A 63,050-nucleotide genomic window follows, 5' to 3' on the forward strand; every position below is an offset into this window, starting at 1 on the left:
GTAATTTGACTTGAACCTTGATTTAAATGTGCTATGTTAGAAATGTCTAGTGTCAAAGCTAACATGAGAATACAAATGTTTGTATGTGTGCGTGTGTGCACGTGCACGTGTATTTTGTTGTTCTGTGTGTGTGTGTGTGTCTGTGGGCGGGGGGGGGGGGTGTAGTTGTTCTGGGTGTGTGTGTGTGTGTGTGTGTGTAGTTCTGTGTGTGTGTGTGTGTCTGTGGGGGGGGGGGGGGGGGTGTAGTTGTTCTGTGTGTGTGTGTGTGTGTGTAGTTCTGTGGGTGTGTGTGTGTGTGTGTGTGTGTGTGTGTGTGTGTGTGTGTGCACTGTCCGCACAGGCAGGCGAACATCCGAAACTGGATCTGTCAAATCTGTCAAAACAGACAATAGTAAGATTTTCAGTGCATTATCCTCACTGACAGTGTAATTCAGCCCAGAACATTATATCAGATAGATAAATTGATAGATCGATAGAACGACAGACAGACAGACAGACAGACAGATAGATAGATAGATAGATAGATAGATAGATAGATAGATAGATAGATAGATAGATAGATAGACTTTACCAGCTTTTTCTCGTCTGAAAGGGCAACACCCAGCTGAATAGTGAAGCTCGAACTCACTGATGCAGGGTTCAGCTGGACGTTAATGTCCGTCAGATCTGAAATCACAAAATTAATATTGTTTAACCTGCAAAATGGAAAGCATCAAAAAACAAATGGCTGTCCAGGCTGTTTTGACCTCACCCCATTCCTGTCTACGAGTTGTTCGTCCAGATCCTTTCAGAGCACGGGTGGAGGAGCAGGAGTGTCGTGTCTGTCTCTCCGTCCTCAGAGGCTTGTCCTCCTCCTTCAGCGCCAGGCCCATCGCTGGAGTTGAGGCAGCTGGGGCGACACTCTCCCTGAGGTGAGAGAGGCTCAGCTTGGCCTCCAGCTGCAGCGCTAGGTCGTTGACCTCCTCCTCGATTGTTGGGGAGGCCATCAGAGGTGGAGTGGGTTTACAGGCACCAACGGTGTGAGGCGTTGTGCTGGCAGGTCCACTGGCAGGAGGAGGGTTAGCCCCAGCCTGCTCCCTGACCAGAGGGTTAGCCCCAGCCTGCTCCCTGACCAGAGGGCAGCTCAACACAAGCTTGGCCTCCATCTGAAGTGCCAAGTTGTTGACCTCCTCCTCGAATGTTGGAGAGGCCATCACAGGTGGAGCGGCCTTAAGGGCACTCACAGGAGCACGGATGTAGGAGCAGGAGTGCCCTGTCTCTCTGTCCTTCCTCAGAGGCCTGCCCTCTGCCTCTATTGCCAGGCCAATTGTTGCAGTGGATGTAGGGGCAACACAAGGCCAAAAACCTGTCTTCCCACTCTCCCTGAGGCGAGGGGGGCTCAGCTTGGCCTCCAGCTGAAGTGCCAAGTCATTGACCTCCTCCTCGAGTGTTGGAGAGGCCATCACAGGGGGAGCAGGCTTAAAGGCACTCACAGGAGCACGGATGTAGGAGCAGGAGTGCCCTGTCTCTCTGTCCTTCCTCAGAGGCCTGCCCTCTGCCTCCAGTGCCAGGTCAGTAGATGGAGTTGGCGCAGGGGCAACACAAGGCCAAAATCCCATCTTCCCACTCTCCCTTGGCCGAGGGGGGCTCAGCTTGGTCTCCAGCTGCAGCGCTAGGTCGTTGACCTCATCCTCAATTGTTGAGGAGATCATCTGAGGTGGAGTTTTCTGTTTTAATGAAAAGAAAGTCATTGAAGCTAATCCAATAATTTCTTTGCTCATTGCTCATGGTATGTAAGTAAATCCTGAGCTTGAGGTTCTCCATCTTAAGCTCAGCTATAGAAATTGAGTATGGATATTGAGAAATGACAAGATCCTGAGAACCTTTATAGTGGCCTGACATTAAAGAGTTGTCTGGTCTCAATAGAGAGTGGGTGTAGGTCCAGGACTGTACAAAACCAGATAAAGTTGACTAACTATGCTTACATGGTATATGAAATGTAAACCTTTAGGGGGGTTACTTACCTTTTGGTAACCCGACATGGTCCCGTGTGGGCTGGACCAAGGCTCCATGTTGTGTTCTTGAGGGGAAAATTGGACAGTTAATTGAAATTAACTGGGGGCACAGTCTTTACAAGGGCTTTAAGTGTGGGTCAGGCAATTGGCAGTGAACCAGACAATTAACAGTGAACAGTCAACCAGACCACTACACTCACCCAGCATCTGCTTCCGCTGCTGTGGTGGAGTGGCAGCCAGAATGGAGGTCGTCCGAGACCTCCATTCTCTCGCACGCTCCCGAATGCCCAGCGGGTAGACAGCAGGACGCGCAGGAGCTGTAGGAGCCGAGGTTGGACGAGGGCCCGTGGTCTGGGCGGAGACACACTGGATGGACGCGTGAGGGATGGCAGCCATGGAGGATCCAGAGGGCTGTGCAGGCAGTTTGATCTCCATGCTGGGCGTGGCACGCCTGACGGACATTCGCTGCCTGTATCTGTTGGTTGGATACACCCGTGGCTGTTTCTTGGGCCGGGCCAGGGCCACATACAGGGGCTTGGTGGCCAGGATGCGTCCGTTCATCCCTGCGATGGCCCGGGTGGCCTCCTCAGGGGAGGACAGACACACAAACCCAAAGCCCTTGCTGCGGCCGCGCTCCATCACGACTTTGGCACTGATGATGGTACCAAAGGGAGAGAACTCCTTCCTCAGTCGCATCTCATCAATCTCTTCCTTCAAGTTCTTTATGTAGAGACTGATGCCGGTACACTGTTTGATTTGGTCGCCCAGCTCGGCCTCTCGTACTCTTCTGGATTTGAAAGGGCCAACAAACACCTTTTTTCCGTTGAGGAGCATGCCATTGATCCTCTTGATGGCCCTCTCAGCGTCCTCCGGAGCCTCAAAGTGCACAAAGCCGTAGCCCTTGGAGCCGTTCTCGTCACTCTCCACTTTACAGGAGAGGATGGTGCCGAAGGCGGAGAAGGTGTCATACAGGGCCTGGCTGTCGATGGACTTCTCCAAACCCTTCAGGAAGACGTTCCCAATTCCGTTGTCCCTCAGGGTGCGGTCGCGTCGAGACCACGTGATCCGGAGCTGTCGGCCCATGACTGTTTCATGGCTCAAGGTGTCAAGAGCGCGTTTGGCGTCAGCTGGCTGCTGGAAGTTGACATATGCGTACCTTGAGGAGCGCCTGGTGATCCTGTCTCTACAGACCCGGATAGAATGGAGTGTCCCCATGGGGCTAAATAAATCACACAGCATGGCCTCTGTCACATCGGGGTGCAGATCCCCAACGTACAGGGAGGCCATGGAGAAGTTAGGAGCACTGGATTGCATTGCATACACCAACCACTTCAAAATGTCACTGACCACTGACAGAGAAAAATGTAACTATGAACTAGAATGTGGCCGTCATAGATTGTGTTCCAATATGATGTCATATCATTGTGACACAATCTGTTACAGTATGGCCAAACTTGAATTCTAGAATTGCCATGACTGACTCAAGTCAAGGAAGAAGTATTAACTATTTATATAGTTAGGTTAAATAAGTTTCTTATTATGACCTGTGCAAAAAATTTAATAAAAATAACAAAATGAATATGACTAAGGCAACTAAGCCTACAGAATATATGAAATGCACCAATCATAGTTAAACATTTAAAACCACATACAAAATAATCAATGTATTATCAAAGTAAATCACTGTAATAAAAACTCGACCAAACTCATTTTGTCCTGATTTCCCTCCTTGAATAGAGTGTGTAATTCCGATTATATCCACTGGGTGGCAATGCTGTAAAATGGGCATGGGGAGTAGAGTGTCATAATAACGCTCGTTTGGAATTCCCTTCAACATCATTTTCAGGGCTGTCGCATGTCAACAGCCTGTCACAAACTATGGCTAACCATAACCATTGTTAATGAATGAATCCTATATTAACTGAAGCTAAGCTTTCGGAGAGGGAAAGTGATGTGTCCTGATCTCAGACGGTGTGGCAGGCCGGTTGTTTTGGAGTTTTGGTTTTACACGCGCATGTTTCGTTTGCAGTTATATTCTTTTGCAGTGCAGTTTATATTATTTAGCAGTGAGAGTGCAGTGTTATAATTTAAGCCTGGAGCGCCTGGGGATGGGGCAGCTATAGGGGGTTTGGGGAGCGTCCCGAGCCATGCTGATGTGTGCATTTGAAATGAAATCATTAATCAAGCCATGTCCTTTTTCTAACGCCTGTGTGGTGTGTGTGTGTGTGTGTGTTCTGACGCCGGACCCCACCGGTTAAAAAAGGTGGTGGCAGCGAAATTCGCTATTGAACCCAGTAACCAGCTCCTCCCTCTGTTGAACCCAGTAACCAGCTCCTCCCTCTGTTGGGTGGTTCTGGTTCTTTTAAGTAGGCTACGCCAGATGCAGCATGCTACATCCAGATTGTGCCTGCTACATCTGGTGTACTATACAGTATACAGTACTCTCGCACACAGCCCGAGAGACGGTTGATGTCGTTAGGACCGTTAAGCGAACTTCGTTTGAAGTTGAGCGCTCGCTCTGCTATACTTCAAATTTGAATGATCGTACGTCATTGGTTCCCTCCGTTGAACTGCATCGGTATGGGTCGTCTGCCTCATTTGCATATGGGAGCAAGATTCCTTGACTTTTCGCGGCAAGTTCAAAGGCGTCTGCCGCCACACAGACTGAGAGTCTATGTCGGCAACGGCCTCATTTGCATACATTGACTGGGCTCCGCTACTTCAGCCTCATTTGCATATGAGGACGATGCTCCTTTTCCTTGCATTGTGAGCGATACAAGGGCTACTGCTACACAGGTTGGGTCGGTGGCCTCTTCATGTGCTTACACTGACGCGGCCCCACTGTCTACAGACATGAAAGTTCCTTTTCACAACAGCTCTCGGGCTACTTACGAGCTTACGTCTCCATGCTCAGGAGGACGTTTACACCGTTCTGACATTGATCTCGCCCCCACTTCAAGTAAGTTGGTGTGTGATGACAGTGTCTGCGGTTCGCCTTCCTTTCATATGTGGCCCCCCTTGGACTGCTGCAGCCCCCACAGGTGGGGAGGTGCCAGCGGTGGCGGTCAGGGCCGTTCCAGAATACGATCGCTTTCTGGCGAACGTCCCGTGCACGGCAGCGGGCCCTCTCTCGCGATGCAGAGTGGCGTGGATGCAGTTGCCATGCCTCCCTCGCTGGCTGTTTCGCATCCTGACATCTGGGTATGCGATTCAGTTTATCGCCCACCCTCCGTCCTTCACCGGGGTGGTGGAGACTGTGGTCTTGGGTCCGCAGCAGGAGAGCGCTCTCCAGTCGGAGATAGCGGAGCTCCTATCCAAGGAGGCGATAGCGGTGGTTCCACCGAGCTGCTCGGGGGCGGGATTTTACTCTTGTTACTTCCTCGTCCCGAAGCGAACAGGGGTTCGTCCCATCCTCGACCTGCGCCTTCTGAACAAATGCGTAGCCAAACGGCTTTTTCATAAGCTCACAGTGAGGCACCTGTTGGACTCCGTTCTCCAGGGTGACTTCTTCACAAGCATAGATCTGAAGGACGCGTACTTTCATGTTCCCATCAGAGAGGGTCACAGAAAGTTTCTGCGTTTTGCCGTCCAGGGTGTGGCTTACGAGTACACCAGGCTCCCGTTCGGTTATGCGCTGGCTCCTCTGGTGTTTTCCAAGTGCCTAGAAACGGCGATTCTACCGCTGAGGCACGAGGGCATCAGAGTGCTCGCCTACCTGGACGACCTTCTGATCCTCGACACCTCCCAGCTTGTGACTCATCTCACAGGCTTGGGATTCGCCATCAACTGGGAAAAGCGCGCCGCGCCGCGCCTGTCTCAGTCTGTCATTTATCTGGGTCTCAACTTGGACTCTGTCTCGATGCACGCGTCCCTGGCGGCTCCGAAGCGCGATACTCTGGCCCAGGCACTCACTATCTGCCGGCCATGGAGGGTGGCCACGGCTCTGACGGTTATGCGTTTGCTGGAATTAATGTCATCGGCCCACGCGGTGGTTCCGCTGGGCCTCCTGCACATGCGTGGCTTACAACGTTGGTTCGCACGTCTTCATCTGAATGTCATCAGGGACAAATTCAAGATGGTGACGTTGCCCAGGTCCCTGGCTGCGGACCTGGCTTTCTGGAGGAATTGCGTCATCGCGCGTGGTGTCCCTCTAGGCAGGGTGTCGTTCCGCATACCGATTTTCACAGACGCGTCCCTCTCCGGCTGGGGAGGGACGTGCCTGTCCCAAGCCGTGGGGGACCTTTGGCCTCCTGGCAAGAACCGGCACATCAATCTCCTGGAGCTGGAGACTGTGTTGCTGGTTCTTCAGCACTTTGCACCTGCGCTGAGGGGGCTCCCTGTGCTGGTGCGCTCAGACAACCGTGCCACGGTAGCTTACATCAACCGTCAGGGTGGTGTCCGCTCAGTGGCTCTTCATCGCACGGCGGTGAGGTTGTGGCTGTGCGCGAGCTCCAATCTGAGCTCCCTCCAGGCTCAGCACATTCCGGGCCACTTGAATGTCGGCGCCGACCTCATGTCGAGAGGCGGGCCACGCCACGACGAGTGGAGGCTGTGACGAGTGTCACATCTTTGGGCGCGCTTCGGTCGTGCGAAAGTAGACCTGTTCGCCACAAGGGAGAATGCTCACTGTCCTCTTTGGTTCTCTCTGAGTCGGACGGACAGCCCGCCGCTGGGAGTGGACGCCTTTGCGCACACTCCTTGGCCGGAGGGCCTGCTCTATGCCTTCCCCCCAGTGGCGATTATTCCTATGCTGTTGACCAGGATACGTCTGAACGTCGGACAGTGATCCTAGTTGCGCCAGACCGTCCCAGTGTGCGATGGTTCGCGGAACTGATGGCTCTGGTTCAGGTTCGCCCTTGGCTCATTCCGTACAGGCGGGATGCCCTGTCCCAGGTGGGCGGGGGGATACAGGCCGCCCCGGTTCTGGGTCAGCGCTTGGTGGCCTGGTTACTGAACGGCGCAGGTTAGCTCGGAGGGGGTTCTCCGCGGCTGTGATCAGCACTATTCAGAGCGCGTGCTGGCTCTACTTCTAAGCTGTACGCTGGGAAGTGGGAGTCTTTCGTGTGTTGGTGTGATGAGGAAGATGTAGACCCGGAGACCTGCTCAGTTGAGGCAGTGCTCTCCTACCTACAACATCTGTTGGACCTGGGGCTTGCTGCCTCCACCATTAGGGTGTATGCGGCTGCTATTTCAGCATGCCATGAGGGTTGCGGTTGCATCTCTTGTGCCCGGTCCGTGCGCTCTCTGTTTACATTAGACGCACGGCCTTGTTCAGGACCACGCCTCAGTTGCTCGTATACTACGGCGCGGGCAAGCTGGGCTCCCCCCTTTCCAAGCAACGCCTCTCTCGCTGGCTTTGTGAGGTTATACGCCTCTCTGCTGCGTATACCGCGGCAGGCCGCCCTTTGCCTGGCCGGGTGCGCGCGCACTCCACTAGAGGAGTTGCCGCTTCGGTTGCGCTCTTTCAGGGTGTGTGTGTGGAGGATATCTGTGCTGCGGCGTCCTGGGCGTCGCCGTCGCCTTTTATCCGCTACTATATACTGGATGTGCCATCTGGCTCCCTGGCAGACTCTGTCCTGAGTGTCGCTGCTGGGGCCACGCGCTGAGATGGCGTGGCTGTGTTGGTCGGGACTGTGTTTGTTTTTATGTCGGCCGGGCCCGCGTACATTGTGGGCATCGCTGGAGCTCCGCCTGTCACCAATAGATGTGCTAGCGCCCCCCTATGGGGCGTAGCTCCACGATGTAGAACGAAGGTTACGTATTGTAACCCCAGTTCTACGAGTAGAGTGGAGCCCCATAGGGTGTTTTTTTTCCGGGCCCTGCCTCTAGCTTTCTAGCTCGTCTGACTTAGTTGGAAGAGCAGATTGCTGGGGTGTAGCCACCTTTATAGTAAGGTGGGGGGTCTGTGATTGGTTAAGATGATAAGGAGTAAAGTAAGGAGTTTTATCTTCAGATTGGTTGTTGGCATGCCAACATGGGTTACCAATAGGAGCGCTAGCGTCCCGCTCCGCTCCACTCCACTCGTAGAACTGGAGTTACAATACGTAACCTTTGTTTGCTGATTAGTTAGCTAGCATCCAAACATTTAAAAAATTGTTGGTCATTTTAGAAAGCCAACTAGTTGCTATTAATGCTAGTGAATCCTATCATGTTAGGTTTTGGAGCTAACTTTATAGCAGACGTAAAACGTTAGCTACTATGTGCTGCACTAGCTAGCTAACATAGCTACTACTAGCTAGCACTGTCTAACTAACGTTAGCTAGCAAACGTCACCTGCTTGCTAGTTATCTATTTATTAAGGATGGAGGTCATAGCTAACAAAAAAACCTTCCGATCTTTATGGCAATTACAACTCGTGTTGCACTAACGTTAGCTAGCATAGATGATGTTACTAGCTAGCAATTGTTAACTAACGTGAGCAAGCTTCACCTGCTCATTATCAGATATGGAGATCGCAGTCCAGCTTGGGGAAATATTATTTATTGAACGCTAATGGCTAGGGTGATAATATCTTCAGCCCCATGAGATATTTTTGATTGGCTAAGGGTTACTATCCCTTTGTTATGTTCTCGCTTTGTTGAATGCACTGGAAAGGGCTGAAAATCTATCGCCCCTGGGCTAAGGTCTCATTCACAGAACAAACGTAATGGTAATATTTTATATATTACACGGTATTGTACTTTTTAAACCACCAGACCATAACTTTGATGACCACAACTTTTTTAAATGAGTAATTATTATGTATATATATATATATTTTTTTTTTTTTTATAAAATAAAATAAAAACTTTCACTTTTCACCACCGCAGGGCCACTGAGTAGGCTTCTGTCTACAGTAAAACTGTTAAGGAGTCTTAATAATTACAGGCTAGCTACACTCGCTTATAATCGCGATCAGACTGCAGTCAATGTCCTGTATTCCCCCAAGACTTGGGTTAAAAGAGCAACTTGAGACAGCTGATTAAGTTGGTGCATTTAATGCAAAGGTGTGGTTATATCTCTGGACGCACACACAGATTCGAAGTAGGAGTTAACTTTGGAAAACAATACCTAACGTCATGAACTTGCACAGTCAAACGGCAGACAACTGTATCGCACCGTCTTTTGTAGGACTCTAATCAGTGGAGCAGCGCCCCCTAGTGATTGGGCCTCCAAACAGCCCGTCCCATATAATCTTCAGAACAAAAACATTTTGATGTGCTGTGGGCTAAATTTTTTATATTTCAAACATCTGTGAAGATCGTTTGCGGAGGACAGTCTGAAGATGTAGTGTAGCAATTGCGGTGTCAATTGACCAAAAAATGTGGGAGGAGTAGGGTTTGATTGTTTTTAGTGATAGACTTCATAATTCTCAAAGCTCAAAGCATATGGACGTTTTTGCTCACTTGCACCTACATTTTGGTGGTGGTTGCAAAGTGATATTTTTCATAGATTTTTAAGTTTTTCATTGTAGATGGTTGCTGTAGCGCCACCATCAGGACTATTGGCCCACAGTGCCAGTTGAGGACTTCTAGCATACTGTAGAACTGGACCTGTGTGCAAAGTTTCGTGATTTTTCATGCATGTATTTATATTTTGCTACTCTTGCACTTTGGCTTTAGCACTAGATTATGCTCTTAGTCACTTGTGAGTTCAGGCGATTAGTATACTCTACACTGACTATATAGTTAAATGCAATTAAGCATTATTTTTGCTAAATGACTATGTAATGTAATAAACTATATTTTTCATATCTACCACAAGTAATCATATGTAAATGTTTGTGTAAATGTACTCATACCTTATACATAAATGTACTGATGATTTATACATAAACTTTGTCACCAGATTCACTGGACCACTTATGATTTAGGTTGTGAGAACAGTGCCAGTTGTCTAATCTCACTCTAGCAGATACCATTTTAATATCTCTCCAGCATCTTCTATTAAAGAATTTTATAGCAACCTGTTTTCAATTGGAACAGTATTCAGTATCATCAATGGACATGCAGTCTCAGGAATAAGAGCACTACATAACCCAGTGGTAACAGCTTGTCTCTGTCATCTTAAAGCTGAAAGAGAAGAAAAACTGACCTGCCTCAACAGGAAATAGCAACCACATGAAAACCAGGCCAGGTCAAGCCTGGCTTATGCGTGTTGGCTGGCTTGTTTCTGTGCGGGACTGGTAGGACGGTAATGTCTGATAAATAAAGATGGGTCTTGTCACCTGGACACATCAATTCCAATGCTTCCAATGCTAATCCAGCACAATGAGAGCGGGATAGCCAGTAAGCTCATGGGCTCACAACAACTAGCAGCAGCTTCCATAACATTAAAGGTAGCGGCCAGTGGCTAAAGCAGTTACACTGATGATTCCTGTAATGTTAGCTATTTTGCTGCAATGGGTTCAACTTTTGTTTCTGGATACAGGTCATGACTTGCTGTTTTGCACTTCCCTTTAGGTGGTGAATAAGTAGACCAGGACACAGTGGGTTATTTGGACATCTACTAGGATCTTGATATTATATTGATATGAAGATATGAAAGTAAAGTATTTGCCCTTAGAAGTAAATTGTAATTAAAATGGTTCTTAGCTAAGTAACCTAAGTGTAGGCAGACTTGAAAGGTCAATTGTAATAATATCATGAATGAACAATTGTAAACATAGTACTCAACAGAATAGGTAATATTCAAGTCTTGATTGAAGCTTTTCCTAAATGCTTTATTAAACATACAGACATGCAGATTAAAAGTAGCCATGAGTTGTTATTTTGCATGTGCTCTCAGGACATGTTGTGGTTGTGACCATCTTTGTAAAGAAGAGAGGCATGTAATGCACATGTATACAGTAGAACAGAGTCAGTTGTCTATTGTATAGACAAGGTGTTCAATTGCTCAAGTGTTGTCAGGTGTTGGTTCGAGTGTACAGTGGTGCTTAGTCAGTTGTCTATTGTATAGACAAGGTGCAAGGTGTCACGTGTTCACTTGTTGGTCCAGGGTGTGGCATGTGTGCCATTGTTATAATTAGAGTGAGGGCCTATGTATAGTACAACCAGAGTACTATAAACAACTGACTCTGCACCACTGTACACTCGAACCAACACCTGACAACACTTGAGCAATTGAACACCTTGTCTTTACAATAGAGAACTTACTCTGCACTACTGTATACTACTGTACAGTATACTTGACATGTTATGTAATTGCACTGCCTGTATCATGGACACAGTCACAGCCATCCATGATCAGATACTGCTGTCTGGCCATGTCCTGTCCGGGTGGGGCTTGCACCTGAAGACCATGTTTGGGGGGGCTGGACATCAGCATTGCACAGCAGCTGACACCTGACTGGTGTTGCATCACGGTGTTCTCTGGCCTCAACCACACCAGGCATCCCAGCATCAAAGCTGCAACAGCACAGAAGGGAGAGTGCATTAAAATAGTGCATTACAATATTGGCCAAAAATAACATTTATGTAAAGCCTTTTCTGTGTTGCGTAGACATACAGTACATTTAATCTGCATAATAACATGATATGGTGGTGAATAAAAACAGTGGTCAGAGAAGATTCCTGGTGCCACAGCACAGGTGGTGTTGTAGTCCTAGAAGTTTCATGTTTATCTGACACTTGTAAATATGCGCGCCTCTCCTAAATAGGCCGACTCTGATTTATTTTGACGGCAAAGTGAATGGACCAGCAAAGGACTGTTGTCTGGCATGAGCGAGCGGAATGCGACAATGGGACTGAGAAGGGCTACATTTCAACCAGACATGAAACCAGGTAGTCAAAATAACTTACCTGATATAAAATGGGCACCGCAAACGCGGACATTTCTGATGATGTCCTCAGTCCAGTCCGTACGCTTAATAATGGCGATTTCGTCTGTCTTCCTCTGCTACTGTTTCAAGAATGCGCGCGGATACTTGTGCTGACTAGGCTGTAAAAGGGTCTATAATTAACAAATATGACCCACGCTCGTTACATAACTTCTAAAACATCCAGTGACAAAGTATGTCAGGTACCTTGGTATGTCCACACCAAGGATTAAACTCATAACCTTCGCGGTGATAGGCAGCACACTATCCACTCGGCCACCGCTGACCTGGAAAATCTGTGGAGTCTTTTTCTTTTGATGTTCTGGGACCACTGCCTCTTGTGGCAGCAACATAGAATTGCAGGTCAACAACACCAACAGGGACAGAGGAAGGGAGGAAGGGAGCGACAAAAAGGATTCCCTCTTCTAGGTGTCGGCTTACAGACAACACACAAAAACGAGATGGCTTCTCTATCTCGCAGAACGGGGAACGTGGATGTTGTCACAACATGTTTCATATTTACAGCCAACATTTTACTGTGACAGAGGTAGATAGCAGAAACTCAAGAAGAAAGTGATCACACCTGTGACTTGAGATGAAACAATGTTTTAATGTTATACATGTTATTTCTAAGCAAAAAGATGAACTTTTTTCTATAATACAATCATGTTTCAAAATGTCTGTTAAACAATGCTACACAGATTACAAATAACTTGATTTGAGACATCCAGAGATTGCACATAAACCTCATGAGACGCCCTGACTTGGATGTGAAAGGATAAGGACACTGAATGTAATGTTTAGCCCTATCCCTGGCTTCCCTGGCATGTATCTGACTAGTACAGGTTAAAATATTTCTGTTTTGTGCAGTACAGAGTTCAGTGTCAATAACGTCGGCTCGCGCACCCTGGCTCGTTGCTTGCTATGGGCACACTCGAAAAACTCTAAAAACTATGATATAGTGGATTTCAAGTTCAGGAATTACATGGTTTATGCTTACCAAGCTATGTAGTCCGAACATACAACAGCCATCCCTTCATGCTGTAAACCTCCGCGAAATTCATCCGAATCCGAATTTGGCTAGCAACGAGCCAGGGTGCGCGCGCCGACGTTATTGACACAGAACTCTGTGCTGCACAAAACAGAAATATTTTAACCTGTACTAGTCAGATACATGCAATGGAAGCCAGGGATAGGGCTAGACATGAAATTCAGTGTCCTTATCCTTTAATGAAAACAAGTGCACAGTAAACATGTTGTCCCCCACCCGTGATGCATATTCCTTTGTGGCAATGGAGTGGAAAGATGGAATTTCTTTTTTAATTAATATGATACAATACTAATCTATGAGACCCCTAACACAAAACAATCAGTAAACAAGCCAGGAATCTTTTCTTGTATCTAAACTATGGATTTGCAAAGTAGAAGTGTCCCTCAGTAGAATAGACTATACTTTTACTGAAATACATAGCATACTAGTTTCAGTCTTCAAATCTTAATGTACTGGCAATGGGAAGAACAACTTATAATGAGTACTACTATGTGAGCTCTAACCAGCTCATGTGGTGGATGACGCTGGTCAAGCTAAAAAGGCCACTGGCTAGAATGGACTGTGCTACACCGAGACTACACTTTTTGTGTGGAAAAGCAATGACGGATGAGCGCCGTTTTAATCGCCAACAAGTCCATGCACCTGTATGGACAAAAGTCCCATAATGGATGTTGAAATACATCTGGCGCTACTAATGTCACATCATGCGTATCAATGATTGACCTAAGTAAGCTCTCTACAAACCATGGTAGAGTGAGTAACAGGACAATAACATCTCCATCTAGTGGGCAAACAAGTCCATGCACCTGTATGGTCTAAAATCCTATAATGAATGTTGAAATACAGACATATCTATCTCTACTAAACACCTCGATACTCTCTGTGGATGTAGAAAGTACATGGTTTCCTGAGTAAACTTGTCTGAGACTATACTGAGACACCAAGCATAGTTTTTGATGTAAAAATCTAAATGTACTTGTCAATGGAAAAATGCACCCCTTTTGTGGTGGATTCTAGTACTATGGGGGGACTGACGGACTCATTCACTCTCTGACTCATGACGTGACACCGGCCAACCTAAAGTTCCCCCCCTTCGGCAGTTGCCTTGTGGGGGACAACAAAGATAATGTGTCACACAGCCCACAATCCTCCACCAATGATGTCTGTTTGTGCGTGGCTGGCCAGCCGCGCAGCTAGTATAGCGTTTGTCGGGTTATCACTCCCTCCCTTACTCCCGACAATGTTGGCCTGCATCTCTCTGTTGGCACGACAAATTGTCTGCAGTAGTCCCAGCACACCAAAATCAAGAAGAACAGCAAAATCAACCCACCGAATTCCACTGCACAAGTAGAGTAGTGGTCAGAGTAGTGGACTCCCACCCGGGAGACCGAGGTTCAAGACCCTATGGGGATGACTTTATGGGACTATAGCCCAAACCTCCACATGTTCATCCGTTCACTCCAACCTTTACCCCTTGCCTTATAGGTCAGATCCTGTCCCAACCCTTATTCTAATCCCAATTAATGTTATGGAAGCTGCTGCTAGTTGTTGTGAGCTAATGAGCTAACTGGCTATCCCGCTCTTATTGTGCTGGATTAGCATTGGAAGCATTGGAACTGATGTGCCCAGGCAACAAGACCCATCTTAATGTATCAGACATTATTTCATGTCATTTCAATTCACAGCTATTTCAGTGGCATGACTAGCATCCATCCTACCAATCCTGAACAGAAACAAGCCAGCCATGCACATAAGCCAGGCTAAACCTGGCCTGGTTTTAAATATCCCCTCCCCTTCTCTCCACCTCCTTCACACTTCTTTTCTCACTCTCTTTGTTGTCTCCCACATTGCTACCGACTGCACAAAGCAAGCTTGAGTTTCCTCCCAACAAAACAAGCAGAATGGAGTATTCATACAGCCCTCGGAGACACGCTGTGAAAAGGCCACAGGACTAACAGAGGAAGCTTTTCTCCTCTCCCACATTTGCCCTACTCAGTCACCTGACCCGATGATGTCACAGCCTGTGGAGGTTGTGTCATCATGTCTGCCCGGGGTCGTAGTGGCTGGCAGCTGAGACCACATGTGGAATGATGAGGAGGGAAAACCCTGAGCCTTGCTGGGACTTCCCTTGCTGGGATATTTTGGCAACAGCTAGACAGAAAAAGGAAAACGAAACAGAAATCAGAAAGAAAAAGTCCTAAAAAGTCATAAAACATAACATACAACACCACTGACACTTGGGATAGATATGTCCTTGTTTGCTGCTTCTCTTTAACTCTTTAGAATATCACATTCCTGATAATTTTGTTATATTGTCTTTAAAGTTGTGTCTATCTAGCTTTATGATGTGCTCTCTGAAAACCGACAGCTGCCAACCCTTCAAATCTCTTCATGTCCATTACATTCAATTAAGTGCAGTACATGAAATAAAACAAAAATCTTTATGCCTGCATAAATAATGCATGATCAATTCTGAATTCCTAAACAAAACTAAACCACATAACTTCAACCACTCCGTGAGCTTGTGACATCAGGATGGTCTCATGAGGCTAAATGCTTTCTATAGCCAAGAGTGAATCTGGTCTCCTTTTATGAAAACAAAATAAGGCTACTGCTACTGTACATGAGAGTAATCGGATCAAAAAGTGCGAAAGATAAAGTGCATCACTCAATACAAAAGTAAAGGCTATTATAGAACCAAACCGAACGCCTATGGCTACTTAGGCCCGATCTCAATACCCCCCCTTAGCCCTAGCCCCTAGTTTTGCCTTTGGCTGCTTAGTTTGAAAAACAGCCACACAGGCAAAGACATGTTTAGCTGTTTGGCTCTTATCTACCCAGCGTGGCTGTACATAGAAGCAGCTGCTTCCTATTATCAGGTCTATTTATCGTCTAAAATTTCATATAGCTAATAAATAATATACATTTCCCATTATCTGGCAGATAATTATCGGCGCCAGTGATATTGTGCATCCCTATTGATGAGTAAAAAAACATTTAAAAAACAAACAAACAGTGTAACTGACATTACAAAGCTTACATAGCTTGGAAAGTCCATTCTATGGGCAAATAGGGGAAATCCGTCCTCATAGTCTGAGAGTTCTTTCTCAATGTGTTCTACAAGCAGAACTCATGTCCCCGGTCATCAACATCCCCTGGGTGAGTTTCACTGCTGGTCACAGGGTTTCTGTTCACCCGTCAGTTGTGGGTAGACCGCACCTGCACCACACTTATTTGGTTCAAGGCCAACTTTTCCTTCCCCCCCCGGTCAGGCAAGCGCTCCTCCTCAGCCACGCCCAAATCCCACAGAGAGAGGCTCGGATGGGTTTGAGCTCCCCTCAGCCTCCCCAGCACCTCCTGCCGAAAGTTTCCACACAGCCAGAGATAGAGCAGAGGGTTGAGGCAGGCGTGAAGGCAGCCTAGGGCGAAGGTGAGCACCAGACTGGTCTCTGTGGCCGTCCTCCCTTTGTCACAAGATCCCTCTTCAGGCTTCGCTGGTGGTTTCCCCGTGAGGGTGTCCACGATGAGGGTGATGTTGTAGGGCGTCCAGCAGAGGAAGAAGAGCAGCACCAGGGCCAGGATGACCCTGATGGCCCTGTGCTTCTGGTGGCCCAGGGGGCCGCGCTGCAGCAGGGTGCTGGAGTAGCAGAGGAGCAGGATCACTGAGGGCACCAGGAAGCCCACTATGTGGTAGAGCAGACGGCAGGCCAGGCGCCAGTCAGTCACAGACTGGGAGGGTTGTGGATAGTTGTGGGTGCACCACAGTCCCGGTCTGTGGTCCTTCACTGCCTCCAGGAAGATCCAGTCAGGGATGGAAAGAAGGAGAGAGAATATCCAAACAGACAGGCAGCTGGCCTGAACCATCCAGGGTTTTCTGCTGGAGTACATCCGTGTAGCGTGGACGATGGACAGGTAGCAGTCCAGACTGATGAAGCCCAGCAGGTAGATCCCACAGTAGAAGTTGATCTGGAGAGGGAGGGAGGGTAGAGAGGGGGGGGGGGGATGGCTCAAAGATGTATTAATCTATTACAAGAATCATGTCAAGACATTTCACAACTATGCTCCCCACCCGTCTCTTGCTCTCTTCTCCCAGAAATGGTAAATGAAAGCCATCTAAAGTATGTGCTGAGGAGGGAAAGCCAAAAAAGTGTGTTCTTGCTCAATCGTAGAGGGAAGTGTCTGAAGAATGTACTACGCATGTTCTCACAGCCTGCCGAGTTCCTGCCCTCCTCAACTTTATTAGAAATCCTCATACTAAACCAATGCCTTATAATCCCCTATATCTCTTTACTCCCTTTAAATATACCTTTCCCACACAAGTCCATCAGAAGGTCAGTGGCTCAAATCCCCCCTGTGACACTTACATTATAGACAGCTCCAGCGATCTTGCAGAGGGGCGTCCCGAAGCTCCACCCCTGTTCCTGAGCAGCCTGTGCAGCCCAGAAGGGCAGGGTGAAGAGCAGCAGGCTGTCTGCCACGCCCAGGTGCAGGATGAAGGTGTCCGACACACTCCAGCCCCCTCTCCACCTCTTCTTGACCAGAAACACCAGGACCAGCCCGTTTCCCAGCAGGCCCAGAACCAGCCCCAGGGTGTACAGCACCGGGAGGAGCACCGGGAGGAGCACCGTGTCGAAGTGCATACCTTCCTCAGGTGGACACTCGTACTCGTAGTCATCGTGGTAGTCTGTCTCGTTGTCTTCAAATAAGCCTCCCAGGATCACCTTCATGGCTGTCTGTGGAGGAATCAGTGATCAGCTTATGGTTCAGCGCCAAAAGAGACCAGTCACCAGACTCTAAACTAACGATACACACTCCAAAGAAAGTGTGTTAGAAGTAGCAGTCCACTCCACCACAGAGAGCCGTGTGAGAGAGCTGTGTTCACTCGTTTCAAGTCCTCTGGCACGTGCAAGCATCTGATTATAATCATACAGATCACATGGTGTTGAAGTCATCAAATAAGGCAACACAGGAAACGCTAAGATCGGAACAGTACACTTCCTTCCCTGTGCTGTGGAAGAAATCCCCAAACTCTTGAGCCCATCTTTCTTCAGCTTATTAATGCAAGCATGCCTACATATTGCGAAACCAGGGGTGGTAAGGAAAGAGTCAAGTCAAACACAGACACGCACGCACCCCCCTCCCCATCCACCTCTAGGATTCAATGAAAGAAAAATAGAATAGCTGAACAAAGAGCAACACTTGTGAAAGAGAAGTGAACGAATTTCAACAACACTTGCACACTTGTAATAAAAAATATTCTTATACTTACCAAATTCTTCTTCTCTGGACAGACTGCTCGGGGTGCTGCTGACACTATAAATATATTCCTCGCAGGCAGGGGTATATAGTGACTAAAGAAGTGGTATGCTCCGACTAAAGAGGTAGTGGTAGCCTACCCTCCACTACACCACTGCTCACAGGACAGCAGATTGGGTATGGGAAGCGATAGTAAAACCAATTTAGGCGATTTAAGGGGTTATAATTTAGGAAGTGAGTACTTTCACATAGGCGTATCCTACACGGTCAGTTCATTTTAATTACCAGTCGGTTATACAGCCTGAGACGCGTAGAACCTACCGTCATTATTTTGGAGAAGGCACGGCAGCTGTCGGTTGTCTCTCAGCACCATTGGAGTTTTTACTTGGCCAAACAGCCTGTTGCGTGCACTCAGTTGAGCTTCTTATCTCTCGATGTTACGTACGTCAACAAATGCAGTTGCCTTCAACATATCGACCATTTCTGTATTCAGAGGCGCATTCTCTATTCCCAAAGAGGGGTGTAGCCTGGTGAGACTTCTAACTCAGACAGCAACCGCAGAAACGGGTGAGTTCAATCTGAAAACGGTGTGCAACGCTTTGCTACGGTTTCCTATACCCAATCAGTAGGGTGTTCCAACGCATCCCCTTTTATAAACTGCGGTCAAGCCAGCCGACAATTCGGAGATGCAAGTCATGTGGGCCACTGTCTATTCCCCTTTGCGCAAACAGTTTTTTGACATGACGTGTATGAAGCTCATAAAAATTTGAACTGGGTTAACTTAGGCTGTGTTCGGAATCGCTCCCTATTCATTATATAGTGCACTATATAGGGCGTCAGCCATTTTGTTTGTAGTGTCCGAATTCTCCACGGAATTTTCGTTCCCTATATAGTCCACTATTTATTACCCACAAGTCACCTTGATTTCCAGGGTACAGTGTACCCATGGATGTATTAATTAAACTGGATACAGCCACTCCATTCACTGGCCGCTATCAACAATGAAGCCCTATTGAACCGCGCCATCTTGGCAAATTTGTAGTCATTTGACTATTTCCGGTGACTTTTGACTTGCGCAGTTGTGCTTTTCTGGCCTTCCGGTGACTTTTGACTTGCGCAGTTGAGCTTCTCTGGCCGACGCGCGTCCACGAAAAAGTTCACATTTATCTGAAATGTAGACGCACGTTCCCGGCTCTCTTGGCTCTCCCCGCTTTGATTTAGCAATGAAAACCGGCTTGCATATTAACCTGTTTTTGTCAAATATATCAATTGGAGAAATTATTTTTTCATCCAGGCATCTTAGTTTTAACAGGTTAAATATAATTGAACATGTTTTGTTTGCTAGTAGATGGTATTCATTCCGTTCGCGATAACATTATTGCAGCCAGGCTAAATTCCTCCAGGGAGCCAGTGACCGGCGAGTTGAAGAGCTTCACTCCCCGCCAGCAGGAGCTCTGGCCGCGGCTACCGTTTTAATGCTTTTAATGTCTAATTTGTAATGCTTTTAATGCCCCCCCCCCCCCCCGCAATTTGGTTTGGAAATGATCACGCCGCGGAAGATTCATAAATTTGAACTAGGTTGTGTAGTAGATAGGCTACAATAAATTAGTACAGATGCACATTTACTGAACAGCACAGACAAAAGTCGGACATTAAAAACAATTGCTCCATACACACATATATATATATATATAATGTTTCACATTTCGTTTTAATGCTTTTAATGTCTAATTTGTAATGCTTTTAATGCCCCCCCCCCCCGCAATTTGGTTTGGAAATGCTCCCTATTTCTGAGGTCCCAAGGTTGGTGAGTATGGCAAGCTATAAGCTATTAATACAAGCATACCGCTCAAAAAGGGCTTAATACATACAACAAACTGATCAGGCTAATCATTTTTTAATGAAAATGACCACAAGACAACCTCATGTGCATAGTTGAAATGGTAGTGGGATACGGTGATAAACTGGAGTGATCATTTGACAGCAATTATTAGCCTTTTCCAGGAATGGACAGAAATGGGATATTTTTAGAATAACAGGAATTTATTCACATACAATGTAAAGGAGTTGATGTGTAGCATGAAGATGAAACGATGCACTGAGTTTGGGTGTTTTCAGTCAACGTTGGCGTTGACCGCTTCCAGCTATCGAATGGCCGACTGGTGTAAGATGGATAGCCTAACGTTAGAGAGATAAATGTAGGCTATGGTTATGTTAATAAAGCTAACAATGATGTTGTAACATGCATGCAGCACTGCCGATCTGATCTGAACGATTGATTCATTATTACCATGGATCGGTATTGGGATTGATCAAGGGCGAGTGTGAAATAGCAGCCAGGAACTCAGCGGGTTTTCCGAGATGCGGTAGCCGCGGCCAGAGCTCCTGCTGGCGGGGAGTGAAGCTCTTCAACTCGCTGGTCACTGGCTCCCTGGAGGAATTTAGCCTGGCTGCAATAACGTTATCGCGAACGGAATGAATACCATCTACTAGCAAACAAAACATGTTCAATTATATTTAACCTGTTAAAACTAAGATGCCAGGATCAAAAAATAATTTCTCCAATTGATATATTTGACAAAAACAGGTTAATATGCAAGCCGGTTTTCATTGCTAAATCAAAGCGGGGAGAGCCGAGAGAGCCGGGAACGCGCGTCTACATTTCAGATAAATGTGAACTTTTTCGTGGACGCGCGTCGGCCAGAGAAGCTCAACTGCGCAAGTCAAAAGTCACCGGAAATAGCCAAGTGACTACAAATCTAGCCAAGATGGCGCGGTTCAATAGGCCTTCACTTTAGATTTCGAATCCTGGGGGCTTGAGTGTACCCTACATTTTCTCCGGTATCCCACAATGCAATGCAGTTGCGTTGTCTCGCGAAGAGGGCTGTGAACGGAGGATGGCGGCGGCAACTTTCGTGTATAAACTGAAGGAACTCTAGCTTGCGGAGCTAAATCGTAAACATGTAATGTTTGTAAACATGTTACTTGATCGTGCGCTTCATAGCTAGCTAGGTAGCGCGGCTATAGCCAACGTTACATCTTGCAATTAACAGAAAGGACCAAAGTAGAAAAACCGCACATGATTAGAATTTAAATTTCAACACTTTATTTGGGATTTAACATTCAAAATGAACACACAAAAGCAAATCCGATACCACCTGAGTGAGTTCATCTCAACCTGCAGCGTGAATGCTCCCTGTTAGACTTGTTTACACGAGGGCGCATCCGCCTGCATCACACCAATGACCGACGCATTTTTGTGACGTTCGGTGTCCGAATACTCCTTTAACCATTCCCTAGGTAGTTCACTACTGAACCCTATATAGGGAATAGGGAGTGAGGGAACGAGGGAGTGAGGGAACGAGGGAGCGATTCCGAACACAGCCTTAGTCGCACTGAAACCTAGTTCTATTAATACATCCTCCACATGGAGGTATAATATAACGATCCTCCATGACTGAAACGGACGTTTGAGATCATCTAACTTCCGTAGTTTTACACATTTCCGACGCAAACAAGCTATGAGGGTGGGACATATGTTTAGAGGAATTTGATTGGAACAAGTGGACGGGTTTTAAGAAGTTTAGACAGATTCGATAGAAGGATAGCATTGATTGAAGGGTGGATGTCGTGAGATTATTGGCCTAAAATCTAAGGTAGGTGGTAAAGTGGGACACTTTCTGTTTTTTTTTTAAATTTGGATTCATTTTTTATAATGATCTAAATGTCTGAGGCCCTCATATGCTACCATTCTAAATAGCTTAAGGGCTCTACTTTACTACAGAGAAGAAAAAATAAAGAAACATTTAACACAGGGGGGATGACTCTTCCTCAAACACACACTGACTCCAAACCACATTTTTCCAGGCGCTACTGGCGAACTGGGACACCTTTACTGTCAAATTGGGACACCCATTTAGGCCTTTTGAATTACATACAGAGTAATAATACAATTGCACCATATAATTGTATTCAGTAGGTTACAATCTGCAACCTCACCACTAGGTGCAGCCAAAGATAAAGATAATGCTAACTAGCTAGCTAGTTGTTAGTTATTTAACTAGGCTATCTAGGAAGATATACAAACAAAATGTTCCCATTGGAATTAATTAATTAATGGCTGTCCCACTTTGCTAATATCACATTGTCCCAGTTTGACAATATGATACTGACAGACTGGGACAGTGGCAAAATCACAAAAAAAAAAATAAAGAAAAGATGAAAATGAATGTTTTTTGAACATTCTGATTCACCATTAGTTCCCATAACAAAATCTACAACAACTACAAACCATCCATAATTTTTTTTTACTTTTAGCATCTTAACATTTTTCTCCTCAGAACCTTATGTCATTTGACTTACCATCTTGGTTCACATGCGCAGTCAAAGAGGATGGTAGCCACGCCCCCGGAAGTGATGTCAGACACCACAACTCTTTTTAATTTTTTTTCATACTTGTTTATGATGAGAACAGTGTGGATTTTTAGCAATGGAAGTATATGCATAAAAAAATGACAATGATAAAACTCAACTGTCCCAGTTTACTAGTTGTCCCAGTCTACCACTATTCACCCTACCTGTTGTCGTCATTGCACGTGACCTGCCGTTTTCCGGGAAGTAAGAAATTATATACTTTGAGATAAGATTACAACAAAAGTAGACATTTGTAATTTTTTTGGCATACATCGTTGAAAAGGTGAACACTATGATCAATTATGTGAACCAAAAGGGGACATGCTTTTTTCATTTCATTCAATAGCATTAGAAAGATCTCTTCGAGAGCTTTAATTTCACCTGTTCATTCTGCCCAAATGTCACTCGCGCACCCCTCTGGTTCTAAGCCATCACAATGTGACTTCTGTCCCTCTACGGGATGCGACTTTTGTCCCGCCACGGTCTCCTGTCATTTCTCCCTGGCTTGCAGGCACGACTTGCTCGCACGAAACTTGAAAGCTATACTATCATGTAGCCAGTAGATCTGCTAAGAAAATAGGCTCTGTGCACCAGCTCCACTACTTCCTGAAAGGAAGTGGGCATCTTTATTTCCTGTCCTATACTATTGGATTTAGTGATTTATCAGGTGTGCGCTGGGTGTGTCGCACACCTGATCAATCACTTCATCCAATAGTATAGTTTTGTCAACGTTTTGTATGACCAAAACGGTGGTAGAGCAATTATCAACTTTCTCGAAAATGCTAGTTTTGTCAACGTTTTGATCTGAATCATTGTATATGATCATAAGTAACTTTAAAACAGGGCTAAACATTAATTTTACCTTTACTACTCCTTTAAGGAAGTGAAAGGACTTTCTGATATGGTATTTCAAAATAAAGGACCTCTAAAATGTCATTATTACCATTTCCTCCAAATTCAGATTAGGATTAAAAGGAGACCCCCCATTAAGGCCACACGAATTCCAGTTCAGAGTGCTATCAGACTACCTCAGGGTGTCACCCAGAGACTTTCAGGACATTCTGATCTGGCATTTCAAAATAGAGTTTTGATAGATAAATTGTCCTAACTTAATTATTTTTCCTAAAATTACAGATTGGAATTTAAAGGAAACCTTTTGACAAAGACGATTTTCACTTCATTGTTAGAATATATGTATTTATATTCATATTTTCTACTTAGATAAAAGTACCAATTTAAATTAAATAATATTTATTTGAAAAAACTAATAATTATAATAATGAAAATAATACTAATTCTACTGCCAATAGTACTACAATTACAAATAATATGTACATAATATGAATCACCCAGCAAAGTTAACAAATATGTTAAATTTAAAAAGTACCAAGATAAAATTTTTTTTACAAAAGTAATGACAATAAATAATAATAATATAAAACTATACTAGCACTAATACTACTGAAATATTAAGACCATTTAGGGGCACAAGGAGAAACAAGGAGATTTATAGGCACAAGTCACAATACCAGTTCCCTGTTCTTGCTTTTTCAAGCTCTTTTGTATCCACGCCCAGGCACTGTACATGGAACCATCACATTTATCACACTGAATCTATGAAATCAAAAGACGGAAATCTCAAAGATGATTCTTAGGATACTCTAACAAATCAATCAATCAATCAAAGCTTTATCTGTATGGCGTATTTCATACCCAGAGGCAACACAATGCGCTTTACAGAGAACAAGGGAGGTGGGCATACGACCCACCCCTACATATTCCAGAGGGAAGCAAAAAAACAGTAATCACCCGGGGCCAGATAAGTGAGCAGTAAAAATTCTTCCCTGACCCCTCTCAACAAGGCGATCGAGCAAGCTCCTGGAGTATGTTTGTCTACCGGCTAAGAACATTTATAAAGCAGTACATTACATTAAATTACATTTCAGAGTAAGAGAGGCTAAAAAAGCATCATGGGAGAGACATGGCAAATACTGGTGTGTGTTTGCTATGGCCCAGGCCTAAAGCCGGAAGTGGGCTGGTGTATGTCTGTGTGTACGTGTGTGTGTGTTAACTAAATGCTACGACATCCACAGCAGACACAGGGGTATCTATCGGACTCCGGGAGGTCTGCTGGTGACAGTGGGGCATCCACTGGACCTGGTTAGAAGATAGGAGGGAGAGAGAGAGGCACTAGGGAGAGGGAAGGCAAAACAGGGTTAGTAGCACACAGAGCCATAAAAGCAACACAGATATTAAAACAGGCAACCTGGAGCAAGCTGCTTGAATATATTTGTCTAACGGCTAAGAACATTTATAGAGCAATAAATTACATTAAATTACATTTTCAGAGCAAGAAAGGCTAAGAGCATCAGGTCCAGGCCTAAGCCGGATGACTGATGTGTGTCTGTGTGTACGTGTGTGTGTGTTAACTAAATACTACGACATCCACAGCTGACACGGGGGTATCTATCAGACTCAGGGTGGTCTGCGGGCGACAGTGGGGCATCCACTGGACCTGGTTAGAAGGTAGGAGGGAGAGAGAGAGGCACTAGGGGAGGCAGAAAACGGTTAGTAGCACGCTGAGCCATTGAAGCAACACAGCTGTCAGAACAGAACAAGCCTGTTTCAGGGTAACCAGCTTCTGTACACTACTTGATATACATACAGTGCATAGCAGGATATACACCAATGTATACAGAGGATTCACAGGTAGGTTTGAGGCTGCCTTTCTGTGTCTCAAGGTCCTGGCTAGTGATTGTAGGCTAGGTCGAAAAGGTACGTCTTGAGATCTCGCTTGAAGACCTCCGTTGTTTCGGCCCTTCTTAGGCACTCCGGCAGGGTGTTCCAGAGGTTGGGGGCATAGAAACTAAAAGCTGCCTTTCCGTGTTTCTTGGTCCTGGCTTTTGGAACTGTTAAAAGTTCAGTACCTGAGGATCTGAGTGGTCTGTTGGGCATGTACCTAACAAGCATGTCTGAAATGTATTCTGGTGAGTGACTGTGGAGAGATTTATAGACTAGTAATAGTATTTTAAAGTCTATTGACAGGTAAATGGTAAATGGACTGCACTTATATAGCGCTATTCCACCTTAGCGGCACTCAAAGTGCTTTACAATGGCCTCTCATTCACCCATTCACACACACACTCACACACAAATGGCGGTAGCTGCCATGCAAGCAATGCTAACCTGCTCATTGGGAGCAATTTGGGGTTAGGTGTCTTGCTCAAGGACACTTCAACATGTGTACAGTCGGAGCTGGGATTCCAACCACTGACCCTTCGATCATTGAACGACCCACTCTACCAACTGAGTTACAGCCGCCCCGTCTTTGTAATATTCTTGATGTGGTTTTCGAAATTAAGATCTGAGTCAAGTATGACACCTAGGTTTTTAGCCTGGCAATTGGTGTCAATTTCCAGTTTTTAAGTGTGCAGATAGTTTCTCTCTTTCAGCTTTTTCTCCAGTGATCAGAACTTCTGTTTTGTCCTGGTTAAGTTGGAGGAAATTATGTGACATCCATACATTTATATCCGTAATACACTTGACAAGGCAGTCAACCAAGCTGTAGTTACTGGGTGTTACAGAAATATAGAGTTGGGTATCATCTGCGTCGCTATGGTAGCTAATGTTGTGCCTCCTGATGACACTGCCAAGGGGCAGCATGTACAGGCTGAAGAGTAGAGGTCCTAGGATCGATCCTTGGGGAACCCCACAGGTCATAGGGATCTTTCCTGAGCTATGTTCACTGAGGACAACGAAGAAATCACGGCCGGTTAGATAGGTCCTAAGCCAATTAAGGACTGGACCGGAGAGGCCGACCCACTTCTCCGGTCTTTTGATGAGGATTGCATGATCTATAGTATCAAAGGCTGCACTCAGGTCCAAGAGGACGAGAACAGAGAGCTCTTTGGAGTCAGCATTAATTTAAACAAACTACCTTTAAATATTAAAGGTAATTTAACAATTGTTACCGACTATGTAGTCTCAACACCAGACCCATGAGAGTTCTTTCACTGATACTCTACATAAGCTACGCTAACTACATTAGTGAATGCTTCTCTCTATAGGTCTGGGACACTTCATGCAAAAACCTGTTTTTCAAATCTGGGTAATTCATTGGTAGCGCAAGCATGCCGGCAACACCAATCAGGCATTCCACCCAACCTGGCTCCGCCCATCTTACCTGGGCTAGCGTCTCTGATTTGCTTCTACGACCTGTCCCGACTCCCAAGTGCAGTTTAGAATGGTTGATGTGCCCTCTCCTAGGCTCTGAGAGCCTATTGTGCCTAACTCCCTTGCTGTTGTACAGTGGTTAGTGTTTTCTTTTGGGGGAAAAACACATTATCGTACTTGGGGTCCTTACCCCTGCGTGCGTTAAGCTCTGGTTGCTGTGCTTACGTGCTTTACATTTCGGAGCAGCTGACGCTCACTCTGTGGTCATGCAGTTCGTTCATAATCTAAGAATGCTTGCGTTCTTGGTCATGCCTCAGCCTACCCAAAGGACTGTTATGCATTAGCTACTGTATTTCACTGGATGATCCTTGGATAGTATATCCAAGTTATACAATAGCTACTATAATTATCTCGCAAACTAAACCTGTTTTCATGTTACGTACTCAATAGTATGTAGTATGTTAGTATGGACATTCGGACAGGGCCATGCTGTATTTCTATAATCACATCTTGGGAGGAGTGGTTGCTAGGTTGTTGTTTCACATAGTGAAGGGGACTTTCGCCCTGAAGCCAGACTTCCTTAGCCTGGTTCCAGACTTTCGAATCCGCCCACTAAAAGTTTGCTGATTTTTTGCTGATCCGCAACAGAGTTGAAAATTCAGTCTGATCAGGCTAAAAAATAAAAACCCTTTTGCAATTCTGTCTGGAGTTCTAGCTGCCCAGAACGATTACAGTGGGCGGGAGTACTCGCCTTGACAGATAAACTCCTTCAGCCAATCAGCATAACAAAACCTTTGCCAAATCCACTCAGAAGAACATCGAAATTGAATTGTAGTATAACTGCTGTGTTTATTCTACTAACATCAACATTACCGCTTGTTACTTCGGGATTCCCGAGCGCGGCACCGCTGCTAATTTCACCACCCTCAGGTCGGGTGTGTGACAATCATTGGGACTTTAACTTTACTTCGGGAAACTCCATTAGCCTACTATTTTGCCAACGGCCTGTATTTCACGTCATGAACTACGGGACACAATCAGGGACTGCGTCCCCACTGGGAGGCAGAACAGCAGTGAGGACGCAGTCTCTAATTGGCCCGGTTGCATTGTAATTTCTGGAAATCTATGTGGATGGGAAGAAAAGACTGATCGTGGAGCGCAGGATGGGAGCTCACGTGATCAGGAGGGCGACACCAGGCTAACAAAACATAACATTTATTGAAACAGAGGGCGGTGTGCTGGAACACTGCTGACTGGGTAGCACAAAGAAAACATTTTGTTCAACTTTGAAACCGTACCAGTGTTCAGATTGAACTCGCCCGTGTTAAAGCCTTAAAACCTAGGCAGTGACTATGATGGTGGCTGGAAGTACCAATTTCGAGCATTTTAGCCATAAATACCTTATATTTTGGTTAGGGTTAGTGTTAGGGTGGGTTAGATTTTGAAAGCAGAATTTCCCCCCCAAAAAAGATGAAGCGCCATAATAGTGAAATCCATTCATTTTTCCCACAAAAGCACCACCTAAAATGACATCACCTCACCACTGTGTGGGATCTGGACTTGACAGACCGGACTAAACGCCAGAAGCACAGGGTCATTAGGGTCATCTTGGCACTGGTGCTGCTCTCTGGACGCCCTACAACATCACCCTCCCTCACACACTCCACTCCAACAACACCCTGAGGGACTCCTGCCAGAGCAGGACCAGCCTGGCGAAAGCCCTCACAGCCACCTCCTCCCTGTGCTACCTTCACAGCAGCCTCAACCCGGTGCTGTATGCCTTTGTGGGGGTGAGGTTCCGGCGCCACCTGCTGGATATATGCTGGGCTGCAAGCTGAAGACCTGGGTTGTCCTGCAAGCTGCAGGGAGCAGGTTTCATTCTGTAATATCAAAATAAGTTTAATACTGTTGCTTGGCACAACTCTGTCCTTTGGTTGACTGATGTACCCTCTAATACTGATTCATACATCCTAGTGTGACATGTGTACTGCGAAGAAGGGCATTACGGTGTGGGGGGAGCGGATGTCCATCGAGGAACCTGTAACCCAAGCCCTAAACCCTAACCTTGGACCGTAAAATTAACCCTAAACTTGTAGGGACCTTCCAATGTCCCCACAGAAGTCCCATTTTTCTTGTTTAACTACTTGTGGAGACATTATGTCCTCATAACATAGTAAAGTCAAAACACACACACACACACACACACACACAATCACAGCAGCCTCAGTCAGCAGCCTTAAGTCTTTCTGTCAAATAAGCTGTGAAATGGCAGAGTACTGACGGCAGGTCTGGGTCACCTGACCCTCAGATTCTGCATGCTGGTCAACCTGGTGGGCGTGTCTGATACTACTCAAATGTAAAATCGTTTGCTGCCTCTCTGACTGCGGCAAGTTATGCAAAAGAGAACTACTGTATAGCACTACAACAACCATGGGGAGGATTGGGGAATTTGCATGTAAATTGCACAATGCGGTTGTCAAATGGAACACTGTGCGTGCATTATAATTGTAAAGAAAGTCCCATTAACATATGATGGCTCTGGATTTGTTTTTCGACGAAGGCCCTGTACTGTATATTTTAATAGGATTTTTTATAATGAATGGTCCGGTAACAGAGGGTTGTGGGTATGCAAATTAAACTAAAAATAGATTTTTTTTTAATAAAATATTAATAGAAAAATTGGGGGAATGTTTATCAGCCCTCAAGATCCTCCAAGAGGTGCTGAACGATTGCCTCCAGCCTGCTAAAGAGGACAGCTGACAGCTCATCTGGCTGAACATGGACTTGTCCATCTCCACCATGCTGTGCAGTACTGTAGTTTGATCAGCTGGACCTGAGAGCTGACATTATCATCATTACCCATACAAAGATCCAGAGCATGATGTAAATAAAAACAAGATGGACAAAGACAGTAGAAGCGTGTACCTGGAGGACATCCAGGAACTTTTTGCCTCCCAGTGAGGGATGTTAAAACATGGTCCAGGACCTGGAAGAGGTGGTGAAGGAATCCTTGCTCTTCCTTTTGGGGGAAAGACCACATTAACAAAGTCATAGAGAGCATTCCTCACATGCTGAGGATGTTAGAGAGGATACTACTACTACCACTACCACTACTACCACTACCACTACTACCACTACTACTACTACCACTACCACTACTACTACTACTACTACTACCACTACCACTACTACCACTACCACTACTACTACTACTACTACTACTACTACTACTACCACTACTACTACTACTACTACTACTACCACTACTACCACTACTACTACTACTACTACTACTACTACCACTACCACTACCACTACTACTACTACTACTACCACTACTACTACTACTACTACCACTACTACTACTACCACTACCACTACTACTACTACTACTACTACCACTACCACTACTACTACTACTACTACTACTACCACTACCACTACTACTACTACCACTACTACTACTACTACTACCACTACTACTACTACTACTACTACTACCACTACCACTACTACTACTACCACTACTACTACTACTACTACTACTACCACTACTACTACTACTACTACTACCACTACCACTACTACTACTACTACTACTACTACTACTACTACTACCACTACTACTACCACTACTACTACCACTACCACTACCACTACCACTACTACTACTACTACTACTACTACTACATCATTCCCAGCAGTATTGTTTATGTACTCATAAACAATGTCCAGCAAGTTGTCATGACACACCTAAATAACCAAAGACAAAACAAGGTGAAATATGCTGCTTAGTGGAATATCAGACAGCATGAGAGCAGAAGGTCCCATATAGACAGTAGCTTATTTGGACAGAGCCCAACTCCCTCTCTATTCCAGCCTTGTGGCCTGGGGCTTCGATGTAGCTCACCATGTGGTCGAATGCAGTGCTGATTAAACTAGCATCCTGACCAATCAGAGATAATCATTGAGTTGATGCATGAATGGGCATGGATGTTATGGTTCGGGCCAGGTCTGCCCCGGCTCACCTCCTGCTCCCAGTCTGGACCCTCGTCCCTGCCCCGGACCCCTGGTTCGCCCCGGACCCCTGGGTCACTCTGCTCGCTCCCGGTCTAGACCCTCGCCCCTGCCCCGGACCTCTGGTTCGTTCTGCTCGCCCCCTGCTCCTGGTCCAGACCCTCGCTCCTGCCCTGGACCCCTGGTTCACCCTGCTCACCCCCTGTTCCCGGCCTGGATTCCTCACCCTGAGCTCCTGTGCCCCCTGGACCCTCCTGGACCCTGAGCACCTCCCCTCCCAGTGACTGCCCCTGCACTACCCCCAGAGACTTTTGTACTCATTGGTCACATTGTCACCTGTTTTGTTCTGCCTCCATGTGTTTCGTCTTGTGTTCGTTGTCTTGTCTTCTATGTTGGTTTGTGTCCTCCCTGCCCCAGCTCTAGACACCTGTCCCTCACTAGTCCCACATCTAGGTTCCCCTCTAGGTTCTGCCCTGTCCCATTCCCTGCCCCAGCCTCGTTCCCTGTCCCCTTCCCTTGTGTCCTTGTTCCTCTGTCCTTATGTTGGTGTCTTGTTGGAATCCATGTCCTTGTCTGGGTGATTGTCTGCACCTGTGTCTCGTTATGTCTTGTTGCACACCTGTATGTTGTTCCTTGATTGTTCTCCCAGAGTATATATGCCCTCCTGTTTCCTTTGTTCTCTGTCGGTTCATTGTTAATGTTAGTGTTTCCTCCCGGTGTTCCTTTTGGTTTTTGGACATTAAAACCTATATTTTGAACCTGCGCTGCCTGCCTGCTGTCTGCTATTGGGTCCTACCTCCACCAGCCTCAAACCCTAACAATGGATACATTCCCTGTGGCTCTGTCTGAGATGCCTGGTTAGGTCCACTAACTACCTGGTTGAGGTCGACCAGCCCACACAGGATCATCTTTCCTGCCACTGTCAGGTAGTTTTTTGTGTCCTGCGTCAGGGGAGACTGTGGAAAACCACATGAGCTCAAATCGGACATCTAGACTCATGTACATGGACAGAATTAATCTTTTGTGCAGATACTGTTGGTAATTTCTGCTAGTACATAACTTCACAGGAGACCCAAGTCGTTCAACGTTTACAGGTATTTATTACTGATACACACTCAATACAGCTTCACAATTCTGATGTACAGCCCCCCAGCCCATGGGCTCATCACATTTATATCCAAATCTCAAACTCGGTGTGTGCGTCACATAAGGCTAATGGTTTTCTTGGAATTTCCACAAGTAGATATTAATCTTTGTTGTTGAGACATACTATGAAGTGGAACATTCCTGACTGGAACACACTGAACTGGGGAACTCAACTTATTCCAGAGCTCGCTGTTCTCTCCAGTTGCTCTCCCCAGATGAGCCAACGTTCCCGGGGCTATGAGTGCAGCCCGGGTAATTGGCATGTTGACGGCCGTGATGATGCGGGGAAAATACAGTATGTGGAACATCCCAGCAGCCTTCCAGTGGGAGGGATGGACTTGGCCACTAGGATCCGCATTAGAACCAAGAGAAGTCCCATGTCACGTCTCACTGCTGTTTTAGAATGCAAACGCACCTCAGTAACTGATTCATTTAGGGGTGTGTAATAAGCCTTGGGTTAACTTGGCTATCAATATTCTCTGCATGGAGTAAGTGCTGCCATCACCTTTGTTACACCGTCAGGTCCGGGTCAGAGTTTATTCAGAACCACGACAGCGGACAACACCATAGGAAAAATAAGGGCACTTTATTACAACAATCATTTCATAGACGGAGGATACCGGGATAAGTGGCGAGCGGGCCAATCTAATACACTCCCCCGCTCAAACAGTCCATGCCATGATTATAGCCAACCCAACGTTAAAGACCAAGCCCCCAGGATCAGCTTGGCGCATTGAAGCCATCATGGGCTTTCAGGCCAAGCTCGGTATTGCAAGTCACGTGACGGCATGCGGCCCAAGACCCTTATTTCCCATGGTTTGTGGATGATGATAGATGGGGCTAGAAAAGGAAAACAAAATTTTTCTCGGTATCATTCAGCATCAGAGACCAATCTAATCAATATAAACTTTTAATTCAATGGGGTTTTGTTTGTTTTTGAAGCCACCAATACCTGTATCGAGCCATTTGAAACATGTGCTGTGCACGAGCCTCGGGGACGCTGGTCGCGCGTTCGTGAGTCCTGCGAACTCGGGAAAGCACGTCACCATAGGAAGACCCGCCCTACTCTGCCTCTGATTGGATAGAAAGTCATATGTAATGACAGCTAACATTTGCTATACTTTTGGCAATGAAGCTGCTATGATCATGCTAATCATAGATATGAACGTATGTCTATGATGCAAATGATCATGACGTGGTTACTTTAGGACATCGTTGGAAAAGATCTAGAGGGTAAGTGGGTCAATGTTGAATAACTTAGCTAACATTATCTAATGTTACATTTCTTTATATTAACATCAACTATATTGATAGGCTAGGGAGCTATGCTAACGGTAGCTAATGCTAACGGCTTATGGTTAACGTTAGTTAATGCTAACGTTACGTTCGGAGGTCTCAGATGTATTTAAATTTTAACATAATGTTGAGCATGATCAATGTGACATTGTTCATACATTGATTACAGTCTGTAATCTTGTCTGGCATTATTAAGCTATAGTGGGCTGATGCTACTATAGCATTTGCCACATTATACATCAAATTAATCAAGCATAGTTAGTGTTATTACCTGAAGGCATTATTACCATTGCAAGTAAGCATGCCATGTATATGCCATGCCTGGAAATCAAATTAATAGTGTAATTCTTCCCCATCATAGCTCATTGTACACTGATATAATCATTCTCCTTGCCTTTGCTAATACTCATCTCTTTTATCAAACTTTGTGCTAGGAAAGAAATCTGGCTGTGATTCGTCGCTAGTGCTCATCCAGGCTGTTGTCATCTCTCGCCTGGACTCCTGCAACTCCCTACTTGCTGCCATCCTGCAGCGTTGGCCATCAGACTCCTGGAGAAAGCTGCTGCTGACCTGGTGTTCAACGGCCCCATGCTCTTCCACACAACTTCCCTACTCCGTTCTCTGCACTGGCTCCCTGCACTGTCCCATCCAGTTTAGGACTGTGGTGCAAGCCTACAGGGCAAATGAACAGCTCCCTCCGACCTCCAGGCTGTGGTCAAGCTCTGCTGCCTTGAGGTGATTGGTTCCCCCCTATGGCAGATTGTAACGGCCATGGCTCTTTTCTGTCCTGGCCTCACAGTGGTGGAATGAACTGTGCACTGATGTCAGAACAGAGCCAATAATACACACTGTTCATAGTGAGCCTAGTTATTATTGATTAACTTGGACTGTTTCCTCTCTCCTTGTCAGTCGTTAAAATATGTTCAGTGTTTCACAATACTGATGTATAACATTTCATTATTTTGTCTCAGACCATTTCTGAAACAATCATCAGTGTCAGTATACATTTCCCTCCAATGTTATTGCTTGCCCATTTTTAACCATTTAACTACCAGACTGTACAAACGAATTGCACACCTATAGTATTTTCTAGGTATAGCCTACTTCTCCACTTTCTCTTAATGTTGGTATGAAATGGCAGTCAAACTATGCAATGATGTTCAACACTATTTCCACCCAAATTCCCAACAAATGTGGCCACCACACTGTTCAGGACATTCACAGGTCTTGCTCTCAGGGATCGGTAAAAGAAAGGGACATGGTTCCTCCATAATGTGCTAAGGCCCTACTTAGATCAAAGGCTTGGTCATCAGAAAATATCACAAAGACAGTGATCACAAAACAATTAAAAACATGTCACCAGTGTATGCCTTAACCCTAGTCAAATTTCTAGTATGTGTGAACCATATACATGGCAGTAAACAGATCTTGAGTCATACAAACTGGAGGATGCTTGACCCATACAAACTACTTTAACTCAATTTCAATAAACAACTTAAAATATGGCAGACAGAAGAGCTGAGCAGACTTGGTAGATGACTGGATGATCTTACAGAGAACCAAGGGAAATTGACTGGTATTAATGCTAAGAGTAATGAGGGATGAGGTGCAGCTGGGCAGAGTGGAGACAGTTGGCTGGTGATGCAGGAGATGGGAAGGTGAGTAGGCAACAACCAAGCATGAACAGGAACTGGACCACTGGCTCCCCTTGACTGTCCAACCCATCCATCAGCGCCAGCAGAGTGGACACGATAGAGCCAGAGAGAGAAAGACAAATGCAACGCAAGGTTAGTTTAGTTCCAATCGCCCATGTGCAACATCAATCAAGTCCACACTGGATCACCCTGTATAGGCAGGCACACTCAATTGCAAACACACTAGATATCACCCTGAGTCGGCACACTGGTACATGGGCGCATAGTTTAAGCTGGGCTAGACAGGCATGTTATCCTCTCCCGTGAGTGCAAGTTAACAATTGCTTCGTCAGACTAGTTTGCTGACGGAAATGAAGCTCCGCTCCCCAGACTGCCCGACTGGCTCTGCTTTCTTAGTCCACCCCTCAGCAATCAAGTCCAGCCGAGGGTGATCAGAGCCTCTGTCAGCGGCCCAGTTCAGGTGCACCCCATTAGTCTTTCATTAGTGACACTGCAGCTTCACTACAGTACCACTGCTCGCTAGAACTCATAAGTGCATCTCCTTTCTAAACAAGCGTCTAAGAGCTTAACCTGTTGCTAAAGACAAAGTACAAGAACAAATAAAATAGGTGTTAAAAGGAAGGGTCCAGGGCACATCTTGAACAGGTGAATTTTCAGCATGCGGCGAAAGATGGGCAGCGACTCTGCTGTACTGACATCAGTGGACAGTTCCCACCACTGTGAGGCCAGGACAGAAAAAAGCCATGGCCACGCCAATCTGCCGTAGGGGGGCTTGGAGCAACTGGGGAACCAATCACCTCAAGGCAGCAGAGCTTGACCACAGCCTGGAGGTCGGAGGGAGCTGTTCATTTGCCCTGTAGGCTTGCACCACAGTCCTAAACTGGATGGGACAGCGCAGGGAGCCAGTGCAGAGAACGGAGTAGGGAAGTTGTGTGGAAGAGCATGGGGCCGTTGAACACCAGGTCAGCAGCAGCTTTCTCCAGGAGTCTGATGGCCAACGCTGCAGGATGGCAGCAAGTAGGGAGTTGCAGGAGTCCAGGCGGGAGATGACAACAGCCTGGATGAGCACTAGCGACGAATCACAGACAGATTTCTTTCCTAGCACAAAGTTTGATAAAAGAGATGAGTATTAGCAAAGGCAAGGAGAATGATTATATCAGTGTACAATGATGGGGAAGAATTACACTATTAATTTGATTTCCAGGCATGGCATATACATGGCATGCTTACTTGCAATGGTAATAATGCCTTCAGGTAATAACACTAACTATGCTTGATTAATTTGATGTATAATGTGGCAAATGCTATAGTAGCATCAGCCCACTATAGCTAAATAATGCCAGACAAGATTACAGACTGTAATCAATGTATGAACAATGTCACATTGATCATGCTCAACATTATGTTAAAATTGAAATACATCTGAGACCTCCGAACGTAACGTTAGCATTAACTAACGTTAACCCTAAGCCGTTAGCATTAGCTACCGTTAGCATAGCTCCCTAGCCTATCAATATAGTTGATGTTAATATAAAGAAATGTAACATTAGATAATGTTAGCTAAGTTATTCAACATTGACCCACTTACCCTCTAGATCTTTTCCAACGATGTCCTAAAGTAACCACATGTCATGATCATTTGCATCATAGACATACGTTCATATCTATGATTAGCATGATCATAGCAGCTTCATTGCTAAAAGCATAGCGAATGTTAGCCGACGTCATTACATATGACTTTCTATCCAATCAGAGGCAGAGTAGGGCGGGTCTTCCTATGGTGACGTGTTTTCCGCCGAGCTCGCAGGACTCACGAACGCGCGACCGGCGTCCCCGAGGCTCGTGCACAGCACATGTTTCAAATGGCTCGATACAGGTATTGGTGGCTTCAAAAACAAACAAAACCCCATTGAATTAAAAGTTTATATTGATTAGATTGGTCTCTGATGCTGAATGATACCGAGAAAAATTGTGTTTTCCTTTTCTAGCCCTATCTATCATAATCCACAAACCATGGGAAATAAGGGTCTTGGGCCGCATGCCGTCACGTGACTTGCAATACCGGGCTTTGGCCACTACGTCAAATGGCTTCATGCGCCAGTGAGCAACTTTCATTGAAATGAATAGGCAGCCATTTTCAATGCCGTCTCCAGTTATATTATACCTCCATGGCTGTGTTCGGAATCGCTCCCTCGTTCCCTCACTCCCTATTCCCTATATAGGGTTCACTATGTAGTGAACTACCTAGGGAATGGTTTAAGGAGTATTCGGACACTACACCGAACGTCACAAAAATGCGTCGGTCATTCGTGTGATGCAGGCGGATGCGCCCTCGTGTAAACAAACAAGTCTAACAGGGAGCATTCACGCTGCAGGTTGAGATGAACTCACTCAGGTAGTATCGGATTTGCTTTTGTGTGTTCATTTTGAATGTTAAATCCCAAATAAAGTGTTGACATTTAAATTCTAATCATGTGCATGTGTGGTTTTTCTACTTTGGTCCTGTCTGTTAATTGCAAGATGTAACGTTGGCTATAGCCGCGCTACCTAGCTAGCTATGAAGCGCACGATCAAGTAACATGTTTACAAACATTACATGTTTACGATTTAGCTCCGCAAGCTAGAGTTCCTTAAGTTTATACACGAAAGTTGCCGCCGCCATCCTCCGTTCACAGCCCTCTTCGCGAGACAACTCAACTGCATTGCATTGTGGTATACCGGAGAAAATGTAGGGTACATGCACTGTACCCTGGAAATCAAGGTGACTTGTGGGTAATAAATAGTGGACTATAGAGGGAACGAAAATTCCGTGGAGAATTCGGACACTACAAACAAAATGGCTGACGCCCTATATAGTGCACTATATAGTGAATAGGGAGCGATTCCGAACACAGCCCATGTTACAGACCATAACCACCCCGCACACATGGGCACACCTAGGCCAATCAGTAGGCTACACACGTGACCACTACACACATCGTCATAGAGCACACAGCATGCATAAAAAGGTCCCCACGGGATATAATAGGACACACGTTTACCACTACAAACAGCACCCTAACATCAGGCACAAACGGGGGCGCACTAATTAAATGGACCGGACTGGGCTGCATATGACCAACAAGCTAACACTCGCCCGCCCCACACAGTGCCCGGATAACCTCTTAAAATATAACTATAACATGACAATATTGGACAAAAGACGCTAGACATTCACACATTATGTTTGCAGTTAAAAAGGCACTTAACTTCCCAATAGTTGAGACCCTCCCCGAGGGTCTAGGCTTGTGTGCCGCTCCAGCACGGCTCATAAACAGCAGGAGCCGGTGGGGGTAGTCTGTCGGTCTGGCACAGGAATCCAGAGAGCTCAGGTCAACGCGCCAGTCGCTCAGACACAGTAGGGCACAGAAGCAGGCGGGCACTCCTATAGATCCCCGGGCCTTCACTCTACTGGACTCTACCAACGGAACATCTCCACCTGGCTGACTGTCTTCGCCGCCCTAAGTGATGATGAACGGCACCCTCCCCCCTTTCCGTGAGTGCAAAAGTCTGTGGCTGATCGGATAACTCGCCCACCAAGTAGGCTACATGGTTGGCTGCCCGTTCGGCTCTGATCTTATAGTCTCCCCCCCGGCAATCAAGTCCAGTCCGGTCCGGTCATTAGCCAGAGTCTCTGTCAACGGCAGCAGCAGTTCAGGTGCGCATCAGTCCACCTGGGGCCTCATGTATCATTGAGGTACGCCTTCTTTTACACGGTCTTTTTCGCGAGTTCAGGCGTACGCCATTTGCCCCCCCCACATTGCGATTTATCAAGCCGTAAGGGCGGAAATTTAGTCGCCTTTCTCCGCGCTTTTGTAGGACACCTCTCCAGTTGGCGTACCGATTTACACGGTGTTCTACGCCCTTTTTGAACACAGGGGGAACTGGCGACGCAGGTGGTGCGTCGGTCAATTACTATGTTTGACGGAGAGAATAAGAGCGACAGTTCATGAACGCACAATCATGTAGGCTACTAGGCCAATTCAGCACAAACATATATCGCAATGCAAGATTAGACGTGTCCTCTAACCGGCTCATTCATGGTTCGATATGGATTTGTTCCCCAAACTGTACCTATGCGCTGTCCCAAACCCTTCCGCGCTATATGTCACACACTTAATGCAGGCACTCCATCAAACGGCAATAATTGACCAATTAGATTGTCATTAATATGTGATCATGTGGACCTGTTTGCTCTTTGGTAAGCATATAAATGACAGTCCTCCTGTGCGTAATGCGAGCCTAAATGAATCCGGCGCTACTCGGCCTAGGCTACTGGCCGAGATAGAACTCCAAAGAGGTGACGGCGATGGCGACTGCACCCACATAAGGGCACCATCAGTGAATGAATACGTCTATGTGAATCGCTAAAATGTGCACACTAGAAATACCCAAATCATATGTGACGCCGACATGCTCATCACAAGTGTAGTGGCACGGTGGCCTGGCTCCACGCATGACTCATTCATCCTGGCGCACAGCAGGGTAGGGGCTAGACTGGAGGCAGGCGCTGCGCGTGACGGCTGGCTTGTTGGTGTGTCCATAGCCAAGATACATATTCTTTGTCTTATTTACTTTTAATCTTTATTAGCATTTTCCATCCATACAACGACAATACAATAAAACATAAAAACCTACAATAACAGCTTATGGGTACATCCATCCATGCAGCTTTTTTTTCTTACTCAAATATGACTATTTTAATATTAGTGGTATCATCACACTTCCTTCTATAATCCATCCATTTTTCCCATCTCCCTTCAAACTTTCCTTCATGCATCCTCAATGCATAAATAAATCTCATAAATCTCCTCCACAACACCCACCACTGCTCCTTGGTTGGGGGTTCCACCTTATACCAAGCCCTCATTATTGTCTTTTTACTAGCAACCAATAGTAATTTCACTAGGTATCTGTCCCCTCCTTGTACATCATTCTGTTATGTTTGCCAAGATGTATATTCAAAGCTGATAAGAATGAGAACCAGTCAAGACCCCACCACAAAATGAGGACCCAAGCCCTCAGCCCCCTCCCCGTCATGAGGTTTACCAGCGGGGCCAAAGGGCCCACACTGAGGTCATGCGCCAGCTATGAAGACACAAACAAGTAAGGTTCACATTTCTACCATTTTATTGTCTGTTGGTGGGTGACTGTGTGAGGTGTGTGAGTGTGGTAGTGAGTGACAGTGTGAGGTCCGTGACAGCATGTGTGAAGGAATGAAGTGCAGTGAGGATGTCCTGTTGGCTCTGGTGGTGTAGTGTGGTGACCTCCACCAACTGCTGCACAACTGCCCCACAACTGCCCCAATCCCTTCTGCCATTTCCCTCTGGGCCTCTAGGGTCATGAGCCTCCAGCACAGCGTCTGATAGGAAGCCCAGCCCTCAGGGAACCTTGAGGCAGGGACGCTGGCAGCCGGAGGTGGAGGCGTGGGCGGTGGAGACGGAGACGGAGGCGCTGGAGATGGCACTGGAGGTGGAGGCCGGTGCGCTGGAGGTGGAGGCACTGGAGGTCGTGGCGCTGGATGTAGAGGCTGCAACCGGCGGGGGCACGACCGTCAGGTCAAGGACCACTGCAGACTCCCCCTCCTCTGAGTCCCACCCCACGTCAGAGTCTGGAGAAACAATTTCAGTCATTTTCTTTGAGTTTGTCTGTTAACTTGATTATGCATTAAACATTTCATTGTGTAGCCATATTCAATTGATATGTTTTTCTGTTGGCAGCCAAATAAATGCTTAAGTGTGATTTACCGGGTGATTTAGATGAGAGTCTTAATAATGTGGTCTAACATTATGAAGTGGTCATCTGTGTTATCGTTCCCTGTTTTTGGTCCTAAATCAATCATAGCCTACCACAGAATGTGTGGAATGTTTGCTTTCCTCACACATAATACAGCATGTCCGTGTAGCCTACGCCACATACAGGATGCACGAACATACAGTAGGCTACCTAAACTAGGAGCAATCAGACAAATGTAGGCTCGTACAAATAGCTTACCTTCCGAAGATGATTTTCTTTCCTCGCGTGGACCTCACCAACAAGCACATGCACCTCCGTCTCCGAAAAGTTTCTCTTCTTTCCGCGTTTGTCTGTTCTAATGCTCCACGCTATATAATGTCGGTTCCTTCCGGGGTATCCCCGTTGTGCTGTCATAGTTTTGACCATATATGGTTGGATTTGGGCGTGGAGAGGGCGGAACACGGGGCGCGTGCGCGTACGCTCTCCTCCCCGCCCGTCTCGGATTTCTCGTGCAGAAAAGGGCATACGACCTTTTTGATAGATCCGAAAAGCGTGTAAATATTCTCGTCGTACGCTACATTGTGCATTTTCCGCGTTTTCGTCGTACGCCCTCTTTTACACCTGAATTTACACGCTCTTTGATAAATGAGGCCCCTGGTTGGTACTGAAGGTTTCACTCACGTCAAAGTCATCAAACAGGGTGAGGCAGGTGTTCTGCTTGTAGATGTAGGATATATATTCCTCTGCAGCGCCTCCCACTAGCTAAAGAAATATAAACAGATCAAACACGGATGATAGGTATTTTAATATCTCCAGTAAAGAGAAACAAGTAGTAAAGAAGAAAATAAGTACCTTAACTCCTGTGACGTGTTTTGTAGCGAAGTGAAGGATCGGTGCACCCTTCAGTATCAAGAGAGGTGATGAAAGTGGCCTTTACAGAGAAATGTCTTGGTTTAACCTGATCCTGTTAGCTGTTTCTAATTATGATGTTAGGCCCTGAGTGTGTGGCTGTCGGAGGGGTTCCTGGAAGAGAAGGTCACAGCAGGGGGGTCACCCAGGGGATCCCACAGGGGGGTCCATGCAGGAAAAGTGTCTCCCATCGATAGATTTACATCCCATAGGGGTTAAAGGTGACATTCTCAGGGTTGGAACAGGAAAACACCAACTATTGTGGTTTAAGATAGAGGGCACCGAGGCGTCGGCCCGGCTATCTTGACCTCAAGGCCATAAGCGGCAGAAGAGACCAGAAAACAGCCTTATCGGGGAGAGGGGGAGCACCAGAACTACTTAAGAACCTTGCCCGACCTCACGTGCCTTGATTTTGGGGCCAGATGCGATGCAGGCAGGGAAGCTGACATTAGACTAAATGCTATTGTGGACCAGGGCTGGACTGGGTGAATATTTCCTACCGGGAAATGTAGCCCCAGTCAGGCCACTAGCCGAGCCGACGCGTAGAGCTGGAACACCTTCAGTTTCGTTTTGTTGACGGGGGGGGGGGGGGGTGCTCAAGTAGGTCCGGCCCACCGGGCATTTGCCCGGTACGCCACATGGCCAGTCCAGCCCTGTTGTGGACCTCATTCCTGAACGCAGTTAAGAAGAAGTAAAGATGACATTTCTTCTTAACTCCACTTATGAAGTTCCCGGGACAATTCTGGCATTCCTGAATGGTTTCTTATCTCGGATTTGTTCTTATCTAAGAACAGGATTTAAGAACATGGAAATGCAGTCGTAGGTAGGCCAGATTGGAGTGCGCCCCTTCGCAAGGGCTGAATTTATGAGAAATCCGAGGTAATTGCGTTCACATCAATTCTACAGACATCCTAGGCTTGAATAATAATCATAATCATAAATACGAGGATATTTGTATCATTTCCAATTACGTTTCACATTCATGATTCTACAAGGCATCGCAGTGTCCTAAAATAAATAAAAGCACTACAGAAACTGCAAATGGCAGTGAATTAATAAATAAGCACTAAACTCAGTCGCTATACTCAGACTCAGCACAACAGCACCTTATATTCCATAGTCGTCAGAATGGACACATCTACATTCTGTAAATAAACATGTGAATATCCATAACTACAATATATCATATGGTCTTACATAATATAGATATAGGGCATATTAACATCCATAAGTAGCTTACTCATGCATTTAACTAAACTGTACAATTGAATCTGCTCTCAGCCCATCCCATCCCTTTCATGTAGGCTATATATTTTGCATTTTGTATTAAAAGTCAATATATACCGTCTTGTTTTCTTTTGTTATTTTGTATTGGTTTATTTCACCTTGCTTAAGCTTAGTGTGCACGTTATAAGAGCCAGCGGAGAAACATCTCACTGCTCATTTTACGAAGTTCTTAAGAAGACATTTAAGAAGACACTTAAGAAAATGTTCAGGAATGAGGACCATTGTCTTTTGTATGCTGTAACCTCCTGTAATAAAGATCTTTTGATTGTCGCTCAAATCCCATGTCATTTTTGGAATACACCTGGAGTAAAAGGGACACTGACACTGTGGGTATAGTGAGATTGGCTGCAGTCTTTTATTGAAACCAAAACACAACGCAGAGCTAAATAAGGACATTTTAAAAGACACCTCTGTTGACTTTCGTTGTCTTTTATTATTGTCCTTCTAAACCTAACGTCACCAGTATCTAGGTGAACTAGTCGTTTCTGACAATATGATTGGTTGTTGCGGGAGGGTTCCAGCGCGTGCGGTGTTTGTGTGGGCGAGCGAGGGAGAGAGGGACGTGAAGGCAGTTAAAACTTTTCTCTCGTCGTGACTCGTGAGCTGAGCTCGCTTCCTTGTCAACACTATAATTCCCCAAATGACCGGAAAAAGTAGCTAGATTGGTCGCTAGTCGCTTTTCATGAAATCAGTCGCCAGGGGGGTCTGGAAAGTCGCTAAGTTGGCATCACTGTGAACGCAGTCAGGAACAGAGCGCTTGAACCAGCTAGCGCGCAATGTCCGGTCCAATCAAATTCTTTACCCATATGAATGACGTTTTTAAAGACCAACCACGGTGCAGTTTATGGTAACTGATACTTGCATCGGCCAATGAGCTCTCACCAGAGGCGGGGCGATTGTAATACAGGAAGTAGAGTATACTCCACAGAGTTTACTCCATTGAGAGAAGAAGAGTTTACTCCATGGAAACTGGTTTACTCTTGTTTGAACGCTAGTCAGTAAGTGTTTTGATGCCTAAAGTCGTTTAATATTATGCAACATCGTTAACTTAGCGTAGATGCTAGTTAAAATGTAGATGCAGTCGTCTTCTGGCACTTAATCCATGTATCAACTCGTGCAGTTGTGCATGGACATGCCATCGATCGTGTGAATATCTGAATAGTTTGCCTGGCTACTTAGCTAAATGCACTTTGAGTTAATAGCAAATATCGCCCTTTTTCTCAGAGTGAATGGATGCAACTCAGCAGATACTAGATGACTCAATATTGGAGTCGGAGGAGGACGAGGAGAAGAAGGTGGACGAGGGCAAGAGAGGAGAGCCACTGGCTAAACTCAGGGTTTTCAAAAACGAACACATCTCTGAGACAGGTGAGTAGAGCTATTCTGTCCCATCAGTTTTTCTTTATACCTAAATACATTTCAAGCTTGCCCTTTACTAGCATTGTATGTTTTCTACCTCCTTCTCCCTCAGAGCTGCCTCTCTACCTGGGAGAGAATGTTCTGGGTCGTGACCCCAACACCTGCTCCCTGCCCCTCGCCGCCTGCTCCATATCCAAGCGGCACACTGTCATCTCCATCTCTGTCTTCCGTGCCAAAGGTCGTCACGGCGACGTTGCCACGGAGGCGCTGGTGTGGGACCTGGGCAGTATGAATGGGACACGCAAAGGAAGGTTCAAACTGACCCCTCATGTCCGCTACGCCCTCACTGACGGAGAGAGTCTGGTATTCGCTGACATACCCTGCCAGTACGTCAGCTGCCCCGTGGACCACAGGGCAAGTCAGGGGGACATGCAGAGCCCTGGGAACAGAGCCACTGGAAGGGGACATCAGGCTGGGGCTGTGAAGGAGAAGGCCCAACTCAGAGCGAGCACCAAGGACCAAGGATTGGGATGGGGGAGTGCAGAGAGACAGGTCAACGGAGGGGTTAACACACCTGTTGTAGGAGTAGTGGCCCCAGGAAGTGGACAGGGTAAGACCCCGAAACGGCTACAACCCCTGTCTTTGGAACAAACCCCGACACAGCCAGAGACGACACTGGTGCCTGGATCTGAATCAGACTCCGACGGAGAGCAAGAGGGGAGGAAAGGGAGACAGGGAAAGTTCAGAGGTAAAGACACGTTTTGTTTATGAGTTTGTTTGAGTCAGCGTGTGTTCTTATGTCAAAATGTTCCACACTCGGCTGTGACCTGTCTCTCCATTTCTGTCTCCCTCCCTCCATTCCTCCCTCTATTCCAGTGTCTGATTCTGACTCCCATATGTCCAGTCCCACCTGTTCTACATTCCTGAGTCCAACACACCAAGTCATCCCTGAGAGGTGAAGTTCCAACCCTCGCCAACCTCCCCATCAGCTAGTTTTGTCCGGCTCAGCGTACTAATGTTGTTGTGCTTTTGTACCTCCCACAATGACCCATGTATCACAATAGCACTGATCTATTAGGCTACATTAGTATTTTGTGATGTTATCACTGTGCTATTCAAGAATGATAACCTTATTTTATTGTATTTCTTTAACAGCCCCATCACTCCCTCCCCCTCCTCCTCCTCCGCTGCTAAAAATAGACCCGGTAAAAGCGTCAGCTTCAGTGAAGAGGAGCAGGACGTTGATGTAGCGCGACGGCGGGCCAATAAAAGAAGGACACAGGCGATTGTGGACGACAGTGAAGAGGAGGAGGAAGAAAAGGAGGAAGGAAGCATGGCACCAGGAAGGGAGGAGACTGATAAAAAGACTTGCGGAAGGCAGGAGGTGTCAGAGGACCAGGCAAACAACATCAGTGTTTCTACAGAAGATGAATTACCTGCCTGTGCTCCGGCAGCCTCCCCAGAAACCAGGTTTGAGTTGAACATGGACAGTGACACCGATGTGGAGGGAGAGGAGGAGATCGGGCTGTGTGGGCGTAGGGGTAGCGAGCCTGCTGTGACCTGCAATGGAGAAGTGCCACTGGCAAAAGGCTCACCAACAGACCCACTTACAGCCCCACTAACAGACCCACCTACAGACCCACCTACAGACCCACCTACAGACCCACCAACAGACCCACCTACAGCCCCACCTACAGCCCCACTTACAGCCCCACCTACAGCCCCACTTACAGACCCACCTACAGACCCACTTACAGCCCCACCTACAGACCCACCTACAGACCCACCTACAGACCCACTTACAGCCCCACCAACAGACCCACCTACAGACCCACCTACAGCCCCACCTACAGCCCCACCTACAGCCCCACTTGCAGCCCCACCAACAGACTCACCTACAGACCCACTTACAGACCCTCACCAGTTTCATATGGATAGTGATACAGATGTGGAGGAAGATGATGCTGTCGAAAATGACCCAAAATCAACTCCTGCCTCTGATGTGAATAGAACGCCACTTGATTTCATTCCAGTTGTCCACCCAACAGATATCCACCTAGACAGTGACACCGATGTGGAGGACGATGATGTACCCTCAGGCAGCGCTGCCAAGCCTACTTCCATGACAGTCCAACCAGCGGCCTTGTCATCCTCAGCGCAACCAGTAGAATTCCACCTGGACAGCAACACAGACCTAGAAGAGGACACGGACACTAAAACAGAGGACACAACACCTAGAATAGAGGAGACGCACTCCAGAACAGATTCCAGTTGTGCCGAAGTCAGAGTGGAGCTGCACATTGACAGTGACACGGATGAGGAAGTAGAACATCCCGCCTTTGCCAGCAGTAAAGCAACAGAGGGTGTCAGCAACACAACCCCGCTTACCGCCGTAGGACCGGGAGCTGCCGTAGAGATCCTGTCTCAAAGCGACACAGACCTAGAGGAAGAGGAGGCCCCAGTCGTCGCGGTGAGAGGATCCTCATCGCAGGCCAGGGTTCCCCCCGACGCTGCAGCAGCCGCCACCGCCACCATAGGCGTTACCACAGCAACTGCTCTGGAATCGGACCCTGACATGGATACGGACACAGAGCTGAGCTTAGAGCCCAGAACCCCGCTGGAAACCTCTGATCGGGGCGTCCCAGACGCCAGTGACTTCAGGATGGAGAGCGACACCGATGTGGAGGAGGAGGAAGAGGTCGGTCCAGGGGAGGCAGCTGCAGCGCTCTGTTGCTCCACCCCTCTGGCGTCCGCAGGTATCGTAGACTTGTGGCGTGTAAGGTTTACCAACACTTTGTTGAGGTTTCTTGGAATGCCTTCTCCAAGAACTAATACATGACCTTTCTTCTACCTCTCCAGAAGCCAGATTGGAGGAGATGGAGACTCAGGCCTTCCTCAAACCCGCCGACCCTTTCAGAAGTGAGTCATGGACTACCCTGCCACAACATACCTCAGAGAGATGCTAGTGGCTCCAGTAGCAGGGACACAGAGTGTCAATGACTTTCAAAGGAAGAGAGTGTTGTGAATGGAAGCTGTGAATCTCTCATTGCCTCTAACCTGTTGTCTTGTTTCCTTCACTCAGGCCCCTTCCCGCCTACTTCGGGTCTCGCGGCCTCATCCTGCTCAGACAGCCAAGAGGACGAGGACTTCACCGTAGCTGAGACCCAGTCCTTTGTGCTGGAGAGCAGGGACCGCCAGAGCAGGCTTCACGAGGACCCCGCCCTGGACGCCGCCACCCAACCCTACGGCCTGGAGCCCTCCTCAGGTGAGGAGCAGGAGGACCAGTCCGGTCGAGAGGCCTCCTTCCAGCTGGGGTTGTCCGACAGCAGTCACCTCCAGGCCCAAGCCCTGGCCATAGAGAGCACCCAGGCGTTTGGCTCCCTGGCGGACAATGCAGAGATGGAACCCACCCAGGCATATGGGAGCTTCGCCCCCCCAGAAAGGGCTTCCTTGGAGGGGGATTTAGACCTGGAGGCCACCCAGGCTTATGGAGGGGGGAGCAGGGATTCTACTCGCCGTCCAGGGCTGTCGGGGACAGGGAGGCAGCTGGACTTTGCTCTGGAGGCCACACAGGCGTACATCCCAGAGCCTCTCACTGACACTGAAGAGGAGGAGGAGGAAGAGAAGATGTTCAACATAGCTACTGCTGAGACCCTACCTACAGCTGATTGTGAGGGAGATGAGGTAGAAGAGGAGGAGACACAACCTCTAGACTTCCTCATCACCTCCGAGGCTTCTACTGCAGAAACCTTGCCCGTGTCTGCGTACGAGGAGGAAGAGGAGGAGGAAGATCTTGAAGGAGCCAAGCCGCCTGTCCCAGTAAGGAGAGGAAGGCCGAGAGGACGGGGAAAAGAGGAGGACACTCAACCAGTGGAGGTGCTGACCCACCAGTATCTCTCCACTGCTGAAACGCAGCCCATGACCGCAGCTGAGGAGAGCGATGGTGATCGTAATGACACAGAGGAAGAAGACGTTGTTCTAGTCCCTCTTAGAAGAAGAGGAAGGTCTAGGAGGCTGATAGAAGAAGAAGAGACGCAGACTCTCTCTAGTTCTTACCTCTCCACTGCTGAAACCCAGCCCATGTCAACCCATGAGGCCGATGATGAAGAGGAGGATGGCGAGAAAGAGAAGGACAGCAAACCCTCCCTGCAGAAGGTGAAAGGGCAGCCCCAGAGAGCGAGAGAGGGCGAGGCTGCTGGTCCCAGTGATGTCAACAGTAGACCCAGGAGAGGAAGAGGGGCTAGGGGGGGAGCGGAAAAGGAGGAGGAGGAAGAAGAGAGCTCCATACCTCCGAAGAGACAGATGAGAGGGAAGGGAAAGTTAGTGAACACCGCCAGAGGAGGGAGGAGAGGGAGAGTTGAGCCTGAGGAGGAAGGAGAGAGCGGAGAAGAGGAGCAGGTAGCTAGGCCAGTTAGGAGAGGGAGAAAAAGCACGAAACAGCTGAAAGAAGAGAGGGAAGAAAAAGATAGACTTGAGAGAGAACAGAGGGAGGAGGGAGAGAGAATTGAGAAAGAAAGAAAAGAGCAAGCTGAGAAGGACAGATTGGAAAAGGAAAAAATAGAGAAAGAAAGACTGGAGAGGGCTTTGAAAGAAAACGAGGAGAAAGAAAGTGCAGATCGGGAGCGTAAAGAACAAGAAGAGAGGGAGAGATTAGAGAAGGAAAGAAAAGAGGTTGAGGAAAGGGAAAGGATGGAGAGAGAGAAAATTGAACGTGAGGAAAAAGAGAGGCTTGAGACGGAACAGAGGGAAGAGCAAGAAAGAATGGAGAGGGAAATGGTAGAACAAGAATTGAAAGAGAGATTAGAGAGAGAAGAAAAAGAAAGAGTAGATAGGGAGAGAAGGGAAAGCGAAGAGGAAGAAAGATTAGAGAGGATGAGGAAGCAAAAAGAAGAGGAAGAAAGACTGGAGCGGGAGAAGAGAGAAAGAGAGGAGAAAGAGAGATTGGAGCGGGAAAGAGAGGAAGAGGAAAGATTGGAAAACATACAGAAGGAAAAAGAAGAGCAAGAAAGACTGGCACGAGAAAGGGCAGAAAAGGAAGAGAAAGAAAGATTGGAGCGGGAGAAGTTGGAAAGAGAGGTGAAAGAAAAATTGGAGCGGGAGAAGGCAGAGAGAGAAGAGAGAGAAAGAGTGGAGAGGGAGGAGAGAGAAGAGAGGGAACGATTGCAGCGGGAGAAGGCAGAGAGAGAAGAGAGAGAAAGATTGGAGCGGGAGAAGTTGGAAAGAGAGGTGAAAGAAAAATTGGAGCGGGAGAAGGCAGAGAGAGAAAAGAGAGAAAGAGTTGAGAGGGAGAAGACAGAGAGAGAAGAGAGGGAACGATTGCAGCGGGAGAAGTTAGAAAGAGAGGAGAAAGAAAGACTGGAGAGGGAGAAGGCAGAGAGAGAAGAGAGGGAACGATTGGAGAGGGAGAAGGCAGAGAGGGAAGAGAGAGAAAGAGTGGAGAGGGAGAAGTTAGAAAGAGAGGAGAAAGAAAGACTGGAGAGGGAGAAGGCAGAGAGGGAAGAGAGAGAAAGAGTGGAGAGGGAGAAGTTGGAAAGAGAGGAGAAAGAAAGACTGGAGAGGGAGAAGGCAGAGAGGGAAGAGAGAGAAAGAGTGGAGAGGGAGAAGTTAGAAAGAGAGGAGAAAGAAAGGCAAGAGGAAGAAAGAATAAAGCGGAAGCAAGCAGAAAAGGCCGAAAAAGAGGAAAGAGCAGCTAAAACATCCACCAGAGGTCGAAGGGTGACCAGCAGAAGGACTGTCGCTGTTCCACCAATCCCAGAGCCAGAACCTGACCCAGATATTCCATCCAGCGAAGCCGTTCCAGCCAGGAGAATCCGGTCTCGCTCCAACTCCTCCAACTCTGTCAGTTCTGAGAGGTCCGCTTCCAGCGTGAGCACCCAGGCCAGCAGGGGGAGAGGGAGGAAGAAGAGCGCCCGGCCAGCTCCTGACGACGCCCCCCAGCCCAGCAGCACCAGGAGGAGGACGCTGGCCGCGGCAGCGCCCCCTGCTGCCGCGGAGCTCACAGCGCAGAACATTCTCTCCGATGACGTTCCTGCCAGGAGAACACGCTCGCGCTCCAGCTCAACCAACTCCCTCAACTCTGAGATCTCCACCTGCAGCGTCAACTCCGAGAGCCGAGGGAGAGGAAGAGGGAGGAAGACTGCAACGACAGAACCCGAGGCCCTCGGGCAGGGCGCAGCCCCCAAGAAGCCTCCCGCCAGGGGAAGGAGGAGCAGGAAAGTGGAGGACTCCTCCGTACCATCCGCCGCCTCTGCTTCTCAACCCAACGGTGTGAAGGCAGATTCCCAGGAGCCGGGTGCCACCAGGGGGCGAAGGAGAGCCAGAATGAGTGACTCAGAGCCTGTAGCAGCAACAGCTCAGGAAGACCAACCACCCCAAGTAGCAGAAGGTACCGCAGAAGACCTCAGAGCCAGGGGGAGGAGGCAGAAATCTATGAAGCCTGAATCCACTGTGAGGGTAGCAGACACAAGTGAAGAGAGCGATGACTCAAAAGGGAGAGGGAGGGAGAGAAAGAGGGATCTGGAGGAGGAGTTGGAGGATGACGGGGCGATCAGGAGGTTCAAGATCCCGAAGGGGAAGGCCGCGGCCCAGCGGGGAGGAAGAAAAGGTACAGTACAGGAAGAAGAGAAGGAGGGGAAGGAAGAGGAGAACCCTGCGCCTGCCCCCGCTGGTAGGAGGGGCAGAGCGTCCGCTGCGCGGGGGAAGCAGGATTCAAACGAAGAAGAGAGGAAAGGAGATGGGAGCGAGAGAACAGAGGAGGGGGGGAGCTGTGCGGTCGAGAGGAAAGGCAGAGGAAGGCCGTCTGCGGCCCGGAGAGGGAGAGAACTGAAGGAAGGAGAGGACAGTGCCCCTGCCTCCAACTCCATGGACCAAGATTCCAGTGCTGAGGCACCAGAGGTAATTCTGACTCTTTGTGGTCTAAAATAACCTCACATCTATTTGAGAGAGGAAGCTCTTTAAGAGTTGACATGTGTCTCCATTTCACTTGAAACTCTTGGGTGGTGTAACCAAAAAAATATTAGGAACAGGGTGGACAGGGAACTTTCTCTGGGGTCCCCTTCCTTTGATAATCAGAGTCTTTACCTTGACCCAAGGCCTGTTTCTCTTCTCCTCTGAGTCAGCTCTTCTACCACAGTTTATAATGGACCTCAGTTAAGATGATTTGCAGCGGCTTTGTGGGCAGCGTGAGCAAACCGCCCATCTCTGCATCCACACTAATGAACTAAGTGGTTCCGGGTCGGCGCTCGCCCCGTTCCCCCCCGACTAACGACCTTCATCTCTCTCTCTCTCTCTCTCCTCCCCCTCCTTCCCCACTCATCTGTCCGTTTCTCCCTCCGCTCCTCCGTCTCCTCCCTGCAGATGCCCCAGACCCCCGCGTCCCGGAAGCGTGCGGCTCCCATTGGCTCTCCCACCACAGCGAAGGCCCCCCGCTCCTATTCCCCCTCCTCTGGGGTCTCCCCTGGGTCTGAGGGGCGAACCAGAGCAGCCGCACAGGCACACAAGGTGAGCTAGAGAGAGAGAGTGTGTGTGTGTGTGTGTGTGTGTGTGTGTGTGTGTGTGTGTGTGTGTGTGTGTGTGTGTGTGTGTGTGTGTGTGTGTGTGTGTGTGTGTTGCCAAATTCTGCTCTGTCTGAGCTGTTATTGGCAGCTTAGGAGGTGCTATGTGTATCCTTAAGTGTTCAATGCTGCTTAGCCCTAATATATTTGATTCCCTGCTTATGTGATATAATTTGTGGAACCAAATAAAGTATTCAAATGTGTGTGTTTGTGTGTGTGTGTGTGTATGTGCGTGTACTAAAACGGTAGCCTCGTGAGACCATCCTGCATGTCGCGAGCTCACATTGTTACCTGCAAATTAGTCTGGATACTCTTGAAAACAGAACATTTTGAGCCCAACCGGAAAACGATCTCGCCAATCAGCGTTGGTTCTGAGGAATTTGAAATACAAACCAGCTACACTGGGCGGGTTTATAACAGCGAGGAGCGGTTGAAGGTAGCAAGTTTCCAACAGAGAGTTCGTGTCAGGTTACTAAAACGGTAGCATTGTGCATATTTTGAGAGCTCAAATCTTGACGACTTGATCTTGCCGCACATGACCAATACTGACACATCCTCTCTTCTTTCCTCTCCTCCCTTTTCTCTTCCCATCCCTCCCTCCTCCTGCCCCTCCCTCAGGTGCTTTTCACCGGGGTGGTGTATGAGGCCGGGGAGAGGGTGGTGTCTCGCTTGGGGGGCAGCGTGGCCAAGGGCGTGTCCGACATGACCCTCCTGGTGACGGACAAGGTGCGCCGGACGGTCAAGTTCCTGTGTGCCGTGGCCAGAGGGGTCCCCGTGGTGACCACAGACTGGCTGGACGAGGTCCGTCCCCACAGTCTCTCTGTCTGTCTCTCTTTCTTTTTGTCTCTCTTTCGCTCTCCCACTCACACACACACACTCACTCACTCACTCACTCACTCACTCACTCACACTCACTCACTCACTCACTCACTCACTCACTCACTCACTCACTCACACTCACTCACTCACACTCACTCACACTCACTCACTCACTCACTCACTCACTCACTCACTCACTCACTCACTCACACACACACACACACACACACACACACACACACACTCACTCACTCACTCACTCAGTCACTCACTCACTCACTCACTCTCTGACCTTCCTCCCTCTCTGTGGATCAGTCTGACCAGGCGGGGAGCTTCCTGCCTCCTAATGGCTTCCTGGTGAAGGACGCGGAGGAGGAGAAGAAGTTCAGCTTCTGTCTGGAGGACTCCCTCAGGACCGCCAGCAGTCGGCCTCTCTTACAGGTATGCACGTTCTCTCTCCTCCCTCCTGCGTGCGTGCGTGCGTGCGTCCGTGCGTGCGTGCGTGTGTGTGTGTGTGTGCGTGCGTGCGTGCGTGTACGTATGTGCGTGCGTGCGTGCGAGTGTGTGTGTGTTGGATGGGTTGTATGAATGTTTGCATGGCCAAGCATCTGTAGAAAAAACACACTTCCTTACTCCCACTTCCTTACTCCCACTTCCTTACTCCCACTTCCTTACTCCCACTTCCTTACTCCCACTTCCTTACTCCCACTTCCTTACTCCCACTTCCTTACTCCCACTTCCTTACTCACACTTCCTTACTCACACTTCCTTACTCACACTTCCTTACTCACACTTCCTTACTCACACTTCCTTACTCACACTTCCTTACTCACACTTCCTTACTCACACTTCCTAACTCACACTTCCTAACTCACACTTCCTTAACAGAGGTTCTAGGCAAATGATGAGGCATCACTCCAGGAGTCCTGTCAGCAGCTCTGCCAGTCCTGTAGCGGGCTTATTTTTGTTTGGGTAACTCTGTATTGACACTCCACCCCCCCCACCCCCCCCTACTCTGCCTCTCTTCCTTCAATCAGAACCCCCTTATCTGCCCGGCAACCCATCCAGTTCTACTTTGTAGTCTGTTGTAGTCGTTTTAAACTACAGCTGCAGAATGGCCCCTTTCCATTGGTTGCCACTGGTTGTGTCTCCCTGCGCAGTTTGAATTGCTGCAACTGTCACCTCATCAACTGTCACCTCATCAACTGTCACCTCATCCGAGAGAGAGTTGTCCGTTTTATTCTTTCGTGATTTTAGTACAACTTGTATGTGTCAAGTAAGAAGCTATGTGTGTAACAATATACCTGCGTTCTCCTCAGTTAAAAATTAAATACTTTTCAAGAAAGGCAGGATGATATAAAGGTATATAAATAAAGTTTGATTTGATTTGATATGATTTGATTGGGGACGTGAGAGAAGCAGATCCCGAAACCATGGCAACCCGCTATCCTATGCTAACCATGGGAACCCTCTATCCTATGCTAACCATGGGAACCCTCTATCCTATGCTAACCATGGGAACCCTCTATCCTATGCTAACCATGGGGAACCCTCTATCCTATGCTAAGGCCGTGGAACCATTTCTTGTGGGTTTACGTGTTTCCTTCCCAGAGTAACGATGGTCAAAGACAAGAGAATAGTGGTCAGTGTGCAGGATGGCCATAGTGAGGTTAGGTTCCTCTCTCTCTCCCTCTCAGAGGGGTGGAGCCAGGCATTAGCTCTAATGTGGCGTTAATGTTTAAGCCCATTAGCTCAGTCCTGAGCAAGCACTCACTTCTTGAAAAGCTTCTGCAGACTCCTACATCAGTCATTGACTTAAGATCGACCCATGCGTGTGTGTGTTCGGACGTAGGTCACACATGTACCAGAGCCCATCATCTGGGAGTGCTCGCTACAATTCATTTTAAACCATCGCCAAGTATATTTTACTATGTTCATAAAAAACTATGCTTGGTGTCTCAGAAGAGTTTAGTCTATCTACTCAGGAGCCAGTCTACTTTCAACGACTCTCAATCCTCAAGAGTTCAGAGCTTGATGTGTTTAGTAGCATTGTTGGTGCTTGTTCTAAATGTTAGGATAACATTGGTCCTCATTCCTGAACATTTTCTTAAGTGTCTTCTTAAATGTCTTCTTACGAACTTCGTAAGACCAACCCTAAGAAAGATCCCCGCCGGATTCCCTAACCCTAATTGTCATTGGCTATAATTGTTATATTTCACAACATAGATCAGGGCTGAGTTTCCCAGAGGCATCGTAGCGCTACGTTCATCTGAAGCTATGGCGTTCATCATAGCGCTACGATGCCTCTGGGAAACTCAGCCCAGAAGTGTTACTTGGATAGCCTTTAGCCTTGGATGCAAACGCACAACTCTGGCTGCAGAGGAGCAAGTCCAGTGAGTGGTTTAATTAAAAAAACAAGCTGGTGCAAAATTAGACAGCGCGATGAAAGAGGGGAGGGCAGCAGGTCAGCTGGCTCATTGGGGATCCAGAGGTATAAAGAGGTCAGAGGGCAAACTGGGTAAGTGATCACAAAATATCGCAACAAAAAGCCGTGCGTCACGACTCCGCAGGAGAGGGAGTGTGCACGGTGAGCAGGCGGTACTCCGGGGCGCCTTAGGGGGCGCGGTGGAGGCGGAGAGCCTGGAGGAGAGGCCGAAGCCGTAACAAGAAGACTCTTATTTAGGTAGTTCGATGGGATAGATCAGAGATGGAGTATGTCTAGGTCATGTTTTCCAACGGTGAAGAGCTTAGTCATGCCATTAGGTCAGTGGAGGTTGGTCACGAGACGCATTACAGCAGTCCCTCCTTCCGCCATAGGCGTTTGAGCACTCGCTTAGAGGCTGTCTGGGTAATAGAGGCGTACGTACGACACAGCCCGGCTCTGCAAGCTACAGAGTGCCCTGCAGCTCCACTGGTGGTAAACCAAAACTGGCTTGTTACAACTGGTGTTAAAACAAAGCTGTGGTACATTTGTGGGAATAGAATTTAGAACTGTGTGTGTTAAATGATTGTTGATAAGTAGTTCATCCCATGTGTCATGTAGGGAAAGCATCTTCCTTATTACTGAGCAGATGGGTCTCCCTGTCTCTCTGCCTCTCTCTCACCATTCCTCTCTGTTTTTCTTGTCTTTCCCTCTCTCTCTCTCTCTCTCTCTCTCTCTCTCTCTCTCTCTCTCTCTCTCTCTCTTTCTCTCTCTCCCTCTCTCCCCCGCTCCCTGTTTGTTTATTTATTTAAACAGGGACACTGCACATTAATCAATAGTCTGTCTGTCTCTCTCTCTGTGTCTCAGGGCTATGACATCCATGTCACCAAGAGAGTGCAGCCTGACCCTTCCCAGATGAAGGACATCATCTGCTGCAGTGGCGCACGCTTCCTACCCAAGATGCCCTCTGTTCACAAGGTGCGGCACAGCCCATACACAGCAGGGGGGCTGGTCCCTGCCGCCTGAAGCACCTCTCGCCCCATTGACCCCTTGAGAACGGTGCGGTCGGAGGGCCAAAGAGGACCTTAGTGTGACCAAGCCGTCTCCACTGCGCCGTGTGTCCTGTTCTCATTCCTTTTCATTTATGTCCCCTCTCGCCCTCCATAGGCTCAGACGGTGGTGGTCTCTTGCAAGGAGGACTGGTCCTTGTGTGCCCCCGCCCTCGCCGCCTCCCTGCCCATCCTCAGCTCCGAGTTCCTCCTCACGGGCGTCCTCCAGCAGAGGGCGGACCTCCAGTCCCATGTCCTGCCCAACCCCACAGCCGGTACCAAGGCCCCGGGCAGAGGCCGGGGCAGGAAGACCCCCTAACCTTGACCACGAGGACGGGAGAGAGACACCCCCAGGTGTTGGGACAAAATAAAATAAAAAATAAATTCATATTTTCTTACTGTTGCTCGGCCTCTGTCCTTCATTGGTTGGTTGATATACTCTCTAATACATAACAATGATGCTTTATACATAATCAGCACCAGGTTACAAACATACTCAATGGGCCACTTGTGATTTAGGTTGTGATGACAGTCTCATCTCAGATAACTTTTGAATATCACTCTCCAGCATCTTCTATTGATGAGTTTTAGCAACATGTTTTGGGTTTGAACATTCAGTATCATCAGTGGACCTGCAGTCTGATGAACTAGACTACGTTACCCAGGGGTCTCTCTGTCAGGTTCTGTTCAGGTTATTGTGATGTAATGAATAGAGAAGAAGAGGAGTCAGCAGTTAAATCCTGCTGTATTGGGGTTATGGTTACATAACATTGACTCAAACCTCTCGGGGTGATGACTCGTGATGGAAAAGGAAGAGGCACTAGGAGAGGGACCAAAACAGAAAACACGAGTCCTTTTATGCACCAAAAGCATAAAGTACCACGGATTAAGACCCCGTCCTGCCAGTTTGTTACAGTATTATGAGGATGTTTTCAGCTATTTATAATAAAGTCTACGATTTCCTATTGTCGAACATAATTCATGTAGAGAGATGTAGACACACTGCTTCGGAATGAATCGAGGGAGAGAAAGACCACCAGTGGAGATGTTGAATCAGATAAGATGGCCAATCTCTCTCTCTCTCTCTCTCTCTCTCTCTGTAGGAGTCATGTTGAGTGTACCAATGTGTCTCTCTTGACCATCTACGGTATCAACGGAGACTGTTCAAAAAGCCTCCATCAGACCGGCCGCTTGAAAACCACCCAGTTGATTGTCTTAATGCTGCTCATCCATCTATATTTGTGGGACATAGAATGTTTGCTATCAAAATAAATATTTAGTAACCTACTATTTGTATAAGATTTGATAACCTTTTTGATTTAAACCTTATTTGGCCAACCAGTGCTGAATGTAATTAACCCACTATCCCATGGGTTAATGATAAAACATACAGACAAATTTTTCTGTTAACCTTCATATTCGTTCTTATTGAATCTGGAGTGATTAGCTACGTGTACTGATACCCAACTGATACATTTAGATACCCTACTGATACATTTAGATACCCTACTGATACATTTAGATACCCTACTGATACATTTAGATACCCTACTGATACATTTAGTCCTCTGACAACAACTCATATGCGATTCAGAAGGTGTTCGAGGTCAAAAATCCGGTATTTACCGACAACACTCGAGCCCCTCCGACGCTGAGCAGAGACCGACATATTCTGAACATCTTCCAAATGTTCAGCCCTCGTCAAGTGCTGCTCTTGCCCCCCAAGGTTGAGAGGGAGTCTAGGGTGACGGCAAGAAGACAGAGAAATACATTAGGCTTGATATCTCCTCTCAGAAACCCAACAGCGGCTTTTAGTCGGTGATACAGATGACAATTTATCCAGTTAAGGGTAAGTGGTGCATAACGGTTATTGCTTATGCATGTTATGCCTCAGAATTTGCCGGGTGTGTGAAGGGTTAAATTCTGCAGTTTTTGTACGTAGCTTGCATCTGCGGTCCGAATATGAGTTATTTTATCTGATCTTTGATTGTATTTCATGACAGAGGTGTAGGCTACATTTTGATATTAGGATATAAATGCTGTCTTTTCTGAAAATGGGAATCTCTGCGCTTCGTGAGATTCAGAGATGACGGGGACGTTCAATAATGCAACACACTGAACTGTTTGGTAAACAGTCAAATGGGCTTATAATGTTGTTTTTTTACGTAGATAATTGCACATGAAAATATGTTATCCCATAAGTAGCCATCAAATCGGTAGGCTACTGCATATGGAGGCCATTCGGAATGCTGGAAAAACCATAGCCTATCGAGACAACATGTGCATTTTAATGAAGCAATGTGAGACCGATGAAAGACAGGCCTATTTTATATTGAGAAAAATAGGATTTTTATTTTATTTATTTGTCTCTAATTCGCAATGCCTGTTCATGCATGTGGATATTTTTTTGTATCCGTTTTATATTCATTTTTTGTTGTTGTCTAAACTCACCATTAGGCTCTCGGGTCTTACGTCTAATTTGCAAATAATTGTAATTTGCAAAGTAGACCTGAGCATCATCGGAAGATGGGGTCTGTGAGCGACTGTCGCCCCCCGCCTCCAGAACAGTGTAAGGGACATAGTGGCGTGTTTCAGTGCTGCATAGGCCTGCGGGAAACGATCCTGGTCACTATCCCAAAAGTCATTCCCCTCTCCCTCATGATCCCATGATGATGATGATGGATTGTGGGCGCAATACGGAGGAAAGCTGTCCAGTCCCATAACCCATCATTGGCTTTGAAGGGAGGTGGTTGAGGACAACCCCCCCCCCCCCAAGACCCCCTCTTACACACACACACACACACACACACACACACACACTGTGAAAGTCTGCCTCCCAGTGATGGAGGCCCCATGCAGCCTCCATTTTGTCTTTCGCAGCTCGATATGCTATGGGTGTATCTTCAGTGTGACTTCCTCCTCTTGTGTCCTCTCCATCATGTCAAATCATGGGAAGCAGTAGGAGGAGGGGGGTTATGGGGAATATTCTCTCCCCTGTCATGTTCTGTCACATCAGGGCAGATGAAGGAGAGGAGACGAGGAGAGGAATCCAGCGTAGCGTTCATGAAGCACACCGTCTCATTTCAGCCGACAGCAGACCCAGGTTCTCTCTCTCGGGTCTCTCTGGTAAACCGTCCTCTGGTCTCTCCTGTGGGCACAGCTCATACCCGTCCTCTGGTCTCTCCTGTGGGCACAGCTCATACCCGTCCTCTGGTCTCTCCTGTGGGCACAGCTCATACCCGTCCTCTGGTCTCTCCTGTGGGCACAGCTCATACCCGTCCACTGGTCTCTCCTGTGGGCACAGCTCATACCCGTCCTCTGGTCTCTCCTGTGGGCACAGCTCATACCCGTCCTCTGGTCTCTCCTGTGGGCACAGCTCATACCCGTCCTCTGGTCTCTCCTGTGGGCACAGCTCATACCCGTCCGCTGGTCTCTCCTGTGGGCACAGCTCATACCCGTCCACTGGTCTCTCCTGTGGGCACAGCTCATACCCGTCCGCTGGTCTCTCCTGTGGGCACAGCTCATGTGTGGAGCCGTGGTACTCTGTTTTCTCACGCCTTTCCTCATGATTTTTGAATATCCTGTCTTGTGAAAGAAGAGGAAGGTAGTGTGTGTGTGTGACTGTGTGTGTGTGTGTGTGTGTGTGTGTGTGTGTGTGTGTGTGCTCGTGTCTGCATTGTTTTCAAATGTGCAGACCAGTTAGACGTTGCATACCGCGGGGTTTATGTAAGGAAAGAAGGAGAAGGAGAGAGGTTGGATGAAGGAGCAGAGACAGAGGGTCGAGGTTAGAGAGAGACAGACGTGTCTTTGTGGGGTTCCGGCATCTGCAGTCATTGATAGCCTTTTCCGCCTCTTTAAAGAGCTCAACAAAGATGTCTCTGTCCTCTAGTGACCAGAGACTCATGGGCTGGTCTGAGGACAGGCTCAGGTCTCTGAGTGGGATGCTCTCACTGGGATTATATAAGATGAGGAGGAGAGGACGAAGGGAGCATGAGAGAGAGAGAGAGAGAGAGAGAGAGACCTACTGTATTGCTGGAGAAGTGAAAGTAAGGATGAGAAAGCAAAAAAGAGAGGCTGATCAAAAGTGGTGGGGGTGGAAGAACGGATGGAGGAGAGAGGGAGACATGGATGGAGGAGAGAGGGAGACATGGATGGAGGAGAGAGGGAGACATGGATGGAGGAGAGAGGGAGACATGGATGGAGGAGAGAGGGAGATGGAGGAAGGAGGAGAGAGGGAGATGGAGGAGGGAGGAGAGAGGGAGATGGAGGAGAGAGGGAGACATGGATGGAGGAGAGAGGGAGACATGGATGGAGGAGAGAGGGAGATGGAGGAAGGAGGAGAGAGGGAGATGGAGGAGGGAGGAGAGAGGGAGATGGAGGAGAGAGGGAGACATGGATGGAGGAGAGGGAGACATGGATGGAGGAGAGAGGGAGACATGGATGGAGGAGAGAGGGAGACATGGATGGAGGAGAGAGGGAGATGGAGGATGGAGGAGAGAGGGAGACATGGATGGAGGAGAGAGGGAGATGGAGGATGGAGGAGAGAGGGAGATGGAGGATGGAGGGAGACATGGATGGAGGAGAGAGGGAGATGGAGGAGAGAGGGAGATGGAGGATGGAGGAGAGAGGGAGACATGGATGGAGGAGAGAGGGAGATGGAGGATGGAGGAGAGAGGGAGACATGGATGGAGGAGAGAGGGAGATGGAGGATGGAGGAGAGAGGAAGATGGAGGAAGGAGGGAGATGGAGGATGGAGGGGATTTGATGACACAGGAAGGGTGATATAAACAGATGAGGTAAGAGGGGGCAGAGCAAGGGAGACTGACAGACTGACTTCAGGTAAAAGAGGTAGAGAGAGAGAGAATGAGTGATAGAGTGAAGGATAGCAGATGGCCCATTTTGTCTGTGACCGGCCGCCCATGGTTAACGGCCCAAAGGACAGAGAAGGTGTATGTGAATAAGGGTGTGTGTGTGTGTGTGTGTGTGTGTGTGTGTGTGTGTGTGTGTGTGTGTGAGTGTGAGTGCGTGTGTATGTGTGTGTGTGTGTGTGTGTCTTTGCACACCCATTGAAGCAAGGACAAGGATGCTGTGTTTTTGATGTTATTATTTTCTCCTCAAATGGAGAAGATCTTTGATTATCTGCTTCACAAGTCTTATAGAAACAACAGATTCTAAAAAAAACTCTGCTTTTGTGCTTTCCCTCTCACTCAGATGTTAAGAGTCTCTGAGTCTTACACGGCTAGGTGTCAAACGAGGATTCAAATTGTTGATAGAAAACGATATTTCCCAAAATAAGTCTCATGAAACAGATTTATTGGATTACTGTGTTATTTAAGCTATGGGTGACGGGTGAAGGACAGCAGTCAAAGCGGTGGTTGTGTTGGCTGAGAGACAAAGTCAACCTCTTGTTTCTGATGTAATAAAATCATTTTCCGGCTCTCGGCCCAGTCTGTGGTGAGAGCAGCAGAGACAGCGTGGAGAGGGCCCAGTCTGTGGTGAGAGCAGCAGAGACAGCGTGGAGAGGGCCCAGTCTGTGGTGAGAGCACCAGAGACAGCGTGGAGAGGGCCCAGTCTGTGGTGAGAGCAGCAGAGACAGCGTGGAGAGGATCAGGAATAGAGTATCTGGTGTCACAGAGAGAATGTGTCTGTCAGATTATGACATTATGGTCTGCTAATTGTTCCTTGATCATGCCAGGCCTTGGAAAATGATTCATGTGTCTTCCGTTGAAGACATCCACACACTCACAAACCACACACGGAGCATTCACCTTTTGACCTTCCGTCTAAACGTTTATCCGTGGCTGTACCGACGGTCGCTAGCTGATTCCTTTGCATCCCCTCCTCTCTTTGTCTGTAAATGAAAACCCCAGCAAAAAATCACGATGAATATTTCCCTTGATGCTTTGCATCTGAAGTCTCACTGCAGCGCAGGATCAAGCATCATAATCCTCTCAACACGCCAATTAATCAGGATTCCTCCCGACTCAGCGTCTTCTCAGGGGCCTGTAAGAGACGGGGCCCTCCGCCTCGCCAAAGAGCCCAGATCTCGGTCTGAACGGCAGCCAAGCAATTACCCCATAGCTCCACTGATCTTAGAATACATGAATTGTTTGAAGTTTTAATTCAGGGACACCAAATCCATATACAGTCCCTGCTGGTGATCCACAGCACGTGGCACCAGACAAACACAAACATACTCTAATGTGTCCTTCTAGGGCAGCACACTAAAATAATCCAGCCTGTGTCCTTGGTCCCTATACAGTAAATCGACTGGATACCTGATTGAATTGGGACAGCCCACATTGATTTCTGAACAGCAGATTCACTGCTGGCTATTGTTCCGATTATGAGACCAAGCTGCAGGCACTGGAGGTAAATTGAATTTACAAGGACACCAGGATTTAGTTCAGGTAATTTTCAGATTCCAGTGCAACCACCTGAGAGAAAGTATGGCGTAAAAAATCTAACTACCTAAATTTTTTTTTTTCTTCTCTTTTTTATTTATTAGGTTTTATTATACCTGCCTTTTAGAATATAATAGAATAGAATACTGTAGAATATAATATAAAGTTTATTTGCCATGTGTAAGTAGAGGTACAGGTACATTGGAATTCTTGTAATGTCTTGTCCTTGCAGTATCTTATAGTGCTAATCAGTTCCTCATCCCATTCTTAAGTACTCAGCTTGACATTTAGGTTCCCAAATTGGCCGTTTACTATATTATCCGTCGTCTAGCAGTCTTTCAGCATCATCCTCATCCTCATCTACTTATCCATCATGGATAATTATATGTCTGTGTCCATGGATGACTATGTGTGTCCATGGATGACTACAGTATGTCTGTGTCCATGATGTAGGCAGTGCATGTGTGGTCTGAACATACTGTGAAATAAGAGGTAATAAGAGGTAAATACGAAAGCATATATCTATATGATAAACATAAAGACAGGATATGAAGACAAAGAAAAGAGGAAATGCTGACTGTGGTCCAGGGTCCTCTCAACTTGATGAGACGATGATGTCACCTGAAGATGATGTCACCACAGCATACCTTCACTGCCTGTGGAGAAGCAGAGGGAG

At 47.3% G+C, this 63,050-nt stretch overlaps 2 protein-coding genes across 2 annotated transcripts; one reads left to right on the forward strand and one right to left on the reverse strand.

The window, feature by feature from the left end:
* Positions 1-16,039: 16,039 nt before the first annotated feature.
* Positions 16,040-17,568, reverse strand: LOC311314375 (C-X-C chemokine receptor type 3-like; the record flags this gene model as incomplete). Its single annotated transcript, XM_084444711.1, has 2 exons — positions 16,040-16,807; positions 17,206-17,568. The coding sequence occupies 2 exons, from the start codon at positions 17,566-17,568 to the stop codon at positions 16,040-16,042; spliced, it is 1,131 nt and encodes a 376-aa protein (XP_084300837.1).
* Positions 17,569-43,697: 26,129 nt separating this feature from the next.
* On the forward strand, positions 43,698-56,289 carry mdc1 (mediator of DNA damage checkpoint 1; the record flags this gene model as incomplete). Its single annotated transcript, XM_084444712.1, has 16 exons — positions 43,698-43,766; positions 43,993-44,136; positions 44,240-44,875; positions 45,004-45,082; positions 45,283-45,662; positions 46,161-46,883; positions 46,987-47,046; positions 47,210-47,946; positions 48,205-48,282; positions 49,672-50,574; positions 50,698-51,021; positions 51,484-51,627; positions 52,299-52,481; positions 52,815-52,940; positions 55,789-55,899; positions 56,089-56,289. The coding sequence occupies exons 2-16, from the start codon at positions 43,998-44,000 to the stop codon at positions 56,287-56,289; spliced, it is 4,824 nt and encodes a 1,607-aa protein (XP_084300838.1). The 5' UTR covers positions 43,698-43,766; positions 43,993-43,997.
* Between the last annotated feature and the right edge of the window lie 6,761 nt (positions 56,290-63,050).

Source organism: Borostomias antarcticus (genome assembly GCF_949987555.1).
Source record: "Borostomias antarcticus genome assembly, chromosome: 10".
Taxonomy (NCBI): Eukaryota; Metazoa; Chordata; class Actinopteri; order Stomiiformes; family Stomiidae; genus Borostomias; species Borostomias antarcticus.